The sequence below is a fragment of the Salmo trutta genome, chromosome 9 (assembly GCF_901001165.1).
Source record: "Salmo trutta chromosome 9, fSalTru1.1, whole genome shotgun sequence".
Taxonomy (NCBI): domain Eukaryota; kingdom Metazoa; phylum Chordata; class Actinopteri; order Salmoniformes; family Salmonidae; genus Salmo; species Salmo trutta.
The window spans coordinates 40,659,996-40,732,084 of record NC_042965.1 but is presented as its reverse complement, the minus strand read 5'-3'; the positions used below and the strand labels follow the sequence as shown (position 1 = coordinate 40,732,084).

The following is a 72,089-nucleotide window of genomic DNA, read 5'->3' as shown; positions in this document are numbered from 1 at the left end:
GGTCAGTCTGTTATATCTGGAGTATTTCTCTTGTCTTATCCGGTGTCCTGTGTGAATTTAAATATGCTCTCTCTAATTCTCTCTTTCTCTCTTTCTTTCTTTCTTTCTCTCGGAGGACCTGAGCCCTAGGACCATGCCTCAGGACTACCTGGCATGATGACTCCTTGCTGTCCCCAGTCCACCTGGCCATGCTGCTGCTCCAGTTTCAACTGTTCTGCCTGCGGCTATGGAACCCTGACCTGTTCACCGGACGTGCCACCTGTCCCCGACCTGCTGTTCTCAACTATCTAGAGACAGCAGGAGCGGTAGAGATACTCTCAAAGATCGGCTATGAAAAATCCAACTGACACTTACTCTTGAGTTGCTGACTTGTTGCACCCTCGACAACTACTATGATTATTATTATTTGCTGACTTTTTGCACCCTCGACAACTACTATGATTATTATTATTTGACCATGCTGGTCATTTATGAACATTTTAACATCTTGACCATGTTTTGTTATAATATCCACCCGGCACAGCCAGAAGAGGACTGGCCACCCCTCATAGCCTGGTTCCTCTCTAGGTTTCTTCCTAGGTTTTGGCCTTTCTAGGGAGTTTTTCCTAGGGAGTTTTTCCTAGCCACCGTGCTTCTTTCACATGCATTGCTTGCTGTTTGGGGTTTTAGGCTGGGTTTCTGTACAGCACTTTGAGATATCAGCTGATGTACGAAGGGCTATATAAATACATTTGATTTGATTTGAAACAGAAAGCTGTCATAATGTATTTTTTTCCCACAAACATCCTTTCTGAATTTAAAATTAGTTCAAGAAGGAATCATCTAGTTTTCTCTAAATATATTTTTTGCTGGTAACGCAACTGATTATGGTTATTGTTTTTCATGTAATCAGTTACTCTCCAACCTTGTTAGCAATGTAGCAGCTAGTGCTTGATGAGGAGCTGCGTACAAGGCAAATAGTTTAAAGTGTTGAAAACAAGCGAGGAGGCTGATTGACAATGATTTGCAGCTGGTGGTGGTCATGGCTAGAAGGGATCCAACTTCTCCTAACCTTAACCTAATTATCCTAACCTACTATGTTAATTCTCCTAACCTGTTGCACAAGTTCTCTTAACCTGCTAGGAAAAGTAAAATCTGACGTTAATTTGACAAAGGCTGGATCCATTCTAGCCATGGTGCTTGTTGAGTTGCTAGGGCGATGTGTTAAAGACAACTAGTCAGTGTGGCATTTAAGTCTGGTCCTCTCTCACCAGGAACCAATTCTACAGTATACAAACGTAAAGTGAAGTGCTTTTTATTGAATATTGTACTGTAGTATACTATACATCACACTGTAGCACCCTGTGACCATGTATAGTACTTACTATAGTATTTCATTGTGTACTGTGGTACCCTTTTGCAATGTGTAGTATCTACTCTAGAATGTGTGTAGTGTACTGTAGTATACTACACTACATACTAGAGCTGGCTGATATGGACAAAAAGATAATATCGCGATAAACGCAACGAGAAAAAAATCTTTCCATTAATGGCAGGGATTATTTTCCAGTGCGAAGTACGACAACTGAGATGGTATAGGATATAATTCAAAAAGTAAACTATTTCATTTGATATATCCAGGGAATGCATCATTTATATTTTGATGTGCAACCTGTCGAAATAGGATCCAGAATGATTAGATTTATTTTAGGCTCTTCAGAGAGATGAATTTTCCTGACGTTGTCGCTCTTATCCAGAGCGACTTACAAATTGGTGCATTCACCTTATGATATCCAGTGGAACAACCACTTTACAATAGTACATCTATATCTTTTTTTTGGTGGAGGGGGGGTTAGAAGGATTACTATATCCTATCCCAGGTATTCCTTGAAGAGGTGGGGTTTCAGGTGTCTACGGAAGGTGGTGATTGACTCCGCTGTCCTGGCGTCATGAGGGAGCTTGTTCCACCATTGGGGTGCCAGAGCAGTGAACAGTTTTGACTGGGCTGAGCGGGATCTGTGTTTCCGCAGCGGTAGGGGGGCCAGCAGGCCAGAGGTGGATGAACGCAGTGCCCTTGTTTGGGTGTAGGGCCTGATCAGAGCCTGAAGGTACGGAGGTGCCGTTCCCCTCACAGCTCCGTAGGCAAGCACCATGTTCTTGTAGCAGATGCAAGCTTCAACTGGAAGCCAGTGGAGTGTGCGGAGGAGCGGGGTGACGTGAGAGAACTTGGGAAGGTTGAACACCAGACGGGCTGCGGCGTTCTGGATGAGTTGTAGGGGTTTAATGGCACAGGCAGGGAGCCCCGCCAACAGGGAGTTGCAGTAATCCAGACGGGAGATGACATGGATTAGGACCTGCGCCGCTTTGTGTGTAAGGCAGGGTTGTACTCTGCGAATGTTGTAGAGCATGAACCTACAGGATCGGGTCACCACCTTCATTTTAGCGGAGAACGACAAGGTGTTGTCCAGGTTCACGCCAAGGCTCTTAGCACTCTGGGAGGAGGACACAATGGAGTTTTCAACCATGATGGCGAGATCATGGAACGGGCAGTCCTTCCCCGGGAGGAAGAGCAGCTCCGTCTTGCCGAGGTTCAGCTTGAGGTGGTGATTCGTCATCCACACTGATATGTTTGCCAGACATGCAGAGATGCGATTCGCCACCTGGTTATCAGAAGGGGGAAAGGAGAAGATTAATTGTGTATCGTCTGCATAGCAATGATAGGAGAGACCATGTGAGGATATGACAGAGCCAAGTGACTTGGTGTATAGCGAGAATAGGAGAGGGCCTAGAACAGAGCCCTGGGGGACACCAGTGGTGAGAGTACGTGGTGCGGAGACAGATTCTCGCCACGCCACCTGGTAGGAGCGACCTGTCAGGTAGGACGCAATCCAAGCGTGGGCCACGCCGGAGATGCCCAACTCGGAGAGGGTGGAGAGGAGGATCTGATGGTTCACAGTATCAAAGGCAGCAGATAGGTCTAGAAGGAGGAGAGCAGAGGAGAGAGAGTTAGCTTTAGCAGTGCGGAGAGCCTCCGTGACACAGACAAGAGCAGTCTCAGTTGAATGACCAGTCTTGAAACCTGACTGATTTGGATCAAGAAGGTCATTCTGAGAGAGATAGCAGGAGAGCTGGCCAAGGACGGCACGTTCAAGAGTTTTGGAGAGAAAAGAAAGAAGGGACTGGTCTGTAGTTGTTGACATCGGAGGGATCGAGTGTAGGTTTTTTCAGAAGGGGTGCAACTCTCGCTCTCTTGAAGACGGAAGGGACGTAGCCAGCGGTCAAGGATGAGTTGATGAGCGAGGTGAGGTAAGGGAGAAGGTCTCCGGAAATGGTCTGGAGAAGAGAGGAGGGGATAGGGTCAAGCGGGCAGGTTGTTGGGGCGGCCGGCCGTCACAAGACGTGAGATTTCATCTGGAGAGAGAGGGGAGAAAGAGGTCAAAGCACAGGGTAGGGCAGTGTGAGCAGGACCAGCGGTGTCGTTTGACTTAGCAAACGAGGATCGGATGTCGTCGACCAAAATGGTTGACGAAGTCATCCGCAGAGAGGGAGGAGGGGGGGAGGGGGAGGAGGATTCAGGAGGGAGGAGAAGGTGGCAAAGAGCTTCCTAGGGTTAGAGGCAGATGCTTGGAATTTAGAGTGGTAGAAAGTGGCTTTAGCAGCAGAGACAGAAGAGGAAAATGTAGAGAGGAGGGAGTGAAAGGATGCCAGGTCCGCAGGGAGGCGAGTTTTCCTCCATTTCCGCTCGGCTGCCCGGAGCCCTGTTCTGTGAGCTCGCAATGAGTCGTCGAGCCACGGAGCAGGAGGGGAGGACCGAGCCGGCCTGGAGGATAGGGGACATAGAGAGTCAAAGGATGCAGAAAGGGAGGAGAGGAGGGTTGAGGAGGCAGAATCAGGAGATTGGTAGGAGAAGGGGAGAAAGAGTTCAAAGCATAGGGTAGGGCAATGTGAGCAGGACCAGCGGTGTCGTTTGACTTAACAAACGAGGATCGGATGTCGTCAACCTTCTTTTCAAAATGGTTGACAAAGTGGTTGACAAAGCCACGGAGCAGGAGGGGAGGACCGAGCTGGCCGGGAGGATAGGGGACATAGAGAGTCAAAGGATGCAGAAAGGGAGGAGAGGAGGATTGAGGAGGCAGAATCAGGAGATTGGTTGGAGAAGGGGAGAAAGAGGTCAAAAAAAGACCTCGTCCCACCTACTCAACAGCCAGTGGAATCCCGTGGCGCGATATTCAAATACCTTAGAAATGCTATTACTTCAATTTCTCAAACATATGACTATTTTACACCATTTTAAAGACAAGACTCTCGTTAATCTAATCACACTGTCCGATTTCAAAAAGGCTTTACAACGAAAGCAAAACATTAGATTATGTCAGCAGAGTACCCAGCCAGAAATAATCAGACACCCATTTTTCAAGCTAGCTAATGTCACAAAAACCCAAACCACAGCTAAATGCAGCACTAACCTTTGATGATCTTCATCAGATGACACTCCTAGGACATTATGTTATACAATACATGCATGTTTTGTTCAATCAAGTTCATATTTATATCAAAAACCAGATTTTTACATTAGCATGTGACGTTCAGAACTAGCATACCCACCGCAAACGTCCGGTGAATTTACTAAATTACTCACGATAAACGTTCACAAAAAGCATAACAATTATTTTAAGAATTATAGATAAAGAACTCCTTTATGCAATCGCGGTGTCCGATTTTAAAATAGCTTATCGGCAAAAGCACATTTTGCAATATTCTGAGTAGATAGCTCGCCATCACGGGCTAGCTATTTTGACACCCACCAAGTTTGGCACTCACCAAACTCAGATTTACTATAAGAAAAATTGGATTACCTTTGCTGTTCTTCGTCAGAATGCACTCCCAGGACTTCTACTTCATCCACAAATGTTGTTTTGGTTCAAAATAATCCATAGTTATGTTCAAATATCCTCTGTTTTGTTCTTGCGTTCAAGACACTATCCGAACGGTGACGCGCAGACGCGTATCGTGACAAAAAATGTAAAAATATTCCATTACCGTACTTCGAAGCATGTCAAACACCGTTTAAAATCTATTTTTATGCGATTTTTCTTGTAAAATAGCGATAATATTCCGACCGGGAGTCGTCGTTTTCGTTCAAAGACTCAAAGAAGAAAATGGCCTCTTCACGTGCATGCGCACGACCGTCTCATTGTCCTCAGATCGACCACTTTCCATATCCCCTACTGTTTTTCACCCAGCGCCTGCAGAGTCATCATTCAATGTTCTGGCGCCAACTGAGAGCCTATGGGAGCCTTACAAATTGTCACGTTACAGCAGAGATCCTTTGTTTTCAATAAAGAGAGTGTAGAAGGCCAAGAAATGGTCAGAGTGGGCACTTCCTGTACAGAATCTTCTCAGGTTTTTGCCTGCCATATGAGTTATGTTATACTCACAGACACCATTCAAACAGTTTTAGAAACTTTAGGGTGTTTTCTATCCAAATCAAATTATATGCATATTCTAGTTTCTGGGCAGTAGTAATAACCAGATTAAATCGGGTACGTTTTTTATCCGGATGTGAAAATACTGCCCCCTACCCTAGAGAGGTTAAGCTTGAATGGGCTAGTGATTGTGACAGCATGGAATTCAAAGGAGGAGATAGACAGTTGGGTCAGGGGAGAAAGAGAGAATGTCCACTTGGGAGAGATGAGGATTCCAGTCCCGCCACCCCGCTGACCAGATGCTCTCGGGGTATGCGAGAACACGTGGTCAGACGAGGAGAGAGCAGTAGGAGTAGCAGTGTTTTCTGTGGTAATCCATGTTTCCGTCAGCGCCAAGAAGTCGAGGGACTTGAGGGTAGCATAGGCTGAGATGAACTCTGCCTTGTTGGCCGCAGACCGGCAGTTCCAGAGGCTGCCGGAGACCTGGAACTCCACGTGGGTCGTGTGCGCTGGGACCACCAGGTTAGAGTGGCAGCGGCCATGCGGTGTGAAGCGTTTGTGTGGCCTGTGCATAGAGGAGAGAACAGGGATAGACAGACACATAGTTGACAGGCTACAGGAGAGGCTACGCTAATGCAAAGGAGATTGGAATGAAAATTAACTAAACAACTGGGGAGCGAGAGAGTAGGGCTTCCCTCACTAACCATTCGCTGAAACACTCAAATATAACTATTCCAACTTCCACTTAGAAATTATAATTGATGTAAACTACAGTGGTTCAATGTTTCCAGGAATAGGCTCAAACTTAGTTTATTCAGCTATATAACTTGGTACAGTATTCTTCCGTGAAACCCACCAAGTGCACCGTGTCTTATGACGCCGTAGCTAACTAGCATGCTAGCATCCAATAACACACGGTTAGCACCAATACTTGGTTGCAACAAACTTCCAATGGATCATTCGTGTCCGTGTCTAGTTCCTTTCATAACGCAGAAGTAATTAAACGTTGGCTAGCTAACACAAAGTCAGTCCTGCTAGCTACACAAGTGGACTACACAACTCGAAAGCTTACATTGCAAAAATCTTATTGACTAAAAATGATACAGTACTGCTAGCTGGTAGAGTTGGCTAGCTAGCAGTGGCTGCGTTTACCTTTATCTTTGATACAAAGACAACTATGTAGCTAGCTAACGTTACACTAATCAAATCGTTCCGTTGTAATGTATTTAGTTTTTACAGTACCGCTAGTTGGTAAAGTTGGCTAGCTAGCAGTGGCTGTGGTGTTGTGATGTTGACGTCGTTTGGAAAACGGCGTGAACAAACGAATACAGCTGGCTAGCTGGCTAGCTAACCTTGTTAGTTTCTCAAAGCTACACCTACACCTTTAGCTACACCTTTATCCTTGATGCAAAGACAACTATGTAGCTAACTAGCTAACATTACACTAATCAAATCGTTCCGTTGTAATGTAAGGAATGTAAGGAAATGTAATATTACCCGCGGAGCGAAGAACAGCACGACTACTCACTCCAGCATCCGGAAGAGCAGGGCAGTGTCTGTAGGAGCAGGACAGTGTCTGTAAGAGCAGGACAGTGTCGGTAAGAGCAGGGCAGTGTCGGTAAGAGCAGGGCAGTGTCGGTAAGAGCAGGGCAGTGTCGGTAAGAGCAGGGCAGTGTCGGTAAGAGCAGGGCAGTGTCGGTAAGAGCAGGGCAGTGTCGGTAAGAGCAGGGCAGTGTCGGTAAGAGCAGGGCAGTGTCGGTAAGAGCAGGACAGTGTCGGTAAGAGCAGGGCAGTGTCGGTAAGAGCAGGACAGTGTCGGTAAGAGCAGGACAGTGTCGGTAAGAGCAGGACAGTGTCGGTAAGAGCAAGGCAGTGTCGGTAAGAGCAGGGCAGTGTCGGTAGGAGCAGGGCAGTGTCTGTAGGAGCAGGGCAGTGTCTGTCAGAGCAGGGCAGTGTCTGTCAGAGCAGGGCAGTGTCGGTAAGAGCAGGGCAGTGTCTGTAGGAGCAGGACAGTGTCGGTAAGAGCAGGGCAGTGTCTGTTGGAGCAGGGCAGTGTCTGTAGGAGCAGGACAGTGTCGGTAGGAGCAGGACAGTGTCGGTAAGAGCAGGGCAGTGTCGGTAAGAGCAGGACAGTGTCGGTAAGAGCAGGACAGTGTCGGTAAGAGCAGGACAGTGTCGGTAAGAGCAAGGCAGTGTCGGTAAGAGCAGGGCAGTGTCGGTAGGAGCAGGGCAGTGTCTGTAGGAGCAGGGCAGTGTCTGTCAGAGCAGGGCAGTGTCTGTCAGAGCAGGGCAGTGTCGGTAAGAGCAGGGCAGTGTCTGTAGGAGCAGGACAGTGTCGGTAAGAGCAGGGCAGTGTCTGTTGGAGCAGGGCAGTGTCTGTAGGAGCAGGACAGTGTCGGTAGGAGCAGGACAGTGTCGGTAAGAGCAGGGCAGTGTTGGTAAGAGCAGGGCAGTGTTGGTAAGAGCAGGGCAGTGTCGGTAAGAGCAGGGAAGTGTTGTTGGTAAGAGCAGGGAAGTGTTGTTGGTAAGAGCAGGGAAGTGTTGTTGGTAAGAGCAGGGCAGTGTCGGTAAGAGCAGGGCAGTGTCAGTAAGAGCAGGACAGTGTCGGTAAGAGCAGGACAGTGTCGGTAAGAGCAGGACAGTGTCGGTAAGAGCAGGACAGTGTCGGTAAGAGCAGGACAGTGTCGGTAAGATCAGGGCAGTGTCGGTAAGAGCAGGTCAGTGTCGGTAAGAGCAGGTCAGTGTCGGTAAGTGCAGGGCAGTGTCGGTAAGAGCAGGGCAGTGTCGGTAAGAGCAGGGCAGTGTCGGTAAGAGCAGGGCAGTGTCGGTAAGAGCAGGTCAGTGTCGGTAAGAGCAGGACAATGTCGGTAAGTGCAGGACAGTGTCGGTAAGAGCAGGGCAGTGTCGGTAAGAGCAGGGCAGTGTCGGTATCTGTAATTTTCTGGTAATCATCCCAGTACCCTGGTGACGTGTGGTACATACTCTACCATTCTGAAGTACACTATGCTACACACCGCAGTAGCCTGTGTTCATGTACAGTACCTATCATAGAATATTGTAGACATGTGCAATAGTGCCCCTATCCCGAACATTAAGTGCCTATTATAGACTTATTGTATTCCATAGAATGCTCTAGCATTGGGCCCAATGGTAGAAATACATATGTGTCACGCCCCTCCTCTGCAGTGCAGGGGCGGTTCCTCCTGCAGGCAGAGGAGGGTCGTCAGTGATTGGGAGCCACCTGGGCTCAGGGTATTTAAACTGCTTTACTAACCACTCTTCTCTCTCTCCCTGCTCCTCCAGGTATGATCCTGTTTTGTTTGTTCCTTTGTAGGTTTACTTAGTTTCCACTCAGTCATGTTCACACACACAGATTAATGCATCCATGCACCTTACATACACCCTACATTATGACATTTCCACACATCATTCCTTTTTCTTTGTTTAAAGTTAATAGTTTTTGGTTTACAATAAAGAACCTTTTGATTGGCCTATACCTGTTGTTCATGTGCCTCATTTTTGCCACAGGCTATGAGCCGGCCTGTGACATATGCTAGATTAGTTGTAACACAAGAAATATTATACAATATATTTTTAAAGAAATAAGAAAACAACAAAAGTGAAAGTGAAGGCACAACCACAAACATCTGGCTGATAGACAGAGGCAGAGAGAGGCAGAGAGAGGCAGAGAGAGGCAGAGAGAGGCAGAGAGAGGCAGAGAGAGGCAGAGAGAGGCAGAGAGAGGCAGAGCGAGAGAGAGAGAGAGAGAGAGAGAGAGAGAGGGCTTTTCTCCTGCGAAAAAAAATGGTCTTCCAGATGTTTTCCTTGCTCTGGAGTTGAGGGCATATTTTTGTCCCCTACAATTCAAAAGGTCCTTTAGTGCTGTTTTATCATCATCACCCCATGACCAATACGGTAATTACCTTTTAATTTTGAAATTGGGGAATTGCATTTGTCATTACAATTACTTAATTTCTCCTATAGGAAGTTTGTATATAGAAATGTGTCATTATTATTATGATGCTGATTATTGTGATATCAAGCCCTGCTCAGATAATCCCTACTATTGTGCTGCTGAATTGTCTTAGTGCTGCTGCAAATGTACATTATCCCAGGGGTGTTGGAAGTCATAATGTAAGTAACCAAATGTGTTTTCCTCTAACTCCCCTAAATGCCTCTGTCAGTCAAACAGATATTGTAATCATGCGCCCATGAACCTGAGTTCTACTGTTAGCATGGAGGTGGTTTGCCCTGGTAGGGAGTCCATTATCTGCTCCAAAATAAATATCATTGTCATGTCTACTTCCAATAAGCCTCACAGTAAATCAATAAAAACAATCATTAACATAGTTAGCCTGAAAACAAGGTTCATGAAATTGATAACTTGCTAGGAATTGGCAGCAATACATGGTTACCACATCATCAGAAAAGACAGGAATGCCAATGGGGGAGTTGTTGCTGTTTTTATGTTCAGTCATATTCCTGTAAAGCTTAGAGAAGATCTTTTGTCAAATGCTGTTGAAATAATAATAATAATAATAATATAATATAATATAATATAATATAACTTAATATATATATATATATATATATATATATATATATTATCTTTCTTTTTTTTACCCTTTTTTTCTCCCCAATTTCTTGATATCCAATTGGTAGTTACAGTCTTGTCCCATCGCTGCACCTGCCGAACGGACTCGGGAGAGGAGAAGGTTGAGAGCCGTACGTCCTACAAAACACGACCCTGCCAAGCCACACTGCTTCTTGACACAATGCTAAAACAAAAGTTGCACAGCCCGTGCGCACTGTCCCTGCATTCAATTTGAGAAGACGGCGACGGAAAAGATGGCTGACATTTTACATGCTCCTACCCGATTGTGTTTTTGTGTATGTTTTTTTGCGTTGTTTGTAACATTTTTAAAAAAACTTATTTTGTACATATTGTTGCTGCTACCATCTCTTATGACTGAAAAAAACTTCTGGACATCAGAACAACGATTACTCACCACGAACTGGCAGAAGCTTTTTTTTCCATTAACGAGTCCGAAGAGCCCAACGTGAACGGCAAACTGCTTTCCTGGGAACAGGTCCAAATCCCTGTTATTTGCATGAAGAGACGACGGAGAAAAAGAGCACGGAGGTTGGGCTGCCTTCTGATAATTCGTAGGCAATCGAATAAACCCCCACTGCCTTCCGTCCTACTAGCTAACGTGCAATCATTGGAAAATAAAATCGACGACCTATGAGGAAGATTAAACTACCAACAGGACATTAACCTCTATGGGACCGGCGGGACGAATTCGTCCCACCTACGTAACAGCCAGTTGAATCCTGTGGCGCGATTTTTAAAACGTTTGAAATGCTATTACTTCAATTTCTCAAACATATGTGTCACGGTTGTCGTCGGTTAAGGAGGACCAAAACGCAGCAGGTATGTGCAGGCTCATCTTGACTTTTATTAACTATAAAAATGAACGTACAAAAAAATAACAAAACACGAACGATCAACAAAAACAGTCTGGTAAGGCACAAGGCGAAACACAGAACAATCACCCACAAATAACAAACACAAACACACCCTAATATATGGGACTCTCAATCAAAGGCAGATAGACAACACCTGCCTTCAACACCTGCCTTCAACTGAGAGTCCCAACCCCAATCAACCAAACATAGAAACAGACATACTAGACTAAACATAGAATACCTGAAAACCAAACAGTGCCCAAAAACCCCGGAATACTTAAACCAAATGCCCCTTCAACAAAACACACCACCCCGAACCACATAAAACGAATACCCTCTGCCACGTCCTGACCAAACTACAATACTAATTAACCCTTATACTGGCCAGGACGTGACAATATGACTATTTTACACCATTTTAAAGACAAGACTCTCGTTAATCTAACCACACTGTCCGATTTCAAAAAGGCTTTACAACGAAAGCAAAACATTAGATTATGTCAGCAGAGTACCCAGCCAGAAATAATCAGACACCCATTTTTCAAGCTAGCATATAATGTCACAAAAACCCAAACCACAGCTAAATGCAGCACTAACCTTTTATGATCTTCATCAGATGACACACCTAGGACATTATGTTATACAATACATGTATGTCTGTTCAATCACGTTCATATTTATATCAAAAACCAGCTTTTTACATTAGCATGTGACGTTCAGAAAAAGCATACCCCCCGCAAACTTCCGGGGAATTTACTAACAATTTACTAAATTACTCACGATAAACGTTCACAAAAAGCATAACAATTATTTTAAGAATTATAGATACATTACTCCTCTATGCACTCGATATGTCCGATTTTAAAATAGCTTTTCGGATGAAGCACATTTTGCAATATTCTAAGTACATAGCCCAGCCATCACGGGCTAACTATTTAGACACCCACCCAGTTTAGCCTTCACCAAAATCACATTTCCTATAAGAAAAATGGTCTTACCTTTCCTGTTCTTCGTCAGAATGCACTCCCAGGACTTCTACTTCAATAACAAATGTAGGTTTGGTCCCAAATAATCCATCGTTATATCCAAACAGCGGCGTTTTGTTTGTGCGTTCTAGACACTATCAGAATGGTAAATCACGGTCGTGCGCATGGCGCAGAACGTGACAAAACATTTCTAAATATTCCATTACCGTACTTCGAAGCATGTCAACCGCTGTTTAAAATACATTTTTATGCCATTATTCTCGTAAAAAAGCGATAATATTCTGACCGGGAATCTGCAATTAGCTAAACAGCCGAAGGAAAATACTGCACGGGGTCGAATCGCGCACGCGCCTAATTCCATTGTCCTCTGATGGGCCACTTGGAAAGGGGATTCTGTGTTTCAGCCTGAGGCTGCCTCGTCATCGTTCAGGTTTTTCCCGGGTTCTGAGAGCCTATTGGAGCCCTAGGAATTGTCACGTTACAGCTAAGATCCCGACTCTTCAATAAACAGAAGCAAGAACAACAACACCTTGTCAGACAGGGTGCTTCCTGCATGAAACCTTCTCAGGTTTTTGCCTGCCATAGGAGTTCTGTTATACTCACAGACACCATTCAAACAGTTTTAGAAACTTTAGGGTGTTTTCTATCCAAACCTGAACAATAATATGCATATTCTAGCTTCTGAGTTGGTGTAGGAGGCAGTTAAAAATGGGCACATATTTTTTCCAAAATTCTCAATACTGCCCCCTAGCCCGTAGAGGTTAAAAACTGTAATATCTTGTGTTTCACAGAGTCGTGGCTGAATGACGACATTATCAACATACAGCTGGCTGGTTATACGCTGTATCGGCAGGATAGAACAGCAGAGTCTGGTAAGACAAGGGGTGGCGGACTATGCATGTATGTAAACAACAGCTGGTGCACGATATCTAAGGAAGTCTCAAGGTTTTGCCCGCCTGAGGTAGAGTATCTCATGATAAGCTGTAGACCACACTATCTACCTAGAGAGCTTTCATCTGTATTTTTCGTAGCTGTCTACATACCACCACAGACCGATGCTGACACTAAGACTGCACTTAATTAGTTATATCCACCATAAGCAAACAGGAAAACGCTCATCCAGAGGTGGCGCTCCTAGTGGCCGGGGACTTTAATACAGGGAAACTTAAATCTGTTTTAGCAAATTTTTATCAGCATGTTAATTGTGCAACCGGAGGAAAAAAAACTCTAGACCACCTTTGCTACACACACAGAGACTCGTACAAAGCTCTCCCTCGCCCTCCATTTGGCAAATCTGACCATAATTCTATCCTCCTGATTCCTGCTTACAAGCAAAAATTAAAGCAGGAAGCACCAGTGACTCGGTCAAAACAAAAGTGGTCAGATGAAGCAGATGCTTAGCTACAGGACTGGAATATGTTCCAGGATTCTTCCTATGGCATTGAGGAGTACAACACATCAGTCATTGGCTTCATCAATAAGTGCATTGATGACGTCGTCCCCAACAGTGACCATACGTACATACCTCAACCAGAAGCCATGGATTACAGGCAACATCCGCTCTGAGCTAAAGGCTAGAGCTGCCGCTTTCAAGGAGTGGGACTCTAATGCAGAAGCTTATAAGAAATCCCACTATGCCCTCCGACGAACCATCAAACAGGCAAGTGTCAATACAGGACTAAAATCTAATCATACTACACCGGCTCTGACGCTTGTCGGATGTGGCACAGCTTGCAAACTATTACAGACTACAAAGAGAAGTACAGCCGCGAGCTGCCCAGTGACACGAGCCTACCAGATGAGCTAAACTACTTCTATGCTCACTTTGAGGCAAATAACACTGATGCATGCATGAGAGCACCAGCTGTTCCGTAAGACTGTGATCACGCTCTCCGCAGCTGATGTGAGTATTAAACAGGTCAACATTCACATTGCCGCAGGGCCAGACAGATTAACAGGATGTGTACTGCGAGCATGCGCTGACCAACTGGCAAGTGTCTTCACTGACATTTTCAATCTTTCCCTGTCCTAGTCTCTAATACCAAAATGTTTTAAAACTTGTTAGGGCTAGGGGGCAGTATCCTGCATTTCCGCCTGACTGACGTGCCCAAAGTAAACTGCCTGTTACTCAGGCCCAGAAGCCAGTATAGGCATATAATTGGTAGCATTGGATAGAAAACACTCTGAAGCTTCTACAACTGTTCAAATGTGGCTATAATAGAACTTATATGGTAGGTTGCCGATGACAGGCCTGTTAGGCCTGATCACCAACAACGACGAGACAGCCTATAGGGAGGAGGTCAGAGACCTGGCAGTGTGGTGCCAGGACAACAACCTCTCCCTCAACGTGATCAAGACAAAGGAGATGATTGTGGACTATAGGAAAAGGAGGACCGAGCACGCCCCCATTCTCATCAACAGGGCTATAGTGGAGCAGGTTAAGAGCTTCAAGTTCCTTGGTGTCCACATCACCAACAAACTAACATGGTCCAAGCGCGAATGGTGCGAATGGCCCAGTACATCACTGGGGCCAAGCTTCCTGCCATCCAGGACCTCTATACCAGGCGATGTCAAAGGAAAGCCCATAAAATTGTCAAAGACTTCAGCCACCCTAGCCATAAACTGTTCTCTGTGCTACCGCACGGCAAGCGATACCGGAGCACCACGTTTAGGTCCAAGAGGCTTCTAAACAGCTTCTACCCCCAAGCCATAAGACTCCTGAAAATCTAATCAAATGGCCACCCAGACTATTTGCATTGCCCCCCCCCCTCTTTTATGCCGCTACAACTCTGTTATTATCTATGCATAGGCACTTTAATAACCCTACCTACATATACATATTACCTCAATTACTTAGACTAACCGGTGGCCCCGCACATTGACTCTGTACCGGTACCCCCTGTATATAGTCACGGCATTGTTATTTTACTGCTGCTCTTTAACTTCTTGTTACTTTTATTTCTTATTCTTATTCATATTTATTAAACTTCATTGTTGATTAAGGGCTTGTAAGGAAGCATTTCACTGTAAGGTCTACCTACACCTGTTGTATTTGGTGAATGTGACTAATAAAATTTGGTTTGATTTGATTTACAACCGTTATTGTCAGTTGGAAACATCGACATCGCTGTCCACTCCCTTGCTAAAAACCCATTTCTGAGTCATGAAAATAAAATAAAAACACTGGAAAGATTCTCCCTTCAAAGGTGACTGTTTATGATAGCCTGGAACAAATTTTTTTGCTGATAACTGTCTGATTGAGAAACCGTTGGGTGGGAGGAACCATGGAGATAGCCCAGCTAGCTAGCTAACTGGCAGACGTTAGCGCTGTGGTTAATTAAGCTACTTATCTATGCAGAAGATTAGTAGTAAGTAGCTAATCATTTAGCTAATCACCAGTTAACCAGCAAGTGAACTGTTAGCTAACAATTTGATATATGTATGTATTATGTCAAGTACCTTGTACAGACACACTGTCAATTAATATAGGCCTAGCTGTAGCTAAGTTAGCAGACCTTTATAGTTATCTAGCTAAACATAGCTTTCTAGCCTGAGTTGGATGGGTAGCTAGCTAAGCAGCTGGCATGTTCAATTATTGGGACAGTGAAGAATGTTTGTAACCATGATTATTATTGAGCTGTTCTTGCCATAATAAGGACTTGGTCTTTTACCAAATAGGCTATCTTCTGTATACCCCCCTGCCTTGTCTCAATACAACTGATTGGCTCAAATGCATTAAGAAGGAAATACATTCAACAAATGAACTTTTAAGGAGGCACACCTGTTAATTGAAATGCATTCCAGTTGACTAACTTATGAAGCTGGTTGAGAGAATTCCAAGAGTGTGCAAAGCTGTCATCGAGGCAAAGGGTGGCTATTTGAAGAATCTTAAATATAAAATATATTTTCATTTGTTTAACACTTTTTTGGTTAATACATGATTCCATATGTGTTATTTCATAGTTTGTTGTCATCATTATTATGCTACAATGTAGAAAATAGTAAAAATGTAGAAAAACCCTTGAATGAGTAGGTGTTCTAAAACTTTTGACCAGTAGTGTACATTATTTACCATTACCATTCATTTAAATAATCTGAAACACAACCAAAACCAACAGCAAATGCATCCAACAAATTTGTAGAGCCACAAGCTTGACGTAGTCATTGTTGGACCAAATACTTTTCACTAGTTTAAAGTGAATTTCTCCCAATACCTTTGGTCCACTGAAATGTGTGTGGGGGGGGGGACTACGTACAATGTACAAAAGGCGCTGTAATTTCGAAACGGTTCACCTGATATGGATGAAAATACCCTCAGATTAAAGCCAACAGACTGCACGCTAACCTCATAGTCATAGTTTCATTTCAAACACAAACTTTTGGAGTATAGAGTCAAAAAAGTAAATGATTTCCCAATAATTTCATTAATAATTAGACCAACCCACAGTCAAACAGCAAACTTCTTATAGAAACCAATGCGATTCGAAACACTTCATCATTAACTCCTGCAAACTGACACACTCAGAGAGAGAGAGAGAGAACACAGTGCAGAACCTTCGATACAAGACCACATATCAACTTGTTTGCCTTCATAAAGGTAAGAGTAGCTTTATTTCTGTTAGATTTTTCTGAGAAGAAAAACATTTATTCCCTTGAAAATCCCTGCACCAGTATTTGTTTCTTGGCTCAAGAAATGCAATTCAATTTTATTGGTTGTGTGTCCATTCGAAAGAGTAAAAAATTCAAAATCAAATAGCTAAATGATTCTTGGTATGACCGACTTAAAACAATTACACTTTGGATGGTGTAGCAATACACCCAGTCACTACAAAGATACAGCCGTCCTTCCTAACTCAGTTGCCAGAGAGGAAGGAAACTCAGGGATTACACAATGAGGCCAATGGTGACTTTAAAACAGTTACAGCGTTTAATGGCTGTGATAGGAGAAAACCGAGGATGGATCAACAACATTGTAGTTATTCCACAATACTAACCTAAATGGCGGAGTGAAAAGAAGGAAGCCTGTACAGAATAATATTCCAAACATGCATCCTGTTTGCAATTAGGCACTAACTTAAAACTACAAAAAATGTGGCAAAGAAATTCACTTTATGTCCTAAATACAAAGCTTTATGGCAAATCCAACACATAACTGAGTACCACTTCATATTTTCAAGCATGGTGGTGGCTGCATCATGTTATGTATATGCTTGTCATTGGCAAGGACTAGGGAGTTTTTTAGGGTAAAAAAAACCTGGAATTAAATGTTGTGTCTTTGGCTATGCCGGATTAAGTGATATGACATGCTATTCTATAAAATCCTTTCTCTGTAATTAATTTTACCTTATCTATTACTGGGGGACCAGTACAGAAAAAAAAGTGTGAAATGTATGCATTCACTACTGTAAGTCGCTCTGGATAAGAGCGTCTGCTAAATGACTAAAATGTTAATGTAAAATGTAATTAAGTAGAAAGTCGGGGCACCACGAAAGAATGTTTATAGAGCTGTTATCTTCCGAATAAACTCTTAAAGACCTAGTAATATTTTACATCAATAGCAGTCAATATTAATCGTCACCTTATTTCAGTCTCATCTGAAAGTTGTAAATTCTTGGTTATCTTCATGAACCCTGGCTAACAAGTTGAATCAGCAATACAAAATTGGGTTTAATTATTTATTTACTAAATACCTAACTAATCACACAGAATTACATATACACATAATGCAAATTATGTCATTCATAAAACTTCCCTGGGGGACGGAACTATATGACGGCTGGTTACACAAAGAGAGGGGGTTGGGCTTGAATGAAAGAGCGGGAAGACTGAGGAACAAAGGGAGAAGCTGTGCTATCGTAAATACAGTATCTTATGCATTCTAAATTACCGCCCATTTGGAAAAGGAAAATGCAATAAACATTTACTCTGAGCTGCGCTTCGGTAGGTTGGTCGTAGATGCTGGCCGTGTTGGCCAACAGAGATCTTCCCACCTCTCGGAAGAATGTCTCTGGTGGTAAATTGGATACGTTGTAGTATCTTTGTTGTTTGTTAGACTGGATACGTCGTCCGTCCTTTCCTAGCCCACGTTTACAGCTGCTGTTGCTAACTCAACAGCTAGGATGTCTCACTTCTTTAGTGAATAAGAGTTCAAAGTTCATACCATTCACAACTAAAGCTCACGCTGAGGTTGGCTTAGTTCTGTAGTTGACATGTTAGTCCTTTTTAACGTATGGACCGTCGTCCTATCGTCCTCGGAACAGAAGGTTACATTTTCGTCAAGGGCTTATATAGTGGAGGGAGAGAAGGGTGTGGTTCATAGTTTATAACCCATGTCTCTTCAGAGGGGCGGGCCACTGATTGAGCAGGGCTCTAACCTTATGAAAACCCAATTCTCTCATTTGGAAGCTAAAATTACATTTAATCTTTTCACAAATAGTTTCATTTAAATTGCACAACAATTCCATGTGAATCTGATAACTATAATGTGTAGACTTTCCCAGATACAGTTTATGTCGTCCTGTCATCAGTCATAATGTCTCAGATGACAACCGAACTGACATCCATATTCATTAAGTACCATCGCATATTTTCAACTGGTTCTATTACCGAAATATGGTTCCTTTCTCCCCACTTGTTTGATGTTCCCAGACTCTCTATGTTTAACAAAGGCTATTCAAGAGTCCTTCTGTAGAGTCAGAGAGAGAGAGGGAAGGGAGAAAGGTATTTATGGGGGGGTCATTAACCTTACCCACAGGCCAACTTCATGACATTATCTTAGCACAGGCAAAATCCTAGAGGTTAACCTGGTTCAGGCTGCTTTCCAACGGACACTTGGAGACAAATTCACCTTTTCACTTTTCAGAAGGACAGGTGTAATTGCTGCAAAAGGTGATTCATGTATTGAGTCAAGGGTGTGAAAACGTATGAAAATTAGATATTTATTTATTTATTTATTTTTATAAATGTGCAAACATTTCTAGTAAACGGGTATAAATACTTTTTAAACAACCTCGTAGGGATCCCTTAACGCTCAAATCCCGTTAACGGGATAGATTTGACAACATCCGGTGAAATTGCAGAGCGCCAAATTCAAACTACAGAAATATAAATATTTAACATTCATATAAATACAAGTGTAATACATCAAAATAAAGCTTCACTTCTTGTTAATCCAGCCGCGGTGTCAGATTTCAAAAAGGCTTTACGGCGAAAGCACACCATGCGATTATCTGAGGACAGCGCCCCGTATACAAAAACATGAAAACCATTTTTCAACCAGGCAGGTGCGACACAAAAGTCAGAAATAGCGATATAATAAATGCCTTACCTTTGAAGATCTTCATCTTTTTGCAATCCCAAATGTCTCAGTGACATAATGAATGGTCGTTTTGTTCGATAAGTTCCTTCTTTATATCCCCAAAATGTCAATTTATTTGGCATGTTTGATTCAGAAATACACAGGTTCCAACTCGCCCAACATGACTACAAAGTATCTAATAAGTTACCTGTAAACTTAGTTCAAACATTTCAAACAACGTTTCTAATCCAACTTCAGGTACCCTAAAATGTAAATAATCGATACAATTTAAGACGGAGTAAACTGTTTCCAATACCGAAGAAAAACAACGAGGAGCGTGCTCATGTTCACACGCACCAAAAGGCTTGAGTCCATCTGAGTGACACCTAGAAAGAATAGGACTACTTCTTCATTTCTCAAAAGAAAAACTTCGAACAATTTCTAAAGACTGTTGACATCTAGTGGAAGCCATAGGAACTGCAATCTGGGCCCTAATACATCAGGTTCCCATAGAAAAGCATTTGAAAACACAATGACCTCAAAAAGATTTTCCCCTGGATGGATTGTGCTCGGGGTTTCGCCTGCCAAATCAGTTCTGTTATACTCACATACATTATTTTAATAGTTTCAGAAAGGTTAGAGTGTTTGCTATCCAATACTACCATGCATACGCATATCCTAGCTTCTGGGCCTGAGAAACAGGGAGTTTACTTTGGGCACACTTTTCATCTGGACGTGAAAATACTGCCCCCTATCCCGAAGAAGCACTGTATATGATGTGAGGAAATTATTCTGTTTTGATTGGCAACACTTACTCAATTGATTTGTGGGTCTTATGTAGAGAGTTATGCTAACAAAAAGGTGCTTATCATTTGCAGTTTGTGTGAAAGCAATGTGAAAATGTTACTGTTGTGCTCATGTATGTTATTGCTCTGGGCATGTAAAACTTCAGTTTCGTACAAATGGTGTAAGACTGTAATAAAAAAGTCAAATTGAACAATCACATCTATGACCCCGTTAGACACTTTTTTTGTAGACCAACAGTGGACATTTTACAAAAGGTAATTTATTAGGCTTCCAAGGCTGGGGAAGTAGGCTGGAAAGCCTTTTGCTGTTGTTAAATTTTTTTTAAATCAGGTGGAATTACTATAATTCTAATATAAATGAATCTATGTTTAATATCATGAATCCTTAATATCATTAATATATCCTCAATATCATTAATCTATCTCTTACAGCCCCTTCTGGATAGGGGGCAGTATTGTCACTTTCGAAAAAAATACGTGCCCATATTAAACTGCCTCCTACTCAAACTCAGAAGCTAGGATATACATAGTCTTAGTATTAGTATATATTATTAGTAGATTTGGATAGAAAACACTCTGAAGTTTCTAAAACTGTTTGAATGATGTCTGTGAGTATAACAGAACTCATATGGCAGGCAAAAACCTGAGGAAAATCCTAGCAGGAAGTGGAAATCTGATGCGTGGCATCTTTTCTAAGCCTTTGCCTATGAAACACACAGTGACTAGTTACTCATTTAGCACTTCCTAAGGCTTCCACTAGATGTCAACAGTCTTTAGAAAGTTGTTTGAGGCTTTTCAGGTAAACACAGACCGAATGAGAAGGCTGGGAAGTTGGTGACACAGGGAAGGACATCACTTCATTGGCGCGCATTCACGCGAGAGGTTACTGTGTTCCAAAACATTTTTCAAGACAATGCAATCGTGCGGTTGGAATATTATTGAAGTTCTGATTGAAAAAGGCCCTAAAGATTTATGCTATACAACGTTTGACATGTTTGAACGAATGTAAATACAACTTTTTTTAAACTTTTCGTCGTGAAATTTTCCGCGCACCTCCTACATTTTGAGTAGCTGAACTGAACGTGCGAACAACAAGGAGCTATTTGGACATAAATTATGGAGTTTATCGAACAAAAGAACATTTGTTGTGGACCTGGGATTCCTGGAAGTGCCTTCTGATGAAGATCATCAAAGGTAAGGGAATATTTCTAATGCAATGTATGATTTTAGATGACTCCAAGATGGCGGCTATCTGTATAGCCTAGTGTATTTTTCTGAGCTCAGTACTCATATTATTGCTAAGAGTGCTTTCCTCCTGAAGCTTTTTTGAAATCTTTCATAGCGTTTGCATAAAGGAGATGTTCATCTATAATTATTTGAATGACAGTTTAATTTTGTATCAATGTTTATGACAAGTATTTTTGTAAATTGTGGCGCTGATTCACCGGCAGTATTTGAGGGAAAATATTTTCTGAACGTCATGCGCCGATGTAAAATGCTGTTTTTATATATAAATATGAACTTTATCGAACAAAAAATGCATGTATTGTGTAACATGATGTCCTAGGAGTGTCATCTGATGAAGATCGTCAAAGGTTAGTGCTGCATTTAGCTGTGTTTTGGGTATTTGTGATGCATGCTAGTTGCTTGGAAAATGGCTGTGTGGTTGTTTTTGTCGATGTACTCTCCTAACATAATCTAATGTTTTGCTTTCGCTGTAAAGCCTTTTTGAAATCGGACAACGTGGTTCGATTCAGGAGAAGTGTATCTATAAAATGGTGTAACATAGTCCTATGTTTGAGAAATAGAAATTATTAGATTTGGTTTTGAATATGGCGCTCTGATTTTTTTCACTGGCTGTTGATCCCGCTAACGGGATCGGAGCGGAAAGAGGGTTTACTGCATACTTTTAAACATGCACATTTAAAAAAAATAACTATTATAATAAAACATTCTTTAAAGTATACTTTTTAGAGAGAACTAATGTTACTGTCCCCACTACAACAAAGAAAGACTTCAATACATGTAATTTTGTCCGTGACATCCTATGGAGGACTGCTCTTTATGAGGAGAACCAATATGGCGGCTGCTGGCTTCAAAGCCAGAGGGAATTCCTTTGGTCTCTACTGAGTTAACTAAAAGCTGATTTAACTTTCTTGCACCTTATTTGTGGAACGATCTTCTAAATGTTCAGAAGGCTGATGGAGTATCTTATTACTGATGAATGTGTTTTATGACCATGGTTTTCTTTCTGCTTGCATTGTGTATTTTCTATAATTTATGTAATTCAGGGCTCATCTGTAAAAGAGATCCTGGTTTCAGTATGACTCACTGATAAAATAAAGGCAAAATAAATATAATTAATCTATCCTTTATCCAATTGTTGAAGTACAGGCAGGGAAAAGGCTAGTAATGTAGTCCGGGAGATCAGGCAAGAGGTTGATGACAGGGAATCCGATAGGCAAAAGTACAGGCAGGGAATAGGCAAAAAGGCATTGTTAGTGAGGATGGCCAAAACTATGATACACAGGAGGACTAACATGGGGAAAAACAGCGCTTCGAATAGAAAAGTGTATCAAAACAAACAATACCTCACAAAGATGGGGTGCAAAGAACTGAAGTAAATAGTGTGTGTAAATGACATACAGGTGTGTGAACAGGTGATTAGAATTCAGGTGATTGGGATCTGGAGAGTCAGCTGCGTTCAGGGGATCTATGTGTTTGAGAGTCTGATCTTAAAAGTGGGCTGGAAAGTGGGCTGCGTTCAGGGGGTCTATGTGTTTGAGAGCGTGAGTTGGAAGCAGACATTACAATATCCTTAATATCATTAATATATCCTTAATGTCATTAATCCTTAATGTCATAAATACTTAATATCACTAATATATCCTCAATATAATGAATCCTTAATATCATGAATGTATCCTCAATATAATGAATCCTTAATATCATTAATGTATCCTTAATATCATTAATCCTCAATATCCTTAACCTATCCTTAATATCATTATTATATCCTTAATATCATTAATCCTCAATATCATTCATCCTTAATATCATTACTCTATCCTCAATATCATGAATCTATCCTCAATATCATTAATCCTCAATATCATTCATCCTCAACATCATTACTCTATCCTCAATATCATTACTCTATCCTTAATATCATTAATCTATTCATAATTTCTTTAATCCTTAATATCTTTCCTAACTGTGTTTTTCTTTTCTCAGGAGAAAGCAGTTTTTGTGAATGTCACATAGCCACCATGAGGCCCACTGGACTTTCCATTTTCATTGTCGTCCTCTCAGCCTCTGTCCCGGGGTGCGGTTCCATGTGGCCTTACTCCACACCGGAGTGGCAACAGGTTAACAATAATCGGCCAAATGAAGCGGAAATGCACTTAGTGCTTGGGCCACCCGATGTCTTCACCACTGACCAAGCTTACATCGATTACGGAACTTCTTACTTCAAAGGGAAAGAAACTAAGGTGTTGGTTTTAAAATTAAACATGGACCAAAACGGTCAACCTACATTTCAAGAGCTTAGCAGGCCAAATTGGATGAGCGATGAACTTATTCAGAATGCTAATAGAGTCAAGATTACCTTGATTTCTCATGGTAACAGAAAACTTGTAGAGTCAACAAACGATGGACTGAAATATTATGGTGTGGACTACAACATCAACAACATGGATTACCAACAACTGGCTAATGCGGTGAAGTTATTGGTCAGCAATATGAGACAACCCCAAGTTGAAATGCGATTCATCGTGTGTAATGCTGGAACGGATGCCGCAGGGAATTACATGACTGGATTCATGAAGGAGGTCAATAATAATAATCTGGGGTTCCAGCTCCGTGAGATTGTGGCGTACGACACCTTCGTGTCAACAACCAACACACTTAATGTTTACCAACCCACATTTTCTAATTTTCCTGAACAACTATTCTTTCAAAATTATGAGAAATATGGTGTGACATCTTTTCCTGATCTCAACCAGGGGCGAATGAGGAATGAAATGACCATAAAAGATGAAAGAAGAGTTTTGTTCACTTATGAAAATGGAAATGTGCTTCGCAACCCCTTGCGAAAAATTACTAATATTAATAATAACCAAATGGACGTCGACATGGAAACAAACATAAATCGGTTTAATGACCAAAACAGCTTTGGGGAGCAGCTTGATAATAACTTACATGGTTGTTTCAAGAAGAGGCGACGACGCAGAAATGTGTGCAATTCAGAAGAGTATGTGGTGAAGGACAAGTCATTGCGCATTAAAGACGGTCAAGTGGAGGTGGAAGTGGCAAGCAGGAGGAACCCAGAGGACACCCACCTGGTCTCCTTCCCTCTAGATGAGTCCAAAACCTTCTACACCCGGCAGATCGAAGAGAATGCCATGCATCAGGGCAGTCGGGTGAAAGCGGCAGGCGGGGGTGCCCTGGACAAGATCAACAGAGGCATGGCGGTGTATGGCATTGTGGCTGGCTTCATTGGGGCGGGGAAGTTTTTTGCAGAGAATGATACAGCCAGAGGGGCCTTTACTCTCACCCAGTCTCTACACGGGCTCGGGGGGCTGACTGGCGTGAATCAACAGATCTCCAAAATGTCCCAGAACATATTAAAAAGCACCATCCGTAAAGGGGCAGAGAGATTGGGTCTGGAGAAGACATTGGAGAGAGTAAGCGGCTCACTGGAAAGAGTTCAGGAGAGTGCCGCTGGACAGTTTCTGAAGGACATTCCCTTCATTGGCTTGGGTTTCCAATTCTATTTCATAGCTGAAGATTCTGTAGCTATTCAGACAAGCAACAACTCTGACCCAGAACAGAAGAAATATTATGGCTTAAAAGTTTCAAACTTAGTCTTGGACGTGTCAACCACTGTGCTGTCCATTGCTGAAGTGGCCTTCCCTCCTGCCGCACTCATTCTGGAGCCCATAATCATTGGCCTGACCATAGTTAGGATGTCTATCAGTGATTTTTACTGCGATGTTGTGAGTGAGCTGGACCGACTGCCCAAGGGGGCTAATGACATACAGAAACTGACTGCTGTTTTAAAAGGGTTAAGGGAAGGTGCTTTGGATTTTGGGACTGGAGGGTTGCTGAGACAGATGAAAGAGGTGGATGAAGAATACAGGAAAAACCAAGAGCTTCTGCGAAATTTGTCTTCTGCCAGTGCCTATTACAGAATAGTGGCCAATGACGGAAACGTAAGCACCATCGACCTGACGGAAGGGGCGCTCTCACAGTATGGGGGTTTGATAACGGTCCGGCTGTCAAACCACGGCAATGTCACCATTCAGATTGGAGGCATTGATGACGGGCGAGGCGGGGTCAAAACCATTGTGAAAACATTCCACAACCCTGCCATTCAGAGCATCATTCTTGGGGTGGGGGAGTCTCGCCAGTTCCTGTACACCCAGAAGACTGCAAACCTGTGGTGGGTCATCCCAGTTCACTCCCAACAGGTCATCTGTGGAGAACTCCTGCTCCGCTCCTCCCTGTTTGGCACCTATTATGGGAATGACAAGGACAACTCATTCTTTGCCCTCCATCAACCCGCAGCAGAGCAGCCTCCACCAGCTCCCTCAGACCCCTGCGCTTATGGAGGCCTGGATTTGGACTACGTGATCCGGAACTACCGCTACACCATCCACGGTCATGGGGGGGATGACATTTTCTTTCTCGGGTCTCAGGCTTCGGTGCTCTCTGGTGGAGAAGGGAAGGACCTTTACGTCTTTCCCACAGACGGAAGCATTTCCGAGATTGACAATTTGTCCCACGATTTGTTTGAGGATCACCTGTTGATAAAAGCACCTTTCAGCCGCATTGATTGTATCCGGAATCAAAACGATCTTCTCCTCGTTTACGGACAACAGAAGAAGCACCAGATCACCATTCGGAACTGGTTTAGCCACAGCAACGTTAACTACTATCAGCACATGACATTTCAGTCTGCTGATGGCGTCATGTTTAAAATAGCAGACAGAGGACTTATGGGGCACAAGTTCCATACTAACTGTGTCCCGGAAACCCTGGACAACACCAAATCCCAAAGTCCGTTATCTCTCAGACTGGAGGGGGATTACCAAAGCGTAATCAGGGTTTTGGGCAGCAATTTTAGTGACAGCATTTTGGGCAACAAGAGAGACAACGTTCTCAATGGTGGTCCGGGAGCAGACGTACTTGAAGGAGGAGAGGGAGCCGACACCTATGAGATCTTCCCAGCAGAAGGCTGTGATATCGTAAACAACTACGCCACAGACCAGAAAATAGACTTGGTGGTGTTTCACGTGCCCTTCCAGAGGATTCGTGCAGAACTGCTGGATGATGGTGTTCGGGTGACAGACGAAAAAGAGCCGAAGTCAACGTGCTTCCATTTGCAAAAGTGGAACATTGACAGACAATATCAACACTTGGCATTTCTGTCTTCTGATCATGTGACTTTTTACATCTCAAAAAGTGAAGACAGTGGGCTGGTAAAGACGCCGCTGATTGTCGACCTCAGCACGGAGCAACACGGCAGCACCGTCAACCTCAACAAAACTGACCAACACTTCCACACTGTGGTGACTGTCTTCGACTCCCCCTATGATGACATCATTGTCGGGAATGTGCTGGGCAATTTCCTCAGCTGCAGCGGGGGCAGGGACCACCTGCAGGGAGGAGGTGGCAGTGATAAATACGTCATCAAGTCTGGCTGTGGAGGAGCTCATATCAACAATTTCGCAGAAGACAAAACTAGCGACGTTTTGTTTATCCAGTATGCCTGGGGGGAAATCAAAACAGAGCTTCGATTGCCACACCTTGTTTTGAAGGTGGCATTTGTTAACATTGAAGTCGCCCTGTGGAACTGGTTCCAGGGTGAGAACTTCCAACACCTGGTTGTGCAGACTTCTGACGGCATCATCGCCACCTTGCCGCTCAATGCGTCCGACCAGGACATCATGAGTCCCATGGAAATTAATCTCAGCAAGGAGGAGTGTATAGACCAGAAACAATTCTTTGACTTGAGCAAAGAGCCCTGGAGGAAAGTGGAAAGGTTCCAAGCCAAATCTAGCAAGTGTTCATACACTGTGATTGGAAACTCGTTGGACAACTTCATTGACCCTGGCATTGGAAACATTTACAAGTACCAGTACCTGCGGGGAGGCAATGGGTCAGACACCTATGTCATTGGCCATGCATACGGCTATGAGAACGAAATTGACAACGAGGCAGGAGACATGAAAATGGACAACCTCTTCCTCCAGGTCCTCTATGAAGACATCGAAGTTCTCCTGGAGGGACCCCACATTATCATGTTCTCCCGCTCTAGGAACGACTCGGTCCGTGTCCGCTTGCTGAAGTTCTTGAAGGGGCCGAAGTTTCAGCACCTCCTGGTTCGTTCCTTGGATGGATTTCTGTTCAAAATCAATGATGATTCTTACCCCTACAAGTCCGTCCTCAGCATTGACATGGCATCCTCCTCCAAGAGCTGCAACATCAGCTGTGCCTCATCAGGAAGTGAATTCAGCAATGTTTCTAGAATACGTGGCGCCACTGCCTTCAGTAACTACATCACAGGGAGCAATGGCAGTTTCCTTATTGCCGGGGGCAACATGAAGGACTATATCCATGGCAACCAGGGAAGTGATATGATCGAGGGCTTTGGAGGAAATGACATCATCATCGGAGATGGCGGGAATGACGTCCTGGAGGGGGGAGAAGGGGAGGATGAAATCCAGGGTGGCGAGGGAGACGACTTCATCTACGGGGGAGGTGGGGCCGACAGGATTGACGGGGGTCCTGGGATCGATACAGTGTTCTTCAGTGGAGACGTGCGGACAGGCAGCGGGGTCACGGTGGACCTACACTCAGGCAGGGGGTGGGGAGCAGATGCAGAGAATGACACCTTCACTGGTGTGGAGAGGGTGATTGGGACAGAGTTCAACGACCTGCTGATTGGCGACAACGAGGATAACCAGCTGATTGGGAAATTCGGAAATGACAGTCTGGTGCCGGAACACGGGTCAGACCTGCTGTGCGGGGGGCCAGGAAGAGACCTTTACATTCTGGACGACAGCAGCGGAGTGAAACACATTGACAACTTTGCCTCAGATGGGATCGAGGATAGCGTTCTATTTCGTAACTTCGCCCCCCAGGACGCCTGCTTCTTTACTTTAGAAGGAAACCTTGTTGTTTCTCTGCACTATCGAGACCCTCTTCTAAACCTGATTGGCAGAGACTCACTTACTGTTATATTTGACAACTGGAGCAGCAACCGCTCGCTTTACCAACACATCAGCTTTGCCTTTGCAAACAACACCCTGACTGACTCATCCTACTTCAGCTCAGCTGTTGAGATTAGCACCTCCCTCAAGGCTTTTAACTCATCCCTTCCACCCTTCAGCGTGACACGTGCTAATGAGACGGCCATTGTAGTCGAAGACATTGCTCTGGGGAGAGTAGGAAGTGTGGCAGAGTCAATGTTCCGCTATCATTTAAAAGTGTCAGATCAGCTTTTCCACAGCGACACTTTAACTTGGGGTAACATCCCCTCATTGGAAATCACTGGCCTCCTTTCTGGAGTCCTTTACACCTTTCAGCTTTACCTGACGAAATGTGAAGTTCCAGTGCTGGTTTTATGGGAGGCAGCACAGAGAACGAAACCTAATCCACCAGTGTCTCTGAAAGTGCTGCACGTCACCCACAGCAGCGTGATGATAAACTGGGCTGCACCCCCTATGGGATCCGACCCCGACAGCGAGAGGTACACTTACGTAGTGCTTGTGGAAGAAGACAGCGGTGATCTGGTGGCGCACTTCAACACCAGCGACATTATGGCGGAAATCCGCGACTTAAAACCGAAATCTGCATTCAGGGTCTTTGTGTCATCGGTAATAGAAGAGATGGAAAGTCAGAAGGCTGTCTTCCCAGCAATAGAAACTCTAAGCATATGCCTAGGCTTCATTGCCCCAAGTGGAAGCACTATCGTTGAGGAGAAAATGACAGCGGATGGACCGGTGGCGGTGATTGAGTGCCTGGAGGGCTACCAGCTGACCTCTAGCTCTGAAATTCAATGCACACCAACAGACCTATTACTACCCTTGGATAGGTCCTGTGTCCCCAGAGGCTGCATCCATTGGGGCGATCATGTTCCTCATGGCAGAACTATCTCTGTTATCTGTCTTGGCTTCCTCTTCGAAAGCACATGTCACTACGGTACTTTACAACCCACCCCTCCGTTGTGCTGCAGGACCCCACCGGAGATCAACAACGGGCATCACCAATCCTTGCGTCACTCAAACTCCATTACAATCGTCTACAGCTGTGACTCAGGGTACGATCTTTTTGGGGTGTCCAGCTTCACATGCCAGGTAGAATCAGGAGAGTGGTTTCCACCCACTAGAGGTGGAATACTACTCTGCAAACCAATCCCCTGCCTTGCCCCTCCCCAGGTTCCTCATGGTAAATTCTATTCACCTTCAGGTAGCATAGGGAATTTAGAAGAAGGCGACTCTCTGTACTTGAGATGTGATGATTACTACCACATTTCCTCTGAGGACCGCACCATAACCTGCCACGGTGGTGACTGGGGATTGATAACCTCATCCTGTGAGCCTAACTTCCAACTTGTCAACATTCAAGACGGCCTTTACGACTTAGTTTACAAAATCCAGACACAGATATTTTACCCTCAAAATATTGGTCCCTATGCCAGGTTATCCTGCGAAGACAGACAGTTGGAGTTTGTAACACTGATATCTCAGGAGGTGAAATGTAGAAAAGTAAAGCTGCAGACAAGTGGCTCGGATTATACAGGGATCGTTGAAGGGAACGTGGACGGGGCCGGTTGGAGCAAAATTTGTGTTGAAGACTCAACTGCAGCTAAAGCTGTCTGTGGATACCTGTTTCCTGGTCATGGTGAGTAAGCACTTATATACAGTTGGTGGTCCAAAATGATTGACACCCTTGATAAATATGACTGTATGAAAGTAATAATACCAATACCGAGCTTCAGTATAGTGTATGCTCCAATTATTTTTGAAATTATATAATTTTATGCTAATGCAGTTGTTCAGATAATTTTGCTTAACAAGTTTTGTTTAACTTTTTTTCTCTCAAAAAGATAAGGGTCAAAATTATTCAGACACCCTGACAAGCACACACACACAGACACACACACACACACACACACACAGACAGACAGACAGACAGACAGACAGACAGACAGACAGACAGACAGACAGACAGACAGACAGACAGACAGACACACAGACGTAGACACACACACACGCACACACACACGCACGCACACACACACACACACACACACACACACACACACACACACACACACACACACACACACACACACACACACATAGAAAGACACGCACACATAGGCAGACACACACACACACACACACACACACACACACTCACAGACACACACACACTCATATTGACACACAGTCATAGACCCCCCCACACACACACACACAGAAAGACACGCACACATAGGCAGACACACACTCAGACACACACACACACACATAGGCAGACACACACACACACACACACACACACACACACACACTCACTCACTCACTCACAGACACACACACACACACACACTCACTCACTCACTCACAGACACACACACACACACTCATATTGACACACAGACACACACACTCATAGAAAGACACACACACACACACACACACACACACACACACACACACACACACACACACACACACACACACACACACACACACACACACACACCCATATACAGTGCCTTCGGAAAGTATTCAGACCCCTTGACTTTTTCCACATTTTGTTGGGCCTTATTCTAAAATGTATTAAATACATTTTTTTCCTCATCAATCTACACACAAATCCCCCTTAATGACAAAGCAAAAACAGGATTTTAGAAATGTTTGCTAATTTATAAAAAAATGTAAAACTGAAATATTACATTTACATAAGTATTCAGACCCTTTACTCAGTACTTTGTTGACGAACGTTTGGCAGCGATTACAGCCTTGAGACTTCTTGGGTATGACACTACAAGCTTGGCCCACCTATATTTGGGGAGTTTCTCCCATTCTTCTCTGCTGATCCTCTCAAGCTCTGTCAGGTTGGATGGGTAGCGTTGCTGCACAGCTGTTTTAAGGTCTCTCCAGAGATGTTAGATTGGGTCAAGTCCGGGCTCTGGCTGGGCCACTCAGGGACATTCCGAGACTTGTCCCGAAGCCACTCCTGCGATGTCTTGGCTGTGTGTTTAGGGTCGCTGTCCTGTTGGAAGGTGAACCTTCGCCCCAGTCTGAGGTCCTGAGCGCTCTGGAGTAGGTTTTCATCAAGGATCTGTACTTTGCACCGTTCATCTTTCCCTCAATCCTGACTAGTCTCCCAGTCCCTGCCGCTGAAAAACCTCCCAACAGCATGATGCTGCCACCACCTTGCTTCACCGTAGGGATGGTGCCAGGTTTCCTCCAGAAGTGATGCTTGGCATTCAGGCCATAGACTTCAATCTTGGTTTCATCAGACCAGAGAGTCTTTAGGTGCCTTTTGGCAATCTCCAAGCGGGCTGTGATGTGCCTTTTACTGAGGAGTGGCTTCCATCTGGCCACTCTAACATAAAGGCCAAATAGGTGGAGTGCTGCAGAGATGGTTGTCCTTCTGGAAGGTTCTCCCATCTCCACAGAGGAAGTTTAGAGCTCTGTCAGACTGTCAGACTGGTCACCTCCTTGACCAAGGCCCTTCTCCCCCGATTACTCAGTTTGGACGGGTGGCCAGCTCTAGGAAGAGTCTTGGTGGTTCCAAACTTCTTCCATTTAAGAATGCTGCAGAAATGTTTTGGTAGCCTTCCCCAGCTCTACTGACAATTCTTTCGACCTCATGGCTTGGTTTTTGCTTTGACATGAACTGTCAACTGTGGGACCTTATATAGGCAGGTGTGCGCCTTTCCAAATCTTGTCCAATCAATTGAATTTACCACAGGTGGACTCCAATCAAGTTGTAGAAACACCTCAAGGATGATCAATGGAAACAGGATGTAATTGAGCAAAATTTCGCGTCTCATAGCAGGGTCTGAATACTTATGTAAATAAGGTATTTATTTTGAACTTTTAATACATTTGCAAAAGTTTCTAAAAACCTATTTTCACTTTGTCATTATGGGGTATTGTGTGTAGATTGCTGAGTATTATTTTACTTATTTAATCCATTTTAGAATCAGGCTGTAACGTAACAAAATGTGGAAAAAGTCAAGGGGTCTGAATACTGTACACACATATAGACACACTCACTAAACAAACACAGAGAGAGACACACACACACACAATATAAACTCACCAGACATACTAATAACATATTAATTTCCAAGTACTGTAATATAAATTCCTCTTATGTAATATTGAGTTATTGAGTATACTGTATGATGAGTCTGGTGAGTTTATTTTGTTTATATTTCTGTTTCCATGACAGATATTGTGTTTATATTTCTGTTTCCATGACAGATGTGTGTTATATTGCTGTTTTCATGTGCTCTTGTATTTTGTTGCTGTTGTGTATACAGAATGGACAGCATCAGTGATCGACAGTGGAGGGTTTATTTCTCAACAGACACACGTCTGTGATGTCATGGGATGTAGGTTCATGCCAGAAACATTGATCTGCAGCAAACAGATCCAATGCAGACACCGCTGTGATCCCTATGAAGTTCCCAATGGCCAAGCATTTTGTGCCTCCAATTTTGAAGGAGAAAAATGTGATATAATGTGTAACCGACTCTATAATCTCGAAGTCTCCTCCCAGATCCGGTGTACCAGTTCTGGATGGTCAAGCTTTCCCTACTGCATCGGTGAGTCAACACGGTTATAGCTATTTTTTCATTTGGCTACCTACAAAGGCTACAAAATACAATCCATTCCATACAAAGAACGGCAATTTTCTTACTTCCATTTTCTCCCCAATTTGGAATAGCCAGATATTGACATATTTATAAAAAAAAATTGAGAGCAGTAAATTAAGCGACCAGTACATGGGATGTCTAAGTGTAATAATCACAACAATAACAACACCAATAAGAGATTTCATAGTAAAAACACAGGTCAGCATAAGACAAGGGTAGCCTACACTATATTTATAAAAATCTTCCCACATTTTCATTCTGATTTTCAGAAGGGGCACGGTGAAAAACAGGTTGCAGAACACCTTTGATTCACCAGAAAGTTTTTAAAATGTATTTTTCCGAAGTCGTACGCAATGACCATACAATGCAATCTGAAAATACAGCCGCATTACAGCTTGTTAAATAATTTAATGTAAATATAAATGTGCTCCAAAATATACTCGCTGAATTATTTTACTAAATAAGACATGACCCCTCTCGAGTCGTAAACTTTCTGTAACTAAAAAGGGTTGAATAGAACGTACTCCAGTAAAATACTTAACTGAGGGCAACGCAATGTTTTGAACGATCCTTTAAAAAAAACAGAAGCATAACGCCCTGTTTCCCACTGCTGGCTTGCGTCTAAAACTAGGCAGGGTTGGTCCTGGTCGGTCCCTGAATGGGAGACCAGATAGTGTTGGAGGGCCAGTAGGAGTCACTCTTTCCTCTGGTCTAAAAAGTATTCCAATACCCCAGGGCAGTGATTGGGGACATTGCCCTGTTTAGGGTGCTGTCTTTTGGATGGGATGTTAAATGGGTGTCCTGACTCTCTGTGGTCACTAAAGATCCCATAGCACTTATTGTAATAGTAGTGGTGTTAACCCTGGTGTCCTGGTTAAATTCCCAATCTAATCATCATGGCCACCTAATCATCCCCTGCTCCCAATTGGCTCATTCATCCCTCTTCCCTGTAACTATTCCCCAGGTTGTTGCGAAAATAAGAATGTGTTCTCAGTCAACTTACTTGGTAAAAAAATATTATAAAAAACTAAACAGCCTTACTGTAATAACTGTATTATTCGAAAGAAATGTACATTTTAAAGGTCCAATCAACTTGTTTTAAAAGATAAATCTAAATTTAAAAAATGTATGGGTAACAATGAAGTACCTTACTGTGATTGCTGTGATTGCACAGCCAGAAGAGGACTGGCCACCCCTCATAGCCTGGTTCCTCTCTAGGTTTCTTCCTAGGTTTTGGCCTTTCTAGGGAGTTTTTCCTAGCCACCGTGCTTATACACCTGCATTGCTTGCTGTTTGGTGTTTTAGGCTGGGTTTCTGTACAGCACTTTGAGATATCAGCTGATGTCAGAAGGGCTATATAAATGCATTTGATTTGATTGTTTCAATTAAAATGTTTAAAAATTAAGCCCTTCGTACATCAGCTGATATCTCAAAGTGCTGTACAGAAACCCAGCCTAAAACCCCAAACAGCAAGCAATGCATGTGAAAGAAGCATGGTGGCTAGGAAAAACTCCCTAGGAAAAACTCCCTAGAAAGGCAAAAACCTAGGAAGAAACCTAGAGAGGAACCAGACTATGAGGGGTGGCCAGTCCTCTTCTGGCTGTGCCGGGTGGATATTATAACAGAACATGGTCAAGATGTTAAAATGTTCATAAATGACCAGCATGGTCAAATAATAATAATCATAGTAGTTCTCGAGGGTGCAACAAGCACGTCCGGTGAACAGGTCAGGGTTCCATAGCCGAGGGCAGAACAGTTGAAACTGGAGCAGCAGCACGGCCAGGTGGACTGGGGACAGCAAGGAGTCATCATGCCAGGTAGTCCTGAGGCATGGTCCTATGGCTCAGGTCCTCGGAGAGAAAGACAGAAAGAGAGAAAGAGAGAATCAGAGAGAGCATATTTAAATTCACACAGGACACCGGATAAGACAGGAGAAATACTCCAGATGTAACAGACTGACCCTAGCCCCCCGACACATAAACTACTGCAGCATAAATACTGGAGGCTGAGACAGGAGAGATCAGAAGACACTGTGGCCCCATCTGATGATACCCCTGGACAGGGCCAAACAGGCAGGATATAACCCCACCCACTTTGCCAAAGCACAGCCCCCACACCACTAGAGGGATGTCTACAACCACCAACTTACTGTCCTAGGACAAGGCCGAGTATAGCCCACAAAGATCTCCGCCATGGCACAACCCAAGGAGGGGGGGTGCCAACCCAGACAGGAAGACCACGTCAGTGACTCAACCCACTCAAGTGATGCACCCCTCCCATGGACGGCATGGAAGAACACCAGTAAGCCAGTGACTCAGCCCCTGTAATAGGGTTAGAGGCAGAGAATCCCAGTGGAGAGAGGGGAACCGGCAAGGCAGAGACAGCAAGGGTGGTTCGTTGCTCTAGCCTTTCCGTTGACCTTCACACTCCTGGGCCAGACTATACTTAATCATTGGACCTACTAAAGAGATAAGTCTTCAGTAAAGACTTAAAGGTTGAACAATTTCTCAAACAAGAATTTTGCTAGGACTGTCTGGGAGGGATCTGAGTTGGGAGGGGAAAAATGAAAACTAGCTGTTATTTGCAGAAAGTTTTGGAACTATCTTTCTTATTGGTCTTTTAACTAATCCACTGGCCAAAACTCTATGCACCAAAACAAGCTGAAATGTCAGGCGGTCTTTTCAAATAGCTATTACACTATAGTAGTGAAAATGCACTGCAACCTCAATTTGTGCTCTAAATATGCCCCTTCTGAAAACCAGGCTGTTTTTTGCAAACGTGCGATTTCCACTTCCAGGTCACATGAGACTCCTCTTGTATCTAGTTGGCTGTGCAGAAGTATCATTTGACTATGTTGATAATGATTATCACAGTGCTTGAAAAAATACACGGGACAATGGCTTATGGGGGAACTCGAATTGTTTTGTGTTTTGTGTTTTACATGTTCTCATATGTTGCTGCAACTGTTATTAAGTAAGGTGTGTACATCCTGAAAATGTGTTTTACGCTATTACATTTCAGTGTACACAATGTCCAAGATGACTTCACATATACCCTTATTAAGAAGAACCTGAGAACTTTTCCCATCATATTGTTTGCTCATGTGTCTATGATGGAGGGGTTGATGGGAAGTGTCCTTCTAAAGTTCTTTATCTGAAAGAGTACATTAGGAAAGCCATCTTGGAAACTGAGCACTGTGTAGAGACTGCAATTTAATACCGTGGACAGGATGTCAAAACATTTCAAGAATAAATACAATACACACACCTTATTTAAACAGTTGTGGCAACACATATAAACATGTAGCACACACAAAAGAAAAACCACTTGAGATGGTTAAATAAAGTTGCATTAGTGACTAACTCTTGCCTAAAGTACAAATATCGTTTCAACAGTGTTGCTCCCAGAATATTGCACTGAGCCACTCCGGGAAATCCATTTCTATTAATCTATTTGAAAGGTAAATACTTATTTGACTAACCTGCATTCTTTCTCTCTTCTACCTTCTTTCTTTCTGTTACCCGCCCCCAGAGAGTGGGGACTGTGGCCATGACAACGAGAGGGGACCCCATTTCATGAAGTGCTTGAGCAAGCTTTGGGTCGAGGCAGGTTGTAGCCTCCAGACCGACGGTTCTCCTACAAGGAACCCGAAATTTGTAAGATACTGGAACACAATGACTGTGAGTGAGGTGAGGAGAGACATGGCCGAATTCCCCAGAAAAGATACATTCACATTCAACCCCTCGTGCGAGGAAGATGAGGAGTGCTTCCCCGCCCATGCCACGGTGCTCACCAGTGACGGCTCCAGGAGAACCATGGCAGAGCTGCGCTTGGGGGACAGGGTGCTGGCTGTCGACGCTGCTGGCCGGCCCACCTTCAGCGAGGTCCTCCTGTGGCTTGACCGGCGGAGCGGCTCAAGGGAGCGCTACCTCCTGCTGGAGACGGAGGGGTCCGAGGAGCCCCTGTACATCACGCCTGACCATGTTCTCTTCATCGCCCCCGACAACGCAACAACCATTGACTTGGCCAGCGACGCACGCAGGGTCCCGGTGTTCGCCAAGGATGTCCTGCCGGGCCACCTAATCTACCTCCATGACTCCAGCACCGGATCACTGGAGGCCAAACGCGTGACTGAAGTGAGCGAGGCAGAGAGCCTAGGGGCCTACGCTCCCCTGACTGTGGAGGGGAACTTGGTGGTGGACGGACGTCTAGTTTCCTGCTACACTCTGCAGTGCCGGCAGCATCTTGCTCACCTCACCTTCGTCCCCTACAGGCTCCTCCACATCCTGCGCTCCTCACTCCCTCTCCTTGGGGACTGGCTTCTGGCTCCCCCACGGCAGGGGCAGGAAGACCAGGAAGGCATGCACTGGTACGCCAGCGCCTGGTACCAGCTGGGCCTGTGGATGGGGTATCCGTTCGGTGAGACATGCTATCCCACCGAGCTGCTGAGGTACCACTACCCAAGACCTGCCACTGGTCCGCTGTGAAGGCCGCCCACCTAAACTCCTCCACAGTCAGATATCAAGATATATAGAATGATAGACTGATTATTATTATTATTAATTTCTTAACAGATGCGCCACTTATTTGTCTTTCTATAAACTAGGGTACCAGTGACGATTTCCTACACTCAACAACTTGTCATTGAGTCATTGATAATGATCTGCCCATTTTTTTCATGTCCATACATGTCATTACATTACATAAGATATAACGGGGGATCATAGTTATATTCAATAAAATTGACGTGTTGATTGAAGTGTTTAACCCTTTATCATGGTTGGTGTCTTGACGGAATTTGTCCAAAATCGTGTGACATAAAACATTATTTTTTTTCTCCTTGCATTTATGGCAGTGTATATTGTCGTTATATCATATATTACGAATGAATCAGTTAAATTAGACATTGAACTGAAACGCTGTAAGAATCCTGGATCTAGCTGTCTGACTGTTTTCTGTATAGAGATCTCAGAAATGCAGCGTAACTACAAAACATTTCATTTTGTGTCTCCTTATGTTGGGGGGTGAAAATAGTTTTCATGGCCACACAAATACCACATTATGTGTGCGATTGCAAAATCAAATGCTTTTAACTGAAAGAGTCACCATACCTTCATAATGCTTTAATAAATCTTTAATTTGACACATTTAGCACGTTTACTGTGCATTTCTCGTTAAGTTGTATCTCAATTAAAACCCCTTATGAACTGTAAAGAACCAACATGCAGTATTGTGTACAAAACAAGTACAATATATTACTTGCAGTGTGTACTTGTCTTGGACAGTACACTATATTCTCTGTCATATTTATTTTAATATAGACACAGGTAACTTCCAAGATAATGGAAACATTTGAGTAAATGGGGATAGTACTAGTAGGTTTAATTGGTTTCTCACAGTCATAGACTGAAATTCACACCAATTTACAGTCATAACATCAATCATATATAAGTATCAGATCCTAAACTAGCAAAACACTTAATATAACACAATGTTAAAATATGCAATATATGTAAACAAAACAACAACAACAAGTTTAAGGGTGGCAGCTTTAGAAAGCACATCTTTTCTTAGGAAGACATTTACACTGGGCTATATGGTGTATGTATGATCAGTGTAGTGAAATATGGGATGGTAGAGTTCTGACAGCAGCCTGTACGTGTCATGGGAGTGTTCAGTTTGTGGCTGTTGCGGGTTGCCTGTCCAGTAATCTGCTGTCTGCTTGGATGGAGCCAGTCTGCAAACTGGGAGTTCTGCAGGGATTTAGCAAATGTCAGTCAGATCTGATCCCATCTGCTCTCCAAAGACATGATTCTGAGGGTTTACACGAGTGTGGAGCAATTAACATCCTATCATGCTTAGGGCCATGCATAAAAATGCTGGGCAGGCCTTTATTGTGGCTACAATGGCTAGGGTGACAATGCCCTCATCCACAGCGCACAAGCGGTCACTGAATGGTTTGCTGAGCATGAAAATGATGTAAACCATATGCCATGGCCGTCCCAGTCAAGCTGACGGGACCCCCTAATGGGGTCTGGGTGTGTCTGTGTGTACCATTGTTGGACTTGCGGGTTAGTTGCAGACTGGCAGTAGATACCCATCTACGGTGCAAGCTACAATAAGCTGGCAAGGGGCAACAGCTAGGCTGTACACTCGGTTTCAGGTTAATCACTGTGAATCCAGGAAACCCCGATAGGGAAGACAAATGCCACAACCTATGATCGCGTTTAGCCTGATTAATCATGTCAAATACAGTCACACACTACAAAAACTGATATAGTGTCAAGCTAATTAATTTGCATGTCAAAGAACAAATGTAACGCACAGCGTACTCTGTTTATGCAATCAGGAGAGAGGAGAGAGGGGTAGCACTCCTAGAAAACCCACTATCTTATCTGGTGTACCAAATTCCCTCTCACTACCTGTCTTTGTTGCAAACTGCAGTACCCAGAAGCAACCGACAACCTCCCCCGTTAAGGTAAGTGAGTGCACGGCTGATACTTGCAAGGGCTACGGAGCAGGGCGTCCTGTTCCTGCTCCCCGCACAAGCCCTGGGTTTTTGGCATGAAGTAAACACGTGTGCACAGCATTTGAGAGAAATACGCTTTTTGTGCGGATATAACATTTCTGGGATCTTTTAATTTAGCTCATGAAACATGGGAACAGCACTTTACATGTTGCATTGTATTTTTCAACCTGTACAGCGCATCTGTCAATTTTTTGTCCATTAATTGAAACTGGAAAAAATATATATTTTCACAATTTTATTTAGCCAATTTTAGTCTTTTAGTCCTATTAATGATATAATTTACAAAGATTTGACTGTTTTTAAACATTCCCAAAACAATGTTTTTTCACCAGTTGTTGTAACGGCTGTCTTCAGAGAGAGAAGACCAAGGCGCAGCAGGTATGTGAATACTCATATTTAATTACAAAATAAGCATCCACTTAACAACACAATAAAGGTGTCAACGGCTGCATGCTATAAACGCAGTGCAAAAACAACCACCCACAACCCCAAAGAAAAACACACAGACCTATATAGGACTTCCAATCAAAGGCAACTCAACACACCTGCCTTCAATTGGAAGTCCCAATCAACAACACAAACATTCCCATAAACAAAACTGTCACGTCCTGACCCCAAAACTAAAACAATAGCTCCATCTGCTGGTCAGGACGTGACAGTTGTATATTTGAGTTTAACCATAATATTTGTCTTGTCTTTTCTGGTGGGTTAATCTGAAATTGCAACCAGGGGCCTGTTGCACAAAAGTAGAATTAAGACATCCGGGATAAATGACTCAGCTGAGCTCAATGAAGCCAAAACATGTGCGTCCAGGCTTAATTGGTTGCACAAAGACCAAGCCAGGATGAGCAGACACGGATTCATTAAGCCAGGTGAAACCAATCCTGGATAGGTGCGCGCTCACGGCTCACTCAAATAGACCCCGCCACAGATCACAGATTAACTGATTTACTATGGCAACTAGAGCCGCGTACTTTTCCCCGTCGGAAGCACAAATCCTCATGGAGGCATACGAGGAGGTAAAAGATATAATTAAGAAGAAAGGCAACACCGCCACAGTGATAAAGCAAAGAGAAAAAGCGTGGCAAAGTATTGCAGACCGCCTGAATGCGTAAGTAGTGCACAATTACACAGTCACCGCTCTCCTGAAACATCACAATTACAATTCAAATATTTAATTCACATCTCCAAAAATGCAGTTGTACTGTAATTATGAAACGGTTAAATTTTTAATTGAAATGCACTGCAGATATGAGTGAAATTGTGTAAAGTAACTCCATCACACTGTATAAAGCTATGATAGATTTTTAGATATTTTTACTGAAAACAAGACAAAAATACCAAGTAATTTTTTGCAGTGTGACTCCATTAAATGTGTGTGTGTGTGTGTGTGTGTGTGTGTAGATTAAACATGAACGGGCCAAAACGGACATGGCAGCAGGTCAAAATCAAATACAAGAACATTCTGCAGAATGGTATGGTCCCTGACTAATATTTAACAAAGCACAAGCATATATTGTACCCAGAAGGTGCCTGCTCACACATTGTCTGTACTGTTTTAGCAGTGAAAAAGAATACCCACAGACAAGGCACGGGTGGTGGGTCACCAAAGGCTGACCTTACCCCAGCAGAGGACATGGCCTTGGAGCTAAATAAAGGCAGGCCCGTCTTAGAGGGGATCCCTGGGGGGAAAGAGACGAGCATAGGTTCCTCCCAAGATGCCACCCGCTTCATTCAAGGTATGTCCTTCCATCTCTACATGGGATACAACCACATTCATATTGAATCAATTTGGACTGTCTGACTTTGGTTTACCTATTGCCTTGCAGTGTCTGGCAGCACTGTGTTCCTGTTAGAGCCACCAGCACAAGCACCAGACGATGCTGATCCAGTGAGTACTCCATCAAAGGCATACTGTAGGCCTGGCATGTCTTGTCTACTAGCTTCAATATGAATCCGATTAAATGTGATAGGGTGAAGGCCCCAGTGCAGCAGCAACAGCACATGATGGAGACGATGATGAGGAGGAGACCATCTCTCTGGATTCCAGAAGGCATGAGGTATCATGTTAAGACTGTGAAAGTACTATTTACTCTACAATGGTGAGGAGTCCTCATCAAAATCAAAAAATCTAATTTCTTTTACAGGACCCAGATGCTATACAGTGGGAAAACCAGCCTGGCAACATAGTGCGTATTAATAAAAGGACACCACATCCTGCCAAATTCCAGCTGCGCTAATTGTATTGTGTTCACAGAGCTCACAAGCTATCAGAAAGTTGTATGGCAACCACCTCCGGCGCCAAATAGAACTGGCAGACATAGACATTCAGTACAAGAAGAAAAAGATGGAAAATCTTGCACTGGAGTCCGAAATAAAAAAGAGGACAATTAGGAAACTGGACCTTGAAATAAAAAAACTTGAGAGGGAGGTGAGATATGCCTTCAATGTACACTGTATGCTAACTGTAACACAAATGTATTAATCATTATTTTTCTTTCCTCCCCCAGCTCCAAGAAGATGACACAGCTCAAAATAAAAATTAGGTATATTCTCGTAAAGTCAAGTGAGCCATGACATATGAGCTCTTATTGTGAGCACACAGGACGGTGGCATCTTTCTAAGGTTTTTTTTATTTTCCCAGGAATCAGTACAACCAAGTCATCGTTATAAGGCATCGCCCTCTTTTGCCCACCCCCCCAGCACCAGGTGTGGCCACTAGCCTATATGAAGGCCCAAAATTGTGTGTTCCTTTCTGCTCTGACAATGGCATGCCCATTCGTGCGAGATGTGGTGGATGAAGAAGCACTTGTGCTGAGGAGAGCCTTCAGGCGAGAAAGGGTCTTCAGGGACCGGTTGGACCCACTGGCCTTCCCTGATGACCATCTATATGAAAGATACAGGTTTTCTGCAGATGGCATCAGGTATCTATGCAGACTACTGGGTCCCAGGATTAAGCACCGCACTGCACGGAGCCATGCACTGAGTGTGGAGCAAATGGTTTGTGTGGCCTTGCGCTTTTTTTCTAGTGGAGCCTTCCTGTACTCAGTGGGGGATGCAGAACAGCTGAACAAGGCCACAATTTGCCGCACAATAAGGAGTGTGTGTCTGGCTATCAAAGCATTAGCAGATGTCTTCATCTCCTTCCCTGGCCACAGAAGACTCTGTGACATCAAAGAGGAGTTCTATAGGATTGCAGGTAAGAGGATCTACAAATTACAGGACAACTGTTAACACATAGTAGGATACTCATTACTTTGTGTGACAGGTTTCCCCAATGTCATTGGTGCAGTGGACTGCACACACATAAGGATAAAAGCCCCCTCAGGTGCCCATGAGGCCGATTTTGTGAATAGGAAATCCTTTCACAGCATTAATGTTCAGGTGAACATAACTTTTTGATATTGTCCATTGACGAACACTCTGCATTGCCAGTGATGTGCATTGATTGGTGTAATATTCCTCATCTTATGATTTCAGATGGTCTGCAATGCTGACTGTGTGATCAGCAATGTTGTGGCAAAATGGCCTGGCTCAGTCCATGACTCCAGAATCTTTCGGGCCTCTGAAATCTATCAGTGCCTATCACAAGGTAAGCCACACAACCCCTATTTATAACCATCATGGCTGTGTCAAGAATATCACTGTGTTTATGAGGTAGTAATGATGAGATTTTGTGTTGACAGGTGAATTCTCTGGTGTGTTGCTGGGAGACAGGGGGTATGGCTGCCAGCCTTTTCTCCTGACACCTTTCACAGACCCCCAGGAAGCACAGCAGGCCTACAACCATGCCCATGCCAGGACCAGGGCCAGAGTTGAAATGACCTTTGGCCTCCTGAAGGCACGCTTTCACTGCCTTCACAAATTAAGGGTCAGCCCTGTTAGGGCATGTGATATTACTGTGGCTTGTGCTGTCCTCCACAATGTGGCCTGCCTGAGGAAGGAGAGGGCCCCCAGAGTGCCACCAGCCATGGACTGGGACAATCCGGCAATCTTCCCTGATGACGACAGTGGTCGGCTGCTGAGGGACCAATATGTGTTGAATTATTTTAGTTAGTATGTGTGCTTTCAATTTTGGTTAAATATGTCCTGCGGTGGCAGAGGAATTGGGTTTTTTTGGGGTTCGTTTTTTTACGAATTTGGCCTCTTATGATGTTTGTGCGGTATACTGTGTGTAATACAAGGCTGCAGGGAGGCTACTGCATCCATTCATTTGTCTGTTCAGTTGATGTGTATGGATTTGTCCTGCATTTATTTTAGTGTGCAGACATGCAGGGTGTGTTATATACAGACCTTTGAATGTGTATGTATCATTTTGTATAATATGCTTGGATTCTGTGCTTTCCATCTTGTAGTCACTGTGACTTCAGTTTCGAAAGGAGCTGATGTTTTACCTGCTTTGTTTTGTCCTTATTCAATAAAGGAACATAATGTTACACATTGTGTTTTTATATTCATATGGAATGTGTATTTGTTTATATGACAGAGTACTAGGGCCACACTGAAGAAAAAGGATAAAGTCATAAATTTATGAGGCTGGTTCTTTCTGCAGAAAAGCTACATATTGTTTTTACAGTTTTGATACTTATGACAATGTGATACTTAATATTCTGGCACATCAGCATGTCTTTGTTTATGAAACCATACTGAAGTACAATTTCACGAAATGCCCCACATCTGTCATTTTAACAACTGTCCTCCTTTAAAACAACCGGTTACAATATTATTACTTGTGTTTTTTTCCCCTCTGTGGCCCTAATATTCTATCATTTTATATATAGCCTTATAGTCTATGGGAAACTGTAAATTATCTAATGATAGCAACATAATCTAAAAATTATTTTTTATCCAAAATCATTGAAATTAATGATCACAAACGTTTAAATAATGACAGTGGGTCTAGTTATATGTGATAACAATGTATAGTGAGCAGTGAAATAACTATTGGTTTCCATTTGTGGTGACTGCTGACTGACATTAGGGATGAGATTAAATAGATCCTGGAATTTAGCCTGGTCTGGAGCAGGCTAGCTCCACAGAATACATCTCCATGATAATTTATACCATAACATATCCTCCTGCCCCCTATCCATCTTTAGTGCAACCGGATTACGGATCAATTGAGCCAGGATCACCAAGATATCCTGGCTTAATCCCTTATCCTAGTTTTGTGCAACAGGCCCCAGGTTTCTATTGCTTGTTTAAAAATAGCAATATTTTGGAGATGATTTCATTTTCATATAACCGAAAGTGAAAGGTTGAAATCTGAATGAAGGGAAAAGGGCCATTGTTGAACACGGGGTGAGCCATTCTTACTAATCTGCTAGATAACCAGTTTGGATTTAAGTATAACTTTTGTCTGACTGAAGCCTTTAGTGAGAGGTCCAATGCTTTAATATTTAATAATTTCTGCCTTCCAAGTTCATATTCATTATATAAATAAACCCGTTTAATTTCGTCTGGCTTGCTGTTTCAAATAAAGTGGAATATTTTTTGCTAACATAATTTAAAAACAAGTCGTTAGGTGTAGCAGGGCCATAAGTAAATAGGTAAACTGGGATTTGACTAAATAATAATCAGGGTCATTTCCCCACAAACAGACAGGTGTTGTTCTTTCCATGGTAGCAAAATCTTATCTAATTCGGCAAACTTTTAGTGATGGAAAAAGTACCCAATTTCAATACTTGAGTAAAAGTAAAGATACCTTAGTAAAAAATGACTCAAGTGAAGTTCCTAATAAAATACTACTTGAGTAAAAGTATAAAAGTATTTGGTCTTCAATATACTTGTCACGTCCTGGCCAGTATAAGGGTTAATTGTTATTGTAGTTTGGTCAGGACGTGGCAGAGGGTATTTGTTTTATGTGGTTCGGGGTGGTGTGTTTGTTGTAGGGGCATTTGATTTATGTATTCCGGGGTTTTTTGGGCACTGTCACAAGCATGTATTTCTATGTTTTGTCTAGTGTATCTGTTTCTATGTTAGTTAATTGGGGTTGGGACTCTCAATTGAAGGCAGGTGTTGTCTCTTTGCCTTTGATTGAGAGTCCTATATATGAGGGTGTGTTTGAGTTTGTATTTTGTGGGAGATTGTTTCTTGTTTTGCCTGTTCCATGTCTATGTGAGTAAGCCTTTCAAGACTGTCGTGTTCGTGAGTTCTTCGTATTTTGGTGTTCGTCTTTTTTTTTAGTTTTAATAAACGTCAAGATGAGCATCCACATTCCCGCTGCATTTTGGTCATCATTTCCCAGCAACAACCGTGACAATACTTAAGTATTAAAAGTAAGTATATTTTTGCAATGACATTTAAGTATCAAAAGTAAAGGTATAAATAATTTCAAATTGCTTATTTATTTGAATTTTTTATTTAACCAGGTAAGCTAATTGAGAACAAGTTCTCATTTACAACTGCGACCTAGCCAAGATAAAGCAAAGCAGTGCGACACAAACAACAACAGAGTTAAACATGGAATAAACAAGCGTACAGTCAATAACACAATAGAAAAAAAATAAAGTCTATATACAGTGTGTGCAAATGGCGTGAGGAGGTAAGGCAATAAATAGGCCATAGTAGTGAAATATTAAGCAAACCAGACAGTAAAATGTTCTTGTTTTGTAAATTTACGCATAGCCAGGGGCACACTACAACATGCAGACACAATTTACAAACAAAGCACTTGTGTTTAGTAAGTCCGCCAGATCAGAGGCAGTAGTATTTTGATAAGTGCGTGAATTTGGCCATTTTCCTGTCCTGCTAAGCATTCAAAACGTAATGAGTGTCAGGGAAAATGTATGGAGTAAAAAGTACATTATTTTCTTAAGGAATGTCATAAAGTAAAAGTTGTCAAAAATATAAATACCCCAAAAAATGACTTAATTAATACTTTAAAGTATTTTTACTTAAGTACTTTACACCACTGCTAACTTTATACAACAAAAACCAAGTATGTTCACTTCCCCCGTCGTACATAATAATGTAAAAGTTGTATTTTTGAGAGATCCAGTTTGTAAAATGGTGCACTTATCATAAATTGGTTTTAATCCAGAGAGGTTAGAACAATTACATAGAGCTTCTATGAGGCTGTGCAGGGATCCAAATGGCTGATTTAAAAGAAAACATGAATCGTCAGCGTACAATGACACCTTTGTTTTTAAACCCTTGAATTCTATCCCCTTGATATTTTGGGGGGAATCAGATTTTAATAGCTAATATTTCGATGGCCATAATAAATAGATATGCCGATAGTAGACAACTTAGTTTTACTCCTCTTGACAATTTAATACTTTCTGAGAAGTAGCCAGTACTATTTTACAACTGGGATGACTTTATGTAACATTAACCGTAGATGTATAAGAGATTCTCCGAAATTAAAGTAGTTCAGTCCATATGTTAATTCCTAATTGTACTTTATTAAGGACCTTTTCAAAGTTAGCTATGCCTGGTTTCCCAGATTTTTCATTGTGTTCTATTGTTTCCAGTACTTGTCTTATATTATGTCCAATGTATCGTCCATGTAAAAAACCTGTCTGATTAGGATGAATAATATCCAACACCTTTTTAATTCTATGCGCTATGCATTTTGCTAGGATTTTGGCATCACAACACTGAAGTTTAAGGGGTCTCCAGTTTTTTAGGTGGACTGGATCTTTATATTGGCCACCTTGGTCCTGTTTCAGTAATAGTGAAATCAGACTTTCTTGCCGAGTGTCAAATAGTCTATCATTTTTATAGGAGTGGTTAAAACATGTTAAACTGACCTTTGAGTACATAAAAAAAATATTTGATATTCCTCAACTGGTATGCCATCCAGCCCTGGAGTTTTCCCGGACTTGAAAGCTTTATTTAAATCTACAGTAGAAGTTCATCCTCTGTAATTAGGCCTTCACATACGTCTTTCTGTATAACTGTTAATTTGACACTATTAAAAGAAAATAAATCCTTACAATTAACTTTGATTAGTGGAGATGGAGGAGACTGAAAAAAATATTTTCTTATAGTACTTTGCTTACTCTTTCAGAGTACAGTTTGTTGAATCATGGATGACTCCATCATTTGTACATTTCTGTAAATTATTTTTGGTAGCATTTCTGTGTTGGAAAAAAAAAATAGTCTTTTGCTTCTTTCCCCATATTCCATCCAGTTCATTTTATTTTTTATAATATATTACACTTCATCTTTCTTGAATGTTTCTCTAGTTCTTTTTGTTTTTCCTCTAACTTATTCTGTCCCTCTGTTACAGTTTTTATTGCTATCTGTACTGTTAGTTCCACTATGTTACAGTTTTTATTGCTATCTATCTAGTCGCAAAAACCATCAAACGCTATGATGAAACTGGATCTCATGAGGACCGCCACAGGAAAGGAAGACCCAGAGTTACCTCTGCAGCAGACGTTAAGTTCATTAGAGTTACCACTCTCAGAAATTGCAGACCAAATAAATGCATCACAGAGTTCAAGTAACAGACACATCTCAACATCAACTGTTCAACGGAGACTGCGTGAATCAGACACACTGACTGACCTTAATGTCTTAAAGTAATGATGGACTGTTATTTCTCTGCTCATTTGAGCTGTTCTTGCCATAATATGGACTTGGTCTTTTACCAAATAGTTTTCTGTTTTCTAGTCCTCCTGTTTCTGTCCATTTTGCCTGGCCTGAACCTGAGCCTGCCTGCCGTTGTGTCCCTGATTGACGTTGTCTTGCATTACCGACCTCTGCCTGCCCTGGAACTGTTTGCCTGCCCCTTGTTTTGTAGTAAACATCTGAGATTCGAACTGGCTGTTTTGGCTGTTTTAGAAGGCATGCCAAATTGCCAAATTAAGCGGTGTCGTGTCTCTGACTGTTTAAATTATATGACAGGCTATTTCATCAAATCGATTACCTAATGTTTGATTACGTGATTGAATTAAACCATGCAACAATTAACTCGCTAATAACCTGGGGCACCACGGAAGAGTGTTTATAGAGCTACTGTCTTCCGAATAAACTTAAAGATCTGAAGATCTTATATATCAACAGCAGTCTATTATTAATCGTCACCTTATTCAATACTTATTTTCCACCATAATTTGCAAATAAATTCATTAAAAATCCTACAATGTGATTTTCTGGATTTTTCTTTCTCATTTTGTCTGTCATAGTTGACGGGTACTTATGATGAAAATTACAGGCCTCTCATCTTTTTAAGTGGGAGAACTTGCACAATTGGTGGCTGACTAAATACTTTATTTCCCCACTGTATGTTGTCCTGTCATCAGATATAATGTGCCAGACACCAACTGATCTGACATCATATTATTTTAGTACCAACGGACACTTTCAACTGGTTGGATTACAGAAATATTGTACCTTTCCCCAACCTTTTGATGTTACCATACTCTCTCTATGTTAACAAAGGGCTTTCCAAGAGTCCATTCTGTAGGGAGGAGAGAAGGGGAAGAGGTATTTATGGGGGTCATAAACCTCATACAACAGGGAAACGTCATGACAGCAGGAATGAGAAGATTTGATTAACCAATATCTAGTCCTAGCTGGTGGAACTCGGATATCCCCCCCAACACCCACACACGCTGGTCCCCCGTTGTGACCCATCTTCCCAAGCACCTCTGTGCAGTCAGACCCTTTAATTATTCTGTACCGCCAGGGCCACAATAATATGCTCCCTCTCTGATTGTCTGAGTGTAACTCCCCATGGCTTACTGCAGCCAATGTTGCCAGCACTGCCACTACCTGGGTGGGGTACTCCACTGGAACTCCAAATGGCTAGGTGTGATGTCAAGGTTTTCATTAGCAGCTTTGAGAAAATCCTTGTATATTGCTTTGTCAAGAGGTGTGTGTAGCTGGTGCATGGAAGTAAGGCGCAGGAGAGCAGAGATGAGTGGACAAAGCACTTTACTGAGGCAATATTTTGAACAGAACGCAACTGCATCACAAAAACAAATGCCCAAAGAACAAGTGAGGCTGCCACAAAGCACGGGTACAAAACAAAACCTGGCACAAACCAGCCGGAAGCGTGCCAACCTGACAAACAATTTCACACAGACATGGGGTGAACAGAGGGTTAAATACACGACAAGAAATAAAGGAATGTAAACCAGGTGTGTGGGAAAACAAGACAAAACAAATGGAAAATGAAAGGTGGATCGGCGATGGCTAGAAGACCGGTGACGTTGACCGCCGAACGCCGCCCGAACAAGGAGAGGAACCGACTTCGGCGGAAGTCGTGACATGCTCACCAATCCCAGGCTTTGGCTTTTGGACCCACCCTGCCAGGCAGGCTCAGACTCTTAATCTCTGTTTATCTGGGCGGTCATGCTTCAGCCAGCAAGCAGACAAGCTAGCTAGATAACTAAAGATATCTTAGTGAGTATAATTAGGTTGTGAAGACTTGGTTGATATTAGCTACAGGTTTATAGTTTTTGGTAAGATTAACTCTGACTCTTGTGTCAACCAGCTGTTGGAGGAAAGCCTTTTCTCACAGGTATACCGTAACCCACCTTTCATCATGTAATGAGTGTCACGTCCTGACCAGTAAAAGGGGTTATTTGTCATTGTAGTTTGTTCAGGGCATGGCAGGAGGTATTTGTTTTGTGTGTTTCGGTGTTTTTGGTTTACGTTCTATGTTTTCTATTTCTATGTGTATATCTAGTTTTCTATTTCTATGTTGGGTTTTTGGCTTTGACCTCCAATTAGAGGCAGCTGGTTGTCGTTGTCTCTAATTGGAGGCCATATTTAGTTGTGTTTGTTTCACTTGTGTTTTGTGGGTGGTTATTTTCTGTATAGCCTGGGAGACTTATGGAACTGTTATCGTCATTTGTTTATTTTGTTTGAGTGTTTACTATAAATAAATTAAGAAGATGAGCACTTTACCCGCTGAGCCTTGGTCCAATCCTTATGACGCCTATGACAATGAGACCATTTCTACCTCTGTTAACCATGACAACAACGTTGGCCCTGTTGTCACCCACCTGTTGGAGGAAAGCCTTTTCTCACAGGCATACCCTAACCTACCTTTCATTATGTAATGAGACCATCTCTGTTAACCCAGGCTTCATCCCAAATTCCACCATATTCCCTATAAAGTGCACTACTTTTGACCAGGGCCCATAGTTCTGTATAGGGAATAGGGTCCTTTTTGGGATGCAAAATAGGATTTCAGTTCAAACCCGTTTTCCACGTAGTATAGGGCGTTGCCGTCTCATAGCCAGCACCGTGGACGCTCATTGGCTGAGACGGTGCTTGAGAACTGACCATATGTATGTTGCTATCACCTTTAGAGTGGAGGGGGCTGAAGGGACTGTACAGTATGTTATATTTACAGGGGTAGAATGTACAACATTCAGACACTACAAGGCTGAGGTAAAGGACAGCCAATCCATATTTCTCTCTCTCACTCTCTCTGTAGTCTTTTCTTTGTCTCTATTTGGTTTGTTTCTCTCAGAAGAATCTTGGCTTCTCTTTCACTCTGTAGTTTTCTTTGTCTGTACTGGGTTTGTTTTTCTCAGAAGTATCTTGGCTTCTCTCTTTCTCTTCCTCTCTGTATGTGGCATGTGTATTTTCTCCTTGTCTCTCCTAGTTGTAATCGCTAAACTGATTGAGACCTTGAAATGGACATACATTCTTATTACATTGTTATGTGTGTATGTTTACGGTTTGAAGACGGTTTATGCTCTGTGACAAGCTCTTACACTCTCTTTAACCTCTACGGATCCCCCCCTGCGCGGGACGGTTGAGCTAACGTGCGCTAATGTTAGCATGAGGTTGAAAGTAACAAGAACATTTCCAGGACAAAGACATAATTTAAGAAAGCTTAAATGATTGTTAATCTAACTGCACTGTCCAATTTACAGTAGCTATTACAGTGAAAGAATACCGTGCTATTGTTTGAGCACTCTTGAGGAGAGTGCACACGAACAATAAACTTTTAGCACGGCAACTGGTTTGATACATTCACCTCTGAAGGTAAATAATGTACTTACATTCAGTAATCTTGCTCTGATTTGTCAGCCTGAGGGTTCCAGAGATAAAATGTAGCATAGTTTTGTTTTTTTATATTCAAATATAGGAACTGGGTCCTACAGTTTGAAAATGCACGTTTTTTTTCGATATATTATCTTTTACCAGATCTAATATGTTATTTTCTCCTAAATTAATTTCACATTTCCACAAACTTCAAAGTGTTTCCTTTGAAATGGTATCAAGAATATGCATATCCTTGCTTCAGGTCCTGAGCTACAGGCAGTTAGATTTGGGTATGTCATTTTAGGCGAAGATTTTTAAAAAAAAAGGGTCCGATCCTGTTTTATTTCCCTCTCTCACTCGCGCTCTCTCTCTCTCTTTCTCTTTCTGCTTTCTGCTTTCTGCTTTCTGCTTTCTCTTTCCCCCTCCGTCTCTCTCTGTCCCCCCTCTCCTAGTTGGCTTCCCTCCACGGATCAAGCCCTATCTGACTGAGAGACATGTCCTCCTCCTCTCTCCTGTGGTGCCTGCTGGTGGTGTGTGTTCTGACTGTGGTCCAGATCTATGCAGCAGAGGAACGTAAGGTCCTCAAGGTGTTTAACCTCAGAGCCAGCGACCTGAACAGCGGCTTGTTCCAGACCCCTGATGCCTACGTCAAGGTAAATCTCTCCTCACCTGAGTCACCTGTCCACCATGATAGATGATGTGTGGTGATCTGTCTGGTGCAAAATAGCCAGGTGCTAGTGCTATACATTAGTAGATTAGATGAGGTGAGTCACCCTTCCCCCCTATACTATGAGCATCTGGGAGGGGGATTTATATATCTAATCTAATGACGATAATGAAAATAATTGTAATAATGATGATGATAATGATAAGAATGATGATAAATCAAATTTTATTGGTCACACACATACATAACCATACAGATGTTAATGCGAGTGTAGCAAAATGCTTGTGCTTCTAGTTCCGACCGTGCAGTAATATCTAACAAGTAATCTAATGTCACAACAACTACCTTATACACACAAGTGTAAAAGAATGAATAAGAATATGTACATATAAATATATGGATGAGCGATGGCCGTGCGACATAGGCAAGATGCAGTAGAGTACAGTATATTCATACAGTATGAGTAATGTAGGGTATGTAAACATTATATAAAGTGACATTGTTTAAAGTGGCTAGTGATACATTTATTACATCCAATTATGAATTATTAAAGTGGCTAGAGATTTGAGTCAGTATGTTGGCAGCAGCCACTCAATGTTAGTGATGGCTGTTTAACAGTTTGATGGCCTTGGCATAGAAGCTGTTTTTCAGTCTCTCGGTCCCAGCTTTGATGCATCTGTACTGACCTTGCCTTCTGGATGATAGCGGGGTGAACAGGCAGTGGCTCGGGTGGTTGTTGTCCTTGATGATCTTTTTGGCCTTCCTGTGACATCGGGTGGTGTAGGTGTCCTGGAGGGCAGGTAGTTTTCCCCCGGTGATGCGTTGTGCAGACCACACTACCCTCTGGAGAGCCTTCCGGTTATGGGCGGAGCAGCTGCTGTACCAGGCGGTGATACAGCCTGACAGGATGCTCTCGATTGTGCATCTGTAAAAGTTTGTGAGTGTTTTCGGTGGCAAGCCAAATTTCTTCAGTCTCCTGAGGTTGAAGAGGCCCTGTTGTGCCTTCTTCACCACACTGTGTGGGTGGGTGGGTGGACCATATCAGTTTGACCATGGGGAATTTAAAACTTTCCACCTTCTACACTACTGTCCCGTCAATGTGGATAGGGGGGTGCTCCCTCTGCTCTTTCCTGAAGTCCATGATCATCTCCTTGGTTTTGTTGATGTTGAGTGTGAGGTTACTTTCCTGACACCACACTCTGAGGGCCCTCACCTCCTCCCTGTAGGCCGTCTCGTCGTTGTTGGTAATCAAGCCTACCACTGTAGTGTCGTCTACAAACTTGATGATTGAGTTGGAGGCGTACATGGCCACACAGTTATAGGTGAACAGGGAGTACAGGAGAGTGCTGAGAACGCACCCTTGTGGGGCCCCAGTGTTGAGGATCAGCGTGGGTGGAGATGTTGTTTCCTACCCTCACCACTTGGGGGCGGCCCGTCAGAAAGTCCAGGACCCAGTTGAACAGGACGGGGTCGAGACCCAGGGTCTCGAGCATAATTACGAGTTTGGAGGGTACTATGGTTTTAAATGCTGAGCTTTAATCGATGAACAGCATTCTTACATAGGTATTCCTCTTGTCCAGATGGGTTAGGGCAGTGTGATTGCGATTGCATCGTCTGTGGACCTATTGGGGCGGTAAGCAAATTGGAGTGGTTCTAGGGTGTCAGGTAGGGTGGAAGTGATATGATCCTTGACTAGTGTCTCAAAGCACTTCATGATGACGGAAGTGAGTGCTACGTAGCGATAGTCGTTTAGCTCAGTTGCCTTTGCTTTCTTGGGAACAGGAACAATGGTGGCCCTTTTGAAGCATGTGCGAACAGCAGACTGGGATTGATTGAATATGTCCATAAACACACCAGCCAGATGGTATGCGCATGCTCTGAGGATGTGGCTAGGGATGCCATCTGGGCCAGCAGCCTTGCGAGGGTTAACATGCTTTACTCACATTGGCCGCAGTGAATGAGAGCCAGCAAGTTTTGGTAGCGGGACGTGGTACTGATAATAATGACAATAATGACAATACTGATTCTGGTAATGATGACAATGATAATTATAACACACATCATCATCAGCATCATTATCATCATTTCCATAATCAGTAGTGTAATCATTATCATCATCATCATTATCATCATGACCATAATCAGTATTGTCATTATCATCATTATCGTCATTATTGTCATTATCATTACTAGTATCATTATAATTTAGGTGTTTATGGGCTCCGGCTACGGCGGGAAGACAGAGGTAAAGAACAACAACCATGACCCCTGGTGGAAGGAGGACTTCAACTTCTTTAACGCCCATGAGAACAACCCCATGAGGCTGGAGGTGTACGACAGTGACTTGCTCTTCGACGACCTGTTGGGGACCTGCGAGCGCTCCATCAAGATTGGAACTTGGCAGCATCAATGTTTCCTGAAGAAGGGAGGGACTCTGTACTACTCCTACACCCTAGAGCCTCTACAGTAGACCCTGTACTACTCGTACACCTTAGAGCCTCTACAGTAGACCCTGTACCACTCCTGCACCCTAGAGCCTCAACAGTAGACTCTGTACTACTCCTACACCATAGAGCCGCCTACAGAAGACCCTGTACTACTCCTATACCCTAGAGCCTCAACAGTAGACCCTGTACTACTCCTACACCAAGATTTCCAACAGTAGACCCTGTACTACTCCTACCCCCTAGAGTCTCTACAGTAGACCGTGTACTACCCCTACACCCTAAAAGCCTACAGTACACCCTAGACCCGTTCCACATAGCTAAAACAGCATTTACTACTGATAGTCCTATATCCAGCTAGAATAGAGTCCTCTTGTTACCTACAACAACATCTGGTCCCATATCTCTGTCGTCTTATATACAACAACGTCTGGTTCCACGGTCTCTCTCCTCTTATCTATTTTTACAACAATGTCCCTTTTCGGACCCCTCATTTGTTACATGGATTTCTCGTTCTCCTCAAACCCCCTGGCCTCATCGTCAAGCTCATCATAACAGAGTAGATTCTAGAATACTGAGCAGTACAAAACTCCACCTCCCCCTTACAGTTAGTGTATTGTAATTAGTGTCTACACTGATGTCTCTCTCTAAGTCTCTCACTTTGTGTATTTAACTGATTTGGGTATAAATCAGATCTCAGGGGATCAGGGACCATGCATGACAAACAGTGCACCAGATTTAAGACTGTCCATGCACCAAATTTAGCAACATACAACTGCTTATTTCCAGTAAACGTCATCATAAAACATTGGTTCTGTGTCTGTTTATCTTGTGAACTGCAGTAAAGAAGTTGACCTCTTGTCACTGTGTTTGTACTGTTATGCTCCTTCTAGCTCTGTGCCTGATTGGCTCTGTCCAACTGTCACTTCTGTGCTCACTCTACAATGGCATCAATTAATAAAAACTATATTCACTGCACAGGGGTTTCAGTCTCTCTCCTATTTTTTTGTTGTGTTGAAATGAGGCTCACTTACATGAAGGTCTGTTAGAAAAGGAACACAATTCTTAGAGAGTAAAAAAAAACAGGAAGTGATTTGCTATATACAGTATCTCACAAAAGTGAATACAGCCCTCACATTTTTGTAAATATTTGAGTATATTTTTTCATGTGACAACACTGAAGAAATGACACTTTGCTACAATGTAAAGTAGTGAGTGTACAGCTTGTATAACAGTGTACATTTTCTGTCCCCTCAAAATAACACAACACACAGCCATTAATGTCTAAACCGCTGGCAACAAAAGTGAGTACACCAAATTATATATCCAAATTGGGCCCAAAGTGTCAATATTTTGTGTGGCCACCATCATTTTCCAGCACTGCCTTAACCCTCTTGGGCATGGAGTTCACCAGAGCTTCACAGGTTGCCACTGGAGTCCTCTTCCACTCCTCCATGACGACATCACGGAGCTGGTGGATGTTAGAGACCTTGCACTCCTCCACCTTCCGTTTGAGGATGCCCCACAGATGCTCAATAGGGTTTAGGTCTGGAGACATGCATGGCCAGTCCATCACCTTTACCCTCAGCTTCTTTAGCAAGGCAGTGGTCGTCTTGGAGTTGTGTTTGGGGTCGTTATCAACTGATGAATCTGAGGAGAATTTCTGTCTGTAATAAAGCCATTTTGTGTGGAAAGAAATCATTCTGATTGACTTGGCCTGGCTCCCCAGTGGGTGGGACTATGCCCTCCCAGGCCAATCCATGGCTGAGCCCCTGTCCAGTCATGTGAAATCCATAGATTAGGGTCTAATTCATTTATTTCAATTGAATGATTTACTGTAACTCAATAAAATCGTTGAAATTGTTGCCTGTTGCGTTTATATTTTTGTTCAGTGTATATAAACACTTCCTAAAGTGTTTGCATTCCTCTTTAACCCAGTGTGCCACTAGTGTTTATGTTAATGTAAGCTATAGGGCTCTATTTTGAAAACCTAACTCTATGGTAAACTTTAGCGCTGGCGGTAGCGCTATAAAATCGGGGGGGGGGGGGGGGGGGGGGGGTCAGAAATATTTTTGCTATTTTCACAACAGTAATTATCCAAGTTTTAGGTGTGTTGAGGCTTGACCCCTCACTGGCCAATCAGAACGTTCTCAATTGCTAAATATGTGGTTGCTTCAAGTTGTGTATTTACCGTATTTAATGAATTGCGTTGTCATCAACTCCTATTGGAATGTTAGTCCGTTATAACCGACAGAAACTAAATAACAACAGTAAATAGATGTAGAGTATATAAACCTACAACATCTTTGCTAAAAATGTTTAACATGTTTGCAGTGCACATTGTAAGAAGCCTAAATGCGTGGCTTCAATATGGAAATATTGCTAAACATACCATTCGCACTAATGATAAAGCTAAGAAAGAGAGTGAATAATACACTTCTAATCAAAACGAAACAACAAATTGTTTTAAATAGGCTATGTTTCAATACAGTTACAAGTACCATACTTGCTCTCAGTAGGCGTATAATATTAAGGTGGACTATATCAAGGCTTTTTGTCTCTCAGTATAATATTAAGGTGGACTATATCAAGGCTTTTTGTCTCAGTATAATATTAAGGTGGACTATATCAAGGCTTTTTGTCTCCCAGTATAATATTAAGGTGGACTATATCAAGGCTTTTTGTCTCCCAGTATAATATTAAGGTGGACTATATCAAGGCTTTTTGTCTCCCAGTATAATATTAAGGTGGACTATATCAAGGCTTTTGTGCACAACCAAAATAATAGCGGGAGCTGTCTAATAAGTGGTTAAATATGTGTCCAGAAAAACCTCAATATTTCCTAAGCTTTCTTATATCTCCTCGATAAGGGACAGATACTGTCTTTTTCCTCAGTAATGAATGTGTTATTCAAAGCGTTTCTATGGGCTATCGTAGTAAAGGTCGTATTCAATATTTAATTTTTTACCTGAAGGTGTCCTAAAATTCAAAATCAAATACCTAAATGATCAATAGTATGACCATCTTAAAACAATTCCATGTCAGCTTATTATTAAAAAAAAATTATAAACACTCCACAGCATTACCATCTTTTAGCAAATATATTTCTCCTGTTTCATCACTTTTAAGAAAGTGACGAATCAATAACGGCCCGTTTTATAACTGCATCTCAAACCCCTCTCTGATAAGATGACAGAAAGCTGTAGTCTAGATCAACATGGGTGTGCTTCAGCTGTGGGATGACATCACAATAACAACATTCTAAAGTGAATATTAACATAATTCAAACATTCAAAAAATCTATTTGCAGATATGGCTAAGATCCTGTAGCACAGCCAGCCAGCCAGCCAGCCAGACAGACAGCCAGACAGCCAGACAGACGGACGGACGGACGGACGGACGGACGGACGGACGGACGGACAGACAGACAGACAGACAGACGGCTGCTGCTGCTGCTAAAAGATAAGAGTTCAGCCTGTGTTTGTGTGTGGTGCCACAGAGAGAAGAGAGAGGGGTATGTTCTGTAGTCAGTGTATATTGTCACTGTGGGAGTGACGCATATTATAACACCTTAATTAGCTCTGTAGTCTTCTGTACTTCTTTAATACAAAAAGTGTATTAATTAGATCTTGGAATATTAACGACTAGTGGATTCACTGCATTCAAAGTGATTGAGGATAAAACCAAGAGGTTTTACAACTCATCTGGTTGATAGGGCCCTGGGATGAAGCTTCTATTGAAGCCAGAGACAGTGTTTGTATGTGGCGCCACAGAGTGAGTGATATAACTGTAGTGTGTAAAGGCTTTGTCCCATAATACACCCTATTTACTTTATAGTGAACTACTTTTGGCCAGTAGTGCACTATATAGGGAATAGGGTGCCATTTGGGACTCAAACATTGTCACTGTAGGAGTGGACCTTACAATACCACTCCTACTGAAGCAGTGGGCTGTGTGGCGCCTGTTGTCTCCTACAGATAGTGATCGATGGTATTACTGATAAAGTACAGATTCTATGCAATACTATTTACCATATCCACCCTTAGCAATGTCCTCTCCCTTACCTAACTGTTTATTCACCGGGCTGGCCTTTTGACATTATCTGGAATAGAATTTGTTCAATCAGCATTTCAAATAGTATCAGAATTTGTTGTCACACCTTATAGGCTTCCATATGTCTCTTGGTAATACAGGGTGTGTTCTCATTGGTTATGTCATCACTAAGTTGTTCTATGTACCACCTGTGGGTCATCATACCATGTGTGTGTGTGTTGGGGGGGGGGGGGGGCTGAGATCTTTAAAAACAGCTAGATGGCACAGTAAGGACCATCAGCAGTTGGTTGACTAGAGAAGACAGACGTCCAGCTCAAGAATATCCAGGTAAGATCATGATCTGTTGTTCTGCTGCTGTTATATTCTTCTATCTCTCTCTCTCTCTCTCTCGCTCTCTCTCTCTCTAACTCTCTCTCTTTCTCTCTTTCTCTCGCAGTCGCTGTCCCTCTCTCTCTCTGTTGCTGTAACTCTCTCCCTCTTTCTCTCTTTTGTGTCACTGCCTGTCTGTCTCTCTCTCTCTCTTCCTTCATTGATCTCTTAATTCTGAAAATATGTCCTGATCTTTCAACTACATTTGAATGTCTGTAATGTTAGTTTCAAGCTCTTATGGACATGTTTATATCTTCCCCTCCTCTCCCCTTCTCTCCCCTCCCCTCCCCTCCTCTCCCCTTCTCTCCTCTCCTCTCCTCTCCTCTCCTCTCCTCTCCTCTCCTCTCCTCTCCTCTCCCCTCCTCTCTCTCTGACAGTGTACCATGGCCTCTTTCTCTCTGTCCCTGGGACTGCTGGTGCTATGCACCCTGGCTCTTGTACACTGTGACCTGGATGACAGCCATGTCAGGGTGTGGGGCCTTAGTGCCTCCAACCTGAAAGGAGACCTCCTCTCCCAGCCAGACCCCTACGTCAAGGTGAATTTATTCATTTATTTCTTCTTTATTTAACCAGATCAGTCAGTTAACAAAACATTCTTATTTACAATGAGGGACTGGCAGGTGGGGAGCTAAAACAGAAGAAGTACAGTAATGTTACAGACAGGACAGACATCATAACACAAAAGGACAGAGACACAGCACTAATCAAACAGTAAACAGTAGACGGTCAGCAGTCATTTGTTTGGATATCAAGTAGCCAACTAACTTACTTACTGACTTTATTGTCTCCATGGAGACATTTTGTTGCAGTGTCATGTACACGTTTAAAGTGGCATTTAAATACAAAACAAAATTGACAACTCAACTTTCATAACAGTTACATACCAATATTTTTTTTTTTAAAGACTAGCCTGCTGGTCTTACTGAGTCGATAGGAACATTAGCCCGAACTATTTAGGAGGGATATCACACCTGGCACAAATGATTGTCTAGTTGTGTTTTTCCTGCTGAGGGGTGCCCTGTACCTGCTGAGGGGTGCTCTATACCTGCTGAGGGGTGCTCTATACCTGCTGAGGGGTGCCCTATACCTGCTGAGGGGTGCCCTGTACCTGCTGAGGGGTGCTCTATACCTGCTGAGGGGTGCCCTGTACCTGCTGAGGGGTGCCCTGTACCTGCTGAGGGGTGCTCTATACCTGCTGAGGGGTGCCCTATACCTGCTGAGGGGTGCCCTATACCTGCTGAGGGGTGCCCTGTACCTGCTGAGGGGTGCTCTATACCTGCTGAGGGGTGCCCTGTACCTGCTGAGGGGTGCCCTATACCTGCTGAGGGGTGCCCTATACCTGCTGAGGGGTGCCCTATACCTGCTGAGGGGTGCCCTATACCTGCTGAGGGGTGCCCTATACCTGCTGAGGGGTGCTCTATACCTGCTGAGGGGTGCTCTATACCTGCTGAGGGGTGCCCTATACCTGCTGAGGGGTGCTCTATACCTGCTGAGGGGTGCTCTATACCTGCTGAGGGGTGCTCTATACCTGCTGAGGGGTGCTCTATACCTGCTGAGGGGTGCTCTATACCTGCTGAGGGGTGCCCTATACCTGCTGAGGGGTGCCCTATACCTGCTGAGGGGTGCCCTATACCTGCTGAGGGGTGCTCTATACCTGCTGAGGGGTGCCCTATACCTGCTGAGGGGTGCCCTATACCTGCTGAGGGGTGCTCTATACCTGCTGAGGGGTGCTCTATACCTGCTGAGGGGTGCTCTATACCTGCTGAGGGGTGCCCTATACCTGCTGAGGGGTGCTCTATACCTGCTGAGGGGTGCTCTATACCTGCTGAGGGGTGCCCTATACCTGCTGAGGGGTGCCCTATACCTGCTGAGGGGTGCCCTATACCTGCTGAGGGGTGCCCTATACCTGCTGAGGGGTGCCCTATACCTGCTGAGGGGTGCCCTATACCTGCTGAGGGGTGCCCTATACCTGCTGAGGGGTGCCCTATACCTGCTGAGGGGTGCCCTATACCTGCTGAGGGGTGCCTTATACCTGCTGAGGGGTGCTCTATACCTGCTGAGGGGTGCTCTATACCTGCTGAGGGGTGCCCTATACCTGCTGAGGGGTGCTCTATACCTGCTGAGGGGTGCCCTATACCTGCTGAGGGGTGCCCTATACCTGCTGAGGGGTGCCCTATACCTGCTGAGGGGTGCTCTATACCTGCACCCAGAGGGGAGTAGTTCAAAGTCTGGGTACAGGGGGTGGCTTGGGTCTAAAATGATTTTGTGAGCCTTGCAGAGGGCCCTGACCTTAAAGATCTCATCCAGGCCTGTCTGTTTGACCTCAAGTACCTTGCTTGCTGTGTTGATAATCCTTCTCAGCATACAGTGACGTGTGACCATGAAAATGTCAGTGATTGGCTTGTTACTTGTTAGGTGATCTAATGAAAAAAATGAATGAACAAACAAATTAATTCATGAATGAATACATGTTTAAATACAAATAGAGGTTCCTCAGACAAGTGAGCCTACTAATTGTATTAGTCACATGCGCCGAATACAACAGGTGTAGACCTTACAGTGAAATCTTTACTTACGAGCCCCTAACCAACAAACCAGTTTTAAAAAATATATGAAAAATAATAAGAAATTAAAGTAACAAGTAATTAAAGAGCAGCAGTAAAATAATAATAGTGAGACTATATACAGGGAGTACCGCACAGAGTCAATGTGCGGGGGCACCGGTTAGTTGAGGTAATTGAGGTAATATGTACATGTAGGTAGAGTTATTAAAGTGACTATGCATAGATGATAACAACAGAGAGTAGAAGCGGTGTAAAAAAGGGGGGTAAAATAAGGGGGGGCAATGCAAATAGTCTGGGTAGCCATTTGATTAGATGTTCAGGAGTCTTATGGCTTGGGGGTAGAAGCTGTTTAGAAGCCTCTTGGACCTAGACTTGGTGCTCCGGTACCACTTGCCGTGCGGTAGCAGAGAGAACAGTCTATGGCTAGAGTGGCTGAAGTCTTTGACAACTTTTAGGGCCTTCCTCTGACACCGCCTGGTATAGAGGTCCTGGTTGGCAGGAAGCTTGGCCCCAGTGATGTACTGGGTTGTACGCATTACCCTCTGTGGTGCCTTGCGGTTGGAGGCCGAGCAGTTGCCATACCAGTCAGTGATGCAACCAGTCAGGATGCTCTCGATGGTGCAGCTGTATAACCTTTTGAGGATCTGAGGACCCATGCCAAATCTTTTCAGACTCCTGAGGGGGAATAGGTTTTGTCGTGCCCTCTTCATGACTGTCTTGGTGTGCTGGACCATTTTGGACACCAAGGACCATGTTATTTTGTTGGTGATTTGATCACCAAAACATCACCAACAGCTCTTAACCTGCTCAACTACAGCCCTTTCGATGAGAATGGGGGTGTGCTCGGCCCTCTTTTTCCTGTAGTCCACAATCATCTCCTTTGTCTTCATCATGTTGAGGGAGAGGTTGTTGTCCTGGCACCACACGGCCAGGTGATCAGGCCTACCACTGTTGTGTCATCGGCAAACTTAATGATGGTGTTGGACTATTGCCTGGCCGTGCAGTCATGAGTGAACAGGGAGTACAGGAAGCGAATGAACACGCACTCCTGAGGGGCCCCTGTGTTGAGGATCACCGTGGCGGATGTGTTGTTACCTACCCTTACCATTAAAGATAATTTAGTATTAGAAGCACAATAACAATAAAAAATAACGTTTAATAATACAAGTCTTCTGACAACATTCTCTTCCTTAGGTGTGGTGCGGCCCAGCCTTTGGTGGAATGACCAGCATTTTGAAGAACCAGGCCAACCCCACCTGGCCCGGCGAATTCAACTTCCTAGACATCATCCACAAGGCTGTCCTGAAGCTGGAGGTGAGTTTCCCCCCTTACTATGCAAAGCGCTTCGAGCACTGGAAAAGCACTATGTAAATCCAATCAATTATTATTATTGTGATGATAATGATGAAGAGGGACAGGAAGAGAAAGACATGGAGGAAGAGGATGATGATGATGATTATGATTATTATGAATATGATAGTTATGATTATGATTAATTATTACTATTGTTTTTGTTATTATTATAATAATGTCATTATTATTAGGTGTGGGATCAGGACGCCGGACCAGATAACCGCCTGGGAACCTGCACCACCACTGTCTACCCAGGAACACACACTGAGACCTGCCACCTGAAGAGAGGCACCGTCTACTACACCTACAGCTACAAGAAGGAACAGGAGCAATAGAATGATGATTAGATTGTAACCTATGACCTTTGTGACCTCGTGTCTGATTGGTTCTCTCACCCTGTCACTCATATATTCCCTTCCTTATAGCATCAATAAAATCAACGTGCTTTATGGCAAGATGTTCTCAGTCGGGCTTTATCAGGTTTCTGTATTGTTATATGATTTCTCAGAAGATGTCTTAGATTGGTCCATAGCATATTAAAGTGATAAATCAATATTTCTACTAATTTGAGATTTTATCTCAAAGATTTTTACCATTCGACATTTACCTTTTACAGTAGACCATTATTGTGCTTAAACTTGAGCTTAGTATAACTTTTTGTTCTTCTAAGGTTTAGTCTTCGTTCATAATCAGTGTATCAGATGAAAACAAAACTTTTGACAGTACGGAACATCACAAAACCCTATACAGTTTGGTTTAGAGACATTACTGAGAACGGACAAGCTGTGGGTCTCCATTGCCTCTTGGTGAATGTGGGATTGGTACAGGGGTTGGTACAGTATTTGTAAGGGGGGTTGTTATGTTAATGACGGTGTGCCTGGTTAAGGTCCTTATGAAGGGGAACATTTACCCATGGTGATAATTAAGTTTTAATGTTATATTACAATATGTTATCATTATGATCCGACCTGGGATGACATGCTGGGAAGCCACAGCAACACCATCAGCAAATGAACCCACAACATCGTCAGGGAGCCCTCCGATATACTTACATATACCCCCCAGATTCATTATGATCTAAAAAGCTAAAGTAATCGTAGATCAGCTTTCATGTAGATGCTTTATGAATACGGGTCTAGATCAGGGCCCGTATCCACAAAGCACCTCAGAGAAGTGTTGCTGATCTAGGATCAGTTTTACTCTTCAGATCATCATGAATAATATTGTATGGACAGGTCGTAGATCAGCACTCTTACTCAGAGATGATTTGTGGATATTGGCCCAACACTCTTAATCTGTCTTTGAGATGAGTTTTGAATATGAGGTGAGAGACTGCTTTCCAACAACAAGTGGTTTCTGTTGACTATCTAATGGATGTTCTTGAACAGGAAAACATCTGAGAGCAGAGCCACACATTTACATTTTAGTCATTCAGCAGACGTTCTTATTCAGAGGAGGACAGACTTTTGCCCAAATGAGAATCTCCCAGTGAATGAAATAGATCTCAGTAACCGGGAAACTAATGAGTGGTCGAGAGGTTGAGTAGAGTGTTAATTCATTATTAGGTAGAGGAGTCTGCTCTCCTCCTCCTTTACCTACTTCAGCAGAGGATTCACAAGAGTATCCTTTCAGGTTCTAGCAAGTTTTCTGGAAGGAGAAAAGCATGCTACGTATACTTTATAGATACTTATTCATATACTTATCTATAAAACGTATTTCATCTGTAAAATGTTTGACTTTATTCAATCAAGGTAGTTATTGATGACAGATAGAGAATTGGCAAAAATTGGTGGCAAATTACTACAGTATCTCAAACTGATTAGGTGATGGAGCCTGGCCAACGGTGAGAAGATGATTTTTCACGGCATTGCTATCAGTAACAACAAGACAACCCATTGGAAAATTACAGTATTGTCATTAATAACGTGACAGCCCATTGGATAATCACAGTGTGGTCATTAATAACGTTACAGCCCATTGGATAATCACAGTGTGGTCATTAATAACGTGACAGCCCATTGGATAATCACAGTGTGGTCATTAATAACGTGACAGCCAAGTCGATAATCACAGTGTGGTCATTAAAAACGTGACAACCCATTGGATAATCACAGTGTGGTCATTAATAACGTGACAACCCATTGGATAATCACAGTGTGGTCATTAATAACGTGACAACCCATTGGATAATCACAGTGTGGTCATTAATAACGTGACAGCCCATTGGATAATCACAGTGTGGTCATTAATAACGTGACAGCCCATTGGATAATCACAGTGTGGTCATTAATAACGTGACAGCCCATTGGATAATCACAGTGTGGTCATTAAAAACGTGACAGCCCATTGGATAATCACAGTGTGGTCATTAAAAACGTGACAGCCCATTGGATAATCACAGTGTGGTCATTAATAACGTGACAGCCCATTGGATAATCACAGTGTGGTCATTAAAAACGTGACAGCCCATTGGATAATCACAGTGTGGTCATTAAAAACGTGACAGCCCATTGGATAATCCTTGGTCTTCCATTCTTTCTTTCTTCGCTTCCGTTCCTTGATCCTTTTCCTTCCTTTCTTCCGCTCCTTTGGTTTCCTAGCTCTCTTCCTCCTATATTTTTCTAATTTCCTTCCCTCCTTTCCTAGCATCTTCTCCTCCTTTTTATTGCCCCTTTTCCTTCACTAGCTTCCTTTCCTCTTCACCTTATGCAGATTCCGTTCCTAATTTCCTTGCTTTCTTTCCTAATTTCCTTTACTCTTCTTCTTTCCTAGGTTCCTTTCCTTTTTCCTAGCTTCCTTTCCTTGATATTTGTCCTCCTTTCCTCATTCGCTTTCCTAGCTCCCTTTCCTCCTATTCTTTCCTAACTACCTTTCCGTTCCTCCTTCCCTTGCTTCCTTTCCTTTCCTCTCTTTTCTTAGCTCCCTTTCTTTCTTTCCCGGCTTCCTTTCCTCCGACTACAGTAGTGTCGTTGAGCCTTCTACACTACTAGTACTGCTACTATTACAGTCACTATAACAGTAGCAGCAAGTCAGTGGCCCTGTGGTAGAACGTCCACCCTGAGATTGGAAGGGTTCAATCCCTGGTCGAGTCAAACCAAACAGAGACTCAAAAAAATGTGACCTGATGCCCTGCTGCTTGGAACTGAGCATTAAAGGGGAAGTTCACCAATTTTTACATGTAGACTTATTTTTACTCTTTCTGTGATTGTTGTTGATCCCCAAAACCATTATTTGATATTTTGCTCCATCACAGAGAAAATTGGTAGACACAGATATACTACATATTGACTACAGATATACTACATATTGACTACAGATATACTGCCATTGACTACAGATATACTACATATTGACTACAGATATACTACATATTGACTACAGATACTACATATTGACTACAGATATACTACATATTGACTACAGATATACTGTCATTGACTACAGATATACTACATACAGACTACAGATATATTAGATATTGATTACAGATATTCTACCATTGACTACAGATATTCTACATATTCCAGCCAGCCACATACATAATATACATCATATACAGTACCAGTCAAAAGTTTTAGAACACCTACTCATTCAAGTGTTTTCTTTATTTTTTAAAACTATTTTCTACATTGTAGAATAATAGTGAAGACATCAAAACTATGAAATAACACAAATGGAATCACGTAGTAACCAAAAAAGTGTTAAACAAATCAAAATATATTTTAGCCATCCTTTGCCTTGATGACAGCTTTTCACACTCTTGGCATTCTCTCAACCAGCTTCAAGAAGTAGTCACGTGGAATGCATTTCAATTAAAAATTCATTTGTGGAATTTCTTTCCTTCTTAATGCGTTTGAGCCAATCTGTTGTGTTGTGACAAACTTAGAATATGTCTTCAAATGCAGTCGCAAAACCCATCAAGCGCTATGATGAAGCTGGTTCTCATGAGAACCGCCACAGGAAACGTAGACCCAAAGTTACATCTGCTGCAGAGGATAAGTTCATTAGAGTTACCAGCCTCTGATTGCAGCCCAAATAAATGCTTCACAGAGTTCAAGTAGACTTTGATCTGAAGCAATTCTTGTGATTATTGTGATTTTGCTAGTGTAAATGTTTGTAGGGTTATGTAGCCAAATTATATCTATGATCGTACGCTATCCATTTATGTTTTTTGTATGCTATTTTAATATATGAGAATTAACCAATGATATCAGGCCACAACTGGCCATGATTACAGACACCTGTGTGTGTCTTTTGACACTATATAAACAAGTCATCCCTCAGTGTTTGTCATTATATCCTGATGAAAACAGCTTGTCTGTCGAAACGTTGGACATAACATTTTTTCATCTGAGCTCCTAGGGTGTGTGGCTCTCCTTTATTTTTCACAGAGTTAAAGTAACAGAAACATCTCAACTGTTCAGAGAAGACTGATTGAATCATGCCTTCATGGTTGAATTGCTGCAAAGAAACCATTACTAAAGGACTCCAATAAGAGAAGAGACTTGCTTGGGCCAAGAAACACAAGCAATTGACATTAGACCGGTATAAATCTGTCCTTTAGGTCTGATGAGTCCAAATTTGAGATTTTTGGTTCCAACTGCCATGTCGTTGTGAGACGCAGAGTAGTTGAACGGATGATCTCCGCATGTGTGTTTCCCACAGTGAAGCATGGAGGAGGAGGTGTGATGGTGGTTTGCTGGTGACACTGTCTGTGATTTATTTAGAGGCACACTTTACCAGCATGGCTACCACAGCATTCTGCAGCAATACACCATCCCTTCTGGTTTGCACTTAGTGGGACTATCATTTGTTTTTCAACAGGACAATGACCTAAAACACACATCCAGGCTGTGTATGGGCTATTTGACAAAGAAAGAGAGTGATGGAGTGCAGCATCAGATGACCTGGCCTCCACAATAACCAGACCTCAACCCAGTTGAGATGGTTTTGGATGAGTTGGACCGCATAGTGAAGGAAAAGCAGCCAACAAGTGCTCAGCATATGTGGGAACACCTTCAAGACTGTTGGAAAAGCATTCCTCATGAAGCTGGTTGAGAGAATACCAAGAGTGTGCAAAGCAGTAATCAAGGCAAACGGTGGCTACTTGGAAGAATCTAAAATCTGAAATATATTTTGATTTGTTTAACAAATTTTGGGGTTTGAGACACTGTGGCTTGTAGGCCTCTCCAGGCCTCGCACCCAATGTGAAATTTGGTGGACGTTCGGTGATGATCCTGGAGTGCTTCAACAAGGCTGGAATCAGGCAGATTTGTCTTTGTGAAGGGCGCATAATCAGCCACGTACAAGGTTGTCCTGGAAGAAAACTTGCTTCCTTCTGCTCTGACAATGTTCCCTAACTCTGAGGATTGGATTTTCCAGCAGGACAATGTCACACAGCCAGGTCAATCAAGGTATGGATGGAGGACCACCTGATCAAGACCTTGTCATGGCCAGCCCAATCTCCAGACCTGAACCCCATTGAAAACCTCTTGAATGTGATCAAGAGGAAGATGGATCAAGCCATCAAACAAAGCTGAGCTGATTGAATTGTTGCACCAGGAGTGGCATAAAGTCACCCAACATCACTGTGAAAGACTGGTGGAGGGCATGCCAAGATGCCTGAAAGCTGTGATTGAAAATTAGGGTTAGTCCATCAAATATTGATTTCTGAATTCTTTCTAAGGGGCTAGACAACTTCCGGTGAAACTGGAGGGCGCGCAATTCAAATAAATAATCATAAAAATTATGGATATTAAACATTTAGGTACATATTAGTGTCTTATATCGGTTGAAAGCTTAAATTCTTGTTAATCTAACTGCACTGTCTGATTTACAGTAGCTATTACAGCGAAAACATGCCATGTGATTGTTGAGGACGGTGCCCCACATCAAAATAGTTTTCCACCGGCACAGGTTTCATAAATTCACAAATAGTGACTAAATATTCACTTACTTTTTGAACATCTTCCTCTGATTTGTCATCCAAAGGGTCCCAGCTATAACATGTAGTGTCGTTTTGTTAGATAAAATCCATCTTTATATCCCAAAAAGTCTGTTTAGTTGGCACCATCAATTTGAGTAATCCACTCATTCAACATGTATTGAAAGGAATCCAAAAATCTACCCCTAAACTTTGTTTCAACAAGTCAAAATACATTTCTATTTACTCCTCAGATACCCTTAAATGTAATCAAACTAATATTTCTTATCGAAAGAAGTATGTTCAATAGGAAACCGATTTTAGCAGGTGCGTCCTGTCTTCATGGCGCGCGCAAACACACATTTCCAAGAATATACACTGCTCAAAAAAATAAAGGGAACACTAAAATAACACATCCTAGATCTGAATGAATGAAATAATCTTATTAAATACTTTTTTCTTTACATAGTTGAATGTGCTGACAACAAAATCACACAAAAATAATCAATGGAAATCCAATTTATCAACCCATGGAGGTCTGGATTTGGAGTCACACTCAAAATTAAAGTGGAAAACCACACTACAGGCTGATCCAACTTTGATGTAATGTCCTTAAAACAAGTCAAAATGAGGCTCAGTAGTGTGTGTGGCCTCCACGTGCCTGTATGACCTCCCTACAACGCCTGGGCATGCTCCTGATGAGGTGACGGATGGTCTCCTGAGGGATCTCCTCCCAGACCTTGACTAAAGCATCCGCCAACTCCTGGACAGTTTGTGGTGCAACGTGGCTTTGGTGGATGGAGCGAGACATGATGTCCCAGATGTGCTCAATTGGATTCAGGTCTGGGGAACGGGCGGGCCAGTCCATACATGAAGGGACGTCACGTGCGCCATCCGTATGGTTAGTGAGAAAGTCCATGTTGCAAATGTACGCTCCCTTACTAGACGTCCGACCACGTCCGATAAATCCGCGGACGGCGTCGGGCCGCTCACAGGGGCCGGATCTTCCAGGAAGTCATCGAACGGAGTCTCTCGGACCTTCCGTTTCCGTTTAATTAAATTTTCACATTTTGGTCATTTCCTTGCAGTCCCGGATTATTCCACGAGAGGACGTATGGAATCATATTGCAAATGTAACATATATCACCAATCGCGACACGGCTTTTTCTCCTAAACGGAAGATAATTCGAAGACGAAACTCGGTATGCGTGGGTTTGGCATAATGGGCAGTTGGCCCCGAACAGGATGGAGTCGAGGCCTCGACGCTTTTCGAGTTAAGGCTATTTTTCTGGGATTGAAAGTCAAACAGGAAAATAGAGTGCTGATTTGACCGCTTCACATCAAACTACATGAGCCTACGGTGTCAGGAGAAAAGGAACCATGCATTTACCAATGTTCATTTCAGAGAAATTGTACAATGACACATTGGTGATATTCAACAACAAGAGGTTTTTTTAAAAAAAAGTTACATATCCAGTTGCAGCGTGTTCAGATGAGTCCGTTAAGGCAGGTTTCGGAGCTCTGCGAGATTTCTGTGATTTTCTGTGATTTTCTGAAACAACACACACTTGTTCAACCCTCTGTAAATAAGTCAGTTCTTAAGAGAAACACTTAAAACTCAATATTCTATAAGAGCCTAACGTTCAGATTCCTGTGTCAACCAGAAATGCCTTATAATGGTGTCATAGGGGCTGTTTTGAAGGGTTAAAAAGGTCAGATCTTTCCACAACTTCATATGTGTGACTAGGCAACCCTCATGAACTGTAAATCAGTCATTTATCCCATCAGATGTCAAAGAAAAGCTCTCTCAAACACACACACAGCAAGGACGGAGTGACACAGTGCGGTGCTTAAAGACACAAAGAGCCTGCAATGGCATTACCATTATCTCTAGGCTGAGACGAGTTCAATGAGACGCCCCGCTTGACCGTAGCTTGCTCGGTATGAGCGCAGCGACCGTGAGAAAACTAGGCCCAAAATGAGGCCTGCACCAATATGTCAAGTGCTTATGGGTGACAGTGAGAGAACCATTAGGGTTAGAAGCACAATTCAACCTCAGGAGCGTTCCTGAGGTCCTCCCGATCTGTGCAAGCCTAACCTTGATCCTGTGGCATTAACCCTTCACAGTGAAAAGAAGGTGTTTAGATCAAACTGTGTGCAATGACTTCTCTCCCCATAGGAATACATTGACAATTCTCCTAAATTCAACCTGAAGTCTATGTGGGTTATGAATGCCTTATGAACCTGTCTTCTATAACAATCCATCAGGCTACTGTGAGGTCTACCTGTGTCGATTCTAAGGTTCCTGGAGCAACCGGAAAATGTTAAAATCACTCTAGAGCTATTGTCATATAAGCAACCTGCAGATAGTGAAAATCACGCAACTCAACCATCTGTCATTCAGTCAATTCTTAAGGTAGAGACTTCATATTCAGGATTCTGTTTATGTCTACCCCAAAGACAACGTGTGTGAAGCAAGAGCTTCCTGTGACAACCGGAAGTTTTTAAAAACAGCCAAGAGCTATTGTCATATGGTCAACCTGCATATAGTGAAAATCACGCAACTCAACCATCTGTTACTCAGTCAATTCTTAAGGTAGAGACTTCTTATTCAGGATTATGTTTATGTCTACCCCAAAGACAACGTGTGTGAAGCAAGAGCTTCCTGTGACAACCGGAAGTGGTTAAAAACACCCAAGAGCTATTGTCATATTACGTGCACATAGTGAAAATCACGCAACTCAACCATCTGTTACTCAGTCAATTCTTAAGGTAGAGACTTCTTATTCAGGATTCTGTTTATGTCTACCCCAAAGACAACGTGTGTTGAGTAAGAACTTCCTGTGATAATGGGAAGTGGTTAAAACAGCCTAGAGCTATTGTCATATGGACAACCTGCATATAGTGAAAATCACGCAACTCAACCATCTGTCATTCAGTCAATTCTTAAGGTAGAGACTTCTTATTCAGGATTCTGTTTATGTCTACCCCAAAGACAACGTGTGTGAAGCAAGAGCTTCCTGTGACAACCGGAAGTGGTTAAAAACACCCAAGAGCTATTGTCATATTACGTGCACATAGTGAAAATCACGCAACTCAACCATCTGTTACTCAGTCAATTCTTAAGGTAGAGACTTCTTATTCAGGATTCTGTTTATGTCTACCCCAAAGACAACGTGTGTTGAGTAAGAACTTCCTGTGACAATGGGAAGTGGTTAAAACAGCCTAGAGCTATTGTCATATGGACAACCTGCATATAGTGAAAATCACGCAACTCAACCATCTGTCATTCAGTCAATTCTTAAGGTAGAGACTTCTTATTCAGGATTCTGTTTATGTCTACCCCAAAGACAACG

At 42.9% G+C, this 72,089-nt stretch overlaps 3 protein-coding genes across 4 annotated transcripts; all 3 read left to right on the top strand.

The window, feature by feature from the left end:
• Positions 1–16,147: 16,147 nt before the first annotated feature.
• On the top strand, positions 16,148–38,024 carry LOC115200554 (uncharacterized). 2 transcript variants are annotated; one of them, XM_029763715.1, is made up of 4 exons: positions 16,148–16,457; positions 23,198–29,872; positions 32,538–32,822; positions 36,405–38,024. In XM_029763715.1, the coding sequence occupies exons 2-4, from the start codon at positions 23,233–23,235 to the stop codon at positions 37,358–37,360; spliced, it is 7,881 nt and encodes a 2,626-aa protein (XP_029619575.1). In that variant the 5' UTR covers positions 16,148–16,457; positions 23,198–23,232; the 3' UTR covers positions 37,361–38,024. The 2 variants fall into 2 exon arrangements, with proteins under 2 accessions (XP_029619575.1, XP_029619576.1); XM_029763716.1 differs by lacking the exon at positions 16,148–16,457 and adding an exon at positions 22,612–22,752.
• Positions 38,025–50,691: 12,667 nt separating this feature from the next.
• On the top strand, positions 50,692–55,454 carry LOC115200555 (perforin-1). Its single transcript, XM_029763718.1, has 3 exons — positions 50,692–50,757; positions 51,813–52,013; positions 54,237–55,454. Exons 2-3 carry the CDS (start codon positions 51,855–51,857, stop codon positions 54,495–54,497), a joined length of 420 nt encoding a protein of 139 aa, XP_029619578.1. The 5' UTR covers positions 50,692–50,757; positions 51,813–51,854; the 3' UTR covers positions 54,498–55,454.
• A 3,306-nt stretch (positions 55,455–58,760) lies between these two features.
• Positions 58,761–63,275, top strand: LOC115200556 (perforin-1). Its single transcript, XM_029763719.1, has 4 exons — positions 58,761–58,851; positions 59,271–59,429; positions 62,652–62,771; positions 63,002–63,275. Exons 2-4 carry the CDS (start codon positions 59,277–59,279, stop codon positions 63,143–63,145), a joined length of 417 nt encoding a protein of 138 aa, XP_029619579.1. The 5' UTR covers positions 58,761–58,851; positions 59,271–59,276; the 3' UTR covers positions 63,146–63,275.
• Positions 63,276–72,089: the final 8,814 nt, after the last annotated feature.

Excerpts from the sequence above, each read along its gene's own strand:
- LOC115200554 (XM_029763715.1), top strand. The coding sequence starts at position 23,233 with ATGAGGCCCACTGGACTTTCCATTTTCATTGTCGTCCTCTCAGCCTCT. Across the intron at positions 29,873-32,537 it reads ATACCTGTTTCCTGGTCATG|AATGGACAGCATCAGTGATC; the intron begins GTGAGTAAGCAC and ends TTGTGTATACAG. Across the intron at positions 32,823-36,404 it reads AAGCTTTCCCTACTGCATCG|AGAGTGGGGACTGTGGCCAT; the intron begins GTGAGTCAACAC and ends ACCCGCCCCCAG.
- LOC115200555 (XM_029763718.1), top strand. The coding sequence starts at position 51,855 with ATGTCCTCCTCCTCTCTCCTGTGGTGCCTGCTGGTGGTGTGTGTTCTG. Across the intron at positions 52,014-54,236 it reads CCCCTGATGCCTACGTCAAG|GTGTTTATGGGCTCCGGCTA; the intron begins GTAAATCTCTCC and ends ATTATAATTTAG.
- LOC115200556 (XM_029763719.1), top strand. The coding sequence starts at position 59,277 with ATGGCCTCTTTCTCTCTGTCCCTGGGACTGCTGGTGCTATGCACCCTG. Across the intron at positions 59,430-62,651 it reads AGCCAGACCCCTACGTCAAG|GTGTGGTGCGGCCCAGCCTT; the intron begins GTGAATTTATTC and ends TCTCTTCCTTAG. Across the intron at positions 62,772-63,001 it reads AGGCTGTCCTGAAGCTGGAG|GTGTGGGATCAGGACGCCGG; the intron begins GTGAGTTTCCCC and ends CATTATTATTAG.